The 60,948-nt window shown below is 45.2% G+C and overlaps 1 protein-coding gene across 1 annotated transcript; it reads left to right on the forward strand.

Moving 5' to 3' along the window:
• The first annotated feature begins 11,217 nt into the window (after nt 1-11,217).
• Nucleotides 11,218-60,556, forward strand: STOX1 (storkhead box 1). Its single transcript, XM_040437175.1, has 4 exons — nt 11,218-11,518; nt 50,091-50,243; nt 54,552-56,850; nt 60,400-60,556. The coding sequence occupies exons 1-4, from the start codon at nt 11,218-11,220 to the stop codon at nt 60,554-60,556; spliced, it is 2,910 nt and encodes a 969-aa protein (XP_040293109.1).
• The last annotated feature ends 392 nt before the right edge of the window (nt 60,557-60,948 follow it).

Raw genomic sequence — 60,948 nt, forward strand, 5'->3', positions numbered from 1 at the left:
CAAGCAAGAAGGGGAGGTTACTGATGAAAAAATAAATCTAGAATATTCACAATTATGAATATATAGCACTATATTCTACATCTTCGTGAATTCTCGAAGTGCCGATATTCTCAATAAAAATTTGCGATTAGAATATTTGCGGTCAACACTAGTGCAGGGCTCAGGCTCTGCTTTCCAGCTCCCTACTTCTTCTGTCCTGTCCTCGGGGCCCCCCTTTACTCAGCACATCATCAGTGGCCAGCGCTGCACATGCTGGAGTCCTGACTACCGCTCTATGTTGTCTCACTGCTGGGCGCTGGGCTGTCCAATCAGCATTAGTAGTGTTTCTACTAAAGTAGAAACTTTAGTGTCCTGTGCCACAGGAGTCGGGATTTCATTTCTCTGCAAGCAACTAGCATGTGACAGTTGGGACACAGTGAGGGGTTGTGTCTGGCAAGGCAGGTATTTTCCTCCCAGCATGTGCGGCTGGGCTGGTTTCCAGCCAGGTGAGGTCAAATACCGGACTGGCGTTTAAGTACCGGTCCAGGTTTTGGCAGTACCTGGCTGTCCTTAATTAGGCAGCTGGCTCAGCAGAGATGTTTCTGTTTTGTGGATCTGAGGCTTTGTGCCGTGCTGGAGGGCTGAGAGCCGCACGCTGGGGAAACAGGCCCCCTAAAGCCTGCTGTGGACTACTGGAGGCAGAACTGCCAGCAAGGTGACTTGTGTTATATGAACTTTGTGTGTGAATTAACACCAAGACTGCAAAGTTACATGCTGTGTTGTGCAATTGTCTCAAGTGTGAATAAACACTGACGTTTTGAGTTAAGAACTTGTATTTTGCCTCTGTACTTACCCTATCTACCAGAGTGAAACCCCACAATTGGTGGTGGATGCGGGCAAGAGCAGTGAGGCTGGCGTGAACGCCAATATTTTAGGTTTCTGCATTTTTCAGGCACGGTTTTATGTCGTACATTAAACCAGCTGTATTACAACCAGTGCCCCACGACAAAATTGAGGTCGTTGTGAAAGCCCTCATGGAGGCTAAACTGCAGCAGCGAGAGTTTCTGCTACAACACGTGATGGCTTTGCAGACAGCAGGAGCAACCCTGAGCGTCCACGATGCCCGTAATGCAGTCCGTGCTGCGGTTCCTAAGATGACCCCTGCAGACGACATCGAAACCTACCTGGTGATGTACGAGAAAGTGGCCATCAGAGAAAAGCTACCCAGTGACCAGTGGGCTGAGGTCGACGCGCCATTCCTGGCATCCGATTCCCAGCTGGTGTATTTCGACTTGCCGGACGATCAAGCGGTCTACTACCAAAAAGTAAAGGGTGAGACTGGCAAGACTGCGGGTGAATGTGTTGGTCCGGGCCCAGCGGGTGCATCAGAAGGGATTTAAGCCGGCTGAGCCTGCGAGAACCCGGTATTATGACTTACTCCACCTCTTGCAAAAGTGGCTACAGCCTGATGTGCTGAGTCCCATGGCTATGGTGGATAGACTATTGGATGATATGTTCTGGAGGGCTCTGCCACCCCCTCTCCAGCACTGGATTGGCCAGGTGTCTCCTGGCAACGCCCTAGAAATGGTGGACCTGGTGGAGCGCTACGAGGCTACTAAGACTGTTAGAGGAGGTTCTTTTGGGGGTGGGGGGGCAGTCAAGCCCCGTAAGTCTCCATCCCAGACCTGGCGTGTACCCTCTACGAAACTGGCTTCAATATTCTGCTGGCGGTGTCAGGAGCCCGGCCATGTAAGAGCTGACTGTCCCCATCAGGTGGAACCCATGGATACTAACTATGGCTACTGTCAGTCACTATATGCCAGGAAGCTGTGTGCAGCAGGTACCCCAAAAACTCTAAACCACCTGTGCCAGGTGGAGGTAGGAGACACTCCAGCGGAGGCTCTACTGGACTAAGGGAGTCTGGTGTCCTTAGTCAGGGCTTCCCTGCTACGGTCAGCGGAGTATACTGGCCGGAAAGTCGGGGTCATGTGCGTCCATGGAGACTTAAAAGACTATGCCACCGCCCTGGTGTCTCTAACCACAGGGGCTGGCAGATGGACTCACAAAGTGGCAGTTGCCCCAAATTTACACTACGAACTTATGATAGGGAGAGACTTCCCGCACTGTGGCCTGCTATAAGAGTGACTGATACCCATGAGACAGGGGTAACCCTAGCAGAGTTGCCTGGCTCAGGGAAGAGACCAGAACCCTCTTCGGTGGAAGAGGGGGAGACAACCCCGCTAAGTGTGATGGTGGGAGACGTGGAGGGTCCTGAATTGGCAGACCTCAATGTCTCCGGGGATAATTTTGGTACCGCCCAACGTCTGGTCCCAAACCTATCCCGCACTGGGGAAAATGTGTTAATAGTAGATGGTGAACCACAGCAACCTGGGGCAGAGTCAGTGTTTCCCCATTTTGTGGTTCATCAGGATATGTTGTATCGGGTAAACCAACTACGGGTGAGCCTATTGAACAGTTGGTGGTCCCCAAGGCTTATTGCAAGCTTGTGTTAGATCTAGCCCACTAACATGCTCTCGGGGGTCACCTGGAGCTGCAGAAAACTCAAGATCGTATTCCACAGCGGTTTTACTGGCCCAGCATATTCAAAGAAGTGGAAGAGTTTTGTAAGTCTTGCCCGACCTTCCAGATAACTAGCCCCCAGCCACATTTCCATAGTCCCCTAGTACCTCTCTCGATTATGGAAGTACCGTTTGACCGAACAGCTATGGACCTCATAGGCCCAGTACTGAAGTCCACCAGAGGGCATCAACACATCTTAGTCATTCTAGCCTACGCCACTCGGTACCCGGAGGCGGTGCCACTGCGACATACCTCGGCCAAACTCCTAGCTAAGGAGTTAATAGAGATGTTTTCCTGAGTAGGACTACCTAAAGAGGTTCTGACCGACCAAGGGACCCCTTTTATGTCCAAGGTGATGAGGGAACTCTGTAAGTTGCTGCACATAAAACAATTACGGACGTCTGTTTACCATCCGCAAACGGACGGTCTGGTAGAACGATTTAACCAAACATTAAAAAATATGTTGAAAAAGGTAGTGTCTAAAGATAGGAAGGACTGGGACCTCCTTCTGCCCTATCTCGTGTTCGCAGTGCAAGAGGTACCCCAGGCCTCTACTGGGTTCTCGCCCTTCGAACTGCTATATGGCAGACACCCTCACGGTCTCTTGGACGTGGCCAAAGATGCGTGGGAACAACAACCCACTTCACATAAAAGTGTCATTGACGACATTACCCACAAGCAAGATCGGATAGAGACAGTGTTGCCTCTTGCTAGGGAGCATATAGAGGCAGCTCAGTGAGCCCAGAGTCTGGTGTATAATCGGCAGGCTCGGGTCCGGATCTTTAACCCGGGTGATCGGGTTTTGGTTTTGGTGCTGACCGTGGACAGTAAGTTCGAAGCCGGAGCAGGTTTACCATGTGAATTTACTCAAACCGTGGAAAGATAGGGAAACCTACAGAAGACAGCCCGCGGCCAGGTTTTCTAGGGGAAGAGGTACCGGCCCCTCTGTCTGATGCAAGAGAGGCGGCTGCCACAGTAAAAATAGCTGACAGCCTCTCCTCTAAACAGACTCAGGAGCCCAGGGAGTTCGTTAGTCGGAATACGGATGTGTTCTCAGACCTCTCTGGACGCACTTCCATAATCCAGCATGACATTGTCACTGAGCCTCCGGCAAAAGTCAGATTAAAACCATATCGGGTACCCGAGGCTCGGCAACAAGCCATATCGGAGGAGGTGCAGCTAATGTTGCAGCTAGACGTCATTGAGGAGTCAAAAAGTGAGTAGACCAGTTCTATAGTATTGATACCCAAGCCGGACGTTGCGTTTTGTAACGACTTTCGAAAACTAAACAAGTTTTCCAAATTTGATGCGTATCCCATGCCCCAGGTGTATTAGCTCATCAAGAGGTTAAGACAAGCCCGGTATTTTTCTGTTTGGACCGACGGAGGCTGCCGAAGAGAAAACTGCCTTCATCACGCCTGAGGGGCTGTATCAATACCCCCGCCACTTTTCAGCGACTAATGGACATTGTGCTTCGTCCACATCGTCGGTACGCTTTGGCTTACCTGGACGATATTGTCATCCACAGTACCGACTAGGAAAGTCAGGCTGTAGTGGACTCCCTTCGGAAAGCTGGCCTAACCCAAAGAAATGTGCAATAGGGTTAGAAGAGACTACGTACCTGGGGTATGTCATTGGGCGCGGAGTCATCAAAGTCATCAAAGTTCCGCCTGGTGACTGACCACTCCCCTCTCAAGTGGATGACCCAGGCCAAATACAGGAATGCCCAGGTCACCAGATGGTTTTTGTCTCTGCAGAACTTTAAGTACTCGGTAGAACACAGAGCAGGCCGGTTGCAGGGAAACGCGGATGCATTGTCTGGCGTGTGTCCACCCCCTCAGGGTTGAACAAAGGGGGGGCTATGTGACACAGTGAGGGGTTGTGTCTGGCAAGGCAGGTATTTTCCTCTCAGCATGTGCGGCTGGGCTAGTTTCCAGCTAGGCTAGGTCAAATACCGGACCGGAGTTTAAGTGCCGATCCGGGTTTTGGCAGCACCTGGCTGTCCTTAAAGGTAACCTGTCTCCTCCAAAACACATTTTAAACCGACATCATTATCTAACAGTAGCCCCCAGTGTGTTCCTAATCATGTTTTTCATTCCTCCGCTGGTTGTTGTATACTTAATAAAAACGCTGTTTTAATCTGTGTTTTTGCTATCCTCAGAGTCAGCTTGAAGTCAAGGGGGCAGCGGCCTCCTTGCTTCAAGTCAAGCTAAGCCCGCCCCTTACCCGTCCTCCCTTCACTGTGATTGACATCCTTCTGTGAGGCTGGGATCGTGCAAGTCTTGCGCATGGGCGGTGCGCTCCTTGTCACTGCGCGATACCGTCTCCGGCTCTCGCACTCAGCCAGCCGCTTTCCTCTCTCTGCGCATGCGCCGGGCTTTTCCATCTTGCGCCCGGCGCATGCGCAGAGGCATGAAAGCGACCGGCTGAGTGCGGAAGCCGGAGACGGGATCGCACAGTGACAAGGAGCACACTGCGCATGCACAAGACTTGCACGATCCCAGCCTCACAGCAGGATGTCAATCACAGTGAAGGGAGGACGGGTAAGGGGCGGGCTCAGCTTGACTTGAAGCAAGGAGGCCGCTGCCAAAACACAGATTAAAACAGTGTTTTTATAAAGTATACAACAACCAGTAGAGGAATGAAATACATGATTAGGAACACACTGGGGGCTACTGTACGGCAATGATGTTGGTTTAAAGTATGTTTTGGAGGTGACAGGTTCCCTTTAAATAGGCAGCTGGGCTCAGCAGAGATGTCTCTGTTTTGGGGATCTGAGGCTCTGTGCCGTGCTGGAGGGCTGAGAGCCGCACCCTGGGGAAACAGGCCACCTAAAGCCTGCTGTGGACTACTGGAGGCAGAACTTCCCATTGTGTGTGAATTAACACCAAGACTGCAAAGTTACATGCTGTTTTGTGCAATTGCCTCAAGTGTGAATAAACACTGACGTTTTGAGTTAAGAACTTGTATTTTGCCTCTGTACTGCGCCCGCTTAACCTATCTACCAGAGCGAAACTTCTGCGGAATCGATGACTTTGGTCTCATGCGCATACAGCGGGTCCGCAATACACGGGCACCGGCCGTGTGCACCCCGCATTACCGATGCGGACCCATTCAAGTGAATGGGTCCGCAATCCAGGAGATACGGTGCAGTGCGGAACGGAAGCACGGATCGAAAGCCTACTGAAGCACTGCGGAGTGCTTCCATGGTGTTTCTGTCCGTGCCTCAGCACCGCAAAAAAATAGTACATGGTTTATTTTTTTACGGTGTGTACGGATCACGGACCCGTTCAAGTTGAATGGGTCTCGATCCGTCCCGGCCGCCGCACGGATGTTGCCGTGTGCGTGAGAGGCCTTAAGGTGATGACTTTAGCAATTTAATTGCTTCTGTTAGCGATTAACAAATACAGCAGTCTGAAATTTTTAGCTGTAAGAATGGTGAAGAACGATGGTGACATCTGTGGTGCTTGGACCTAAAATGCTACACCTACAAGAATGAATCAGCCAAAGGAATTAGCACAACAAATGAAGGAATGTATTCCTCAGGGCCACTCATTTTCAGATGTGGCCAGACAGTAGCCCTTCCTACATGACTCAGTGCAGTTTACTCTCACGTGTTTCATCATAAATTGTTCTTTTTCCCCCCAAACTGATTAGTGCCTAAAACGATATAGGTTTGCATCTGGTTTCCAATCACTTTCTTGCATCTGGCTGTATATATCGCATGTAGCAAAAGTGTTGTCCACATTTAGGCCTCATGTACTCCACCGTATTTTTGGTCCTTTTCCAATGCGCATTTTTTTGGGGATCGCTCACGGACCCATCCATCTCGATGGGTCCGCCAAATAAACGGACAGCACGCGGATGTTATCGGTGTGCTGTCCGCATCTGTGTGGCTGACAAGAATAGGCTGTTCTACAGTGGGTCCTGTAAAAATTGCGGCATGCACGAGGACCGCATCCGTATTTTGAGGATCTGCAATTTACGGAACACAAAACAGATGCAGCCGTTAGCAATGAACATCGAATAAACAATGTGGTTCTTAGTAATTAATATGATGCTGCCGCTGCTTGTATGGCTACGTGGTTCTTGGGAACGAGGTGGTTGCTTCCCAACCGCAGCTCAATGTGTGACCGTGCCCTAACTTAGTCCCTGTTCACATCTCATTTTTACTTCAGACATACATACGTCAGAATACCCCAAATAACCACTTTTGGTCAGGGTTTGTATAAGCTCCACTCATTTTGTGACTTGGTTTGGGGGATTTTCCTACCTAAATTGGGACTTTTTTCTAGTATGCTTAAAGAGGAGCTGTCACCACCCTGACATGTCTGTGTTCATGCATTCTCCAGTGATAACAATTCTGGAGCATCTATTCTTATGTTGTGCCATTCCTGGATTATTTCTAGGGATGAGCGAATCGACTTCGGATGAAACATAGATAGATAGATAGCACGTGGTGTATAGTGTAGGAGTTGTCATACTCTCTGTGTGATGGACGCACTGCCGCTGATGTGTGACCCACGATCCGGCAGGGACTGTTGCAAGGATGAACGTGACCACAGATGGGACACCATCACTTCCACTCTTCTGGGAACCAGAAGCAACCTTGGCGCTGGAACAGACCAGCTTTGCAAAGGTAAGTGGGTTATTTTCCCTGGTTTATGTGGTTTTTGAATGCTCACTAATTTCTGGTTGGGTGCAGACAACCTTCTTTTTTGGAAAAATTAGGCATCTGCTTGAGATATAAAGGAATAGAGGAGCAGAAAGGTCAGGTATTGGTGGCAGTTGGAGGGGGGGGGGGGGTAGGGGTAGGTGTTTTGGACAATTCCCCTGTAATTAGAAGTTCTGCTCCTTTTCAACATCCTTCAGCCCAGATTTACTAGTTCTATAAATGGTGTACACTAAGGGTACTTTCACACTAGCGTTTTTGTTTTCCGGCACTGAGTTCCGTCACAGGAGCTAAATACCGGAGAAAAACTGATCAGTTTTATCCTAATGCATTCTGAATGGAGAGAAATCCGTTCAGGATGTCTTCAGTTCAGTCACTGAACGCGTTTTGGACGGAGGAAATACCAAAGCATGCTACGGTATTCTCTCCGTCCAAAATTACGGATCAATTGCCCGAATGCCAGATCCTGCATTAATTTACATTGAAATGTATTAGTGCTGGATCCGGCATTAAAAATACCCCAATGCCGGATGTGAAAAAAATAGAAACTGATCCATTTGTCCGTATGACAAACGGAGAGACGGATCCATTCTTGCAATGCATTTGTGAGACGGATCCGCATCCGGAACCGTCTACAAATGCTGTCCGTTTGCATGCAGATTGCCGGATCACTCTGCCGCAAGTGTGAAAGTAGCCTTAGGCTGTCTTGTCCTGCACCCGATTTTTCACAGGGGCTCAGGCTGGGTGGTGCAGGGACAGGGCCGGTGCAACTATATAGGCGAACTAGGCGTTCGCCTAGGGCGCCGGCCTGCTGGGGGCGCCCTGGTAGGCTCCCCCTGACTGGGGCTGCAGTCCTGGGCGAGCGGCTCTTGAGCCGCCCCCAGCGCCGTTACAGGGGGGCCAGGAGGTGGAGGTCCTTTTTAAATATGGCAGAGCAGGCATCTGCTTACCCTGATGGCAGGTGCCTGCTCTGCCAGTAAATTACCGGAGGAGAGGAGGCGGGCGGCAAGGGAGGCTGTTCTAGCAGCTCCCCACTCCTACCTCGTGCGCCCTCTGTGATGCCGGAATATGACGTCATTCTGGCCCCGGCATACTAAACGGCGCGCTGGAGGACTGAGGAGCTGCACCACCACACTGGACCCCAGGGAGGTGAGTGTCTGCCTGTGTATTTATGTCAGTGAGTGAGTGTATGTATGTCTGTCTTTCTGTCAGTAAATGTATGTGTCTGTTATTTGAGTGTATGTCAGTGAGTGAGTGTATGTCAGTGAGTGTGGATGTCTGTCGGTCAGTAAGTGTCTGTGTGTTTATCAGTGAGTATGTGTATGTTTGTCAGTGAGTATATGTGTGTGTTTGTCTGCCAGTGAGTGTCTGTCAGTGAGTTTCTGTGTGTGTGTTTCAGTGGGTAGGTGTATGTCTGTCAGTGAGTGTCTGTCAGTGAGTTTCTGTGTGTGTGTTTCAGTGGGTAGGTGTATGTCTGTCAGTGAGTGTCTGTCAGTGAGTGAGTATCTGTCTGTCAGTCAGTGAGTGTATGTGTGCAATGAGCAGGACCGTGGTACGGTTACGCGGACGCCAAAATATGCAGTGGGTCCGGATATGGGTATAGAAGTCTATAGTTTTTGTTTGTGACGCCAATTGCAGTGTGAGCAGGGTACAGTCTCAGGGCCCTTTAAGGTGTTGCAACTCACGTACCAGGTGAGGAATGCCAGAGTGGTATAATGTCTCTGTATAGTAGTGGGTATAGTGTCAACGGTGTCTCCTACCTTGGTACGGCTGGACTCCTGGCTCACTTGCAATAAATGAGTGTGTTGCTAGTAGGAGTAATTGAGGGTTTTAGTAGCAGTAAATGAGATCCAGACTTGAAATATAATTCAACTTGTCTTTACTGGAGGCAGCATTAATCCATATTACAGCAATAGTCTTGGGTCCCAGCAGGTATTGGCAATGTATGGCAGGGATCACTATCTCTTCTGCTTCTATCATATGCCTGGAGAATATGGCAGGAATCTGTCTTCTGCTCTGTCTATCTTCTGCTGTGTATGGGACTGACTAGCTGAGGAGGAATTTGGCTTCTCCTGGTCTCTGGATAGTTACTCACAGTTATGCTCACAGGGAATGGTTCGTCCTGGAGATGGCTGCTTGCTTGTCACCAGTTGAGGCTGAAGGGCTCAGACTGGGGATGAAGATCTTTGGTCTCAGCCGAGACTAGATTCTGGTTTGGGATCCCTATTTCTGGGAGCTCCTACCAGCACAGCCTTCCCCTATTCGGGGTGACTGGCACACTCACTGTAACTTCCTTTCCTCCCCATGAGGCAGGATGTGGGAACATTCCATACCTCCTCAAAGAGGGGGGAGCTAAACTGGAATAAACTATTCCAGTCTAGAAATGCTAAACTGTTCTAAGGCCCTGCTGACACATTGCTGCCACCTGCTGTTGTACATGGAAATTACAGCAAATTACATGTAACAAGGGTTTCAATGCACATTTGTGAGAAATATTAAATAAAATCACATTAGATGACAAGGCACATGTTACCAACAAATAGTAGCGGGAAAAAGAGTTTAGTAACATAACTCTGGCATGTTACATGATCATGAGTAAGAACGATAGCGTTCGAAACGCGTAGATCGTGGGGAGCAGTGGGGTTCGCGTGTCACTGTTTGCTGTCTGTACCTGTATTTGGGTGAAGATAATAAAGATCGGGATTCCTTGCACAGAACGTCCTCGAGTGCCGGAGCATTTTTTGATCATCTATTTACCACTGGACTGGCTTGAGTCCGCCCCGTGCACCGCTATATAGGATCGGAAGGTGAGCTGGCTGTAACCTCTTTCTATATATGTTACATGTGTGTCTGTCAGTGAGTTTCTGTGTACGTCATTCAGTGAGTGTCTGAGTGCGTGTCTGTCTGTCAGTGAGTGTCTGTCTGTCAGTGAATGTATGAGTGTCTGTCAGTGAGTGTATGTGTGTCTGTCTGTCAGTGAGTGTATGTGTGTCTGTCTGTCAGTGAGTGTCTGTCAGTGAGTGTATGTGTGTCTGTCTCAGTGAGTGTCTGAGTGCGTGTCTGTCTGTCAGTGTGTGTGTGTGTCTGTCAGTGTGTGTCTGTCAGTGAGTGAGTGACATAAGGGCGGAGCAAAATGGATCTTTGCCTATGGCGGCAAAAATCCTTGCACCGGCCCTGTGCAGGGACACTTTTCTCTGACTGTATACCAACTAGTGGTTGGCTTAGGGGCTATTCACACGACCATAAGTGTTTTGCACTCCGCAAGCCGCCGGGGTATAACTTTTAGATTGGTGGGGGTCCCAGCAGTAGGATCACAAGAACCCCACATACCCCGCAGCCCACCTAAAATGAACAGAGCGGCCGGGAGTTCCAGCCATAGCAGAGCACAGCGCTCACCTATCCCCAGAATTCCCATAGAAATCAATGGAGCGGGTGCACACATAACCGACCGACCACACCGTTCATTTCAGGGGGGCTGCAGGAGGTATGGGGCCCCTGTTCTCGGTGGGGGTCCTGTGGATAGGGGATAGCACCCTTTTGTTTTCACGGTGTTGTTTATTCTTTCTGCTAGTTTATTTCCATTTTTCGTCATTTCCAGTCAGTGAATGACTGGATGTCTCTTATTTTAGAGAATGTCCTGTAAACAGCGGTCTCCTCCATTTACACAGAGGTGACGTCACTGTAGTTCAGGTGTAATATACTATATTGACCACTCGTACTGCGGGGTCTGCACATCACGCCTCAGGCGCGGGACACATCTGCAGAGGCTTCCCTCTCCCGCACCGCCCGCGCCATCACTACTACACCTCAGCACACAGCTCCACCAAGGTGCGCAGCTGTCCCGCCCCCTGCCCTCTGCGGCTTCCCATTGGACGTCCAGCAGGTGATTGGCGCGCTGTGGCCCCGCCCCGCTGGTCGCAGTAACCCGGGCAGCAGTGTGTAATTGATGAGTTGCATGTAGTGTCCCGTAGCGCCCGGAGCTCAGCATGTCCCGGGACAGGGTGGTCCAGCTGGCCCCCTCCACTCTCGCCCTGGTGCTGTGCAGACTGGACGGCACCGGGACGGAGGAGAAGGGCAGCCAAGTCTTCCAGGACTTCCAGGCTGCCAATGCGAGGTGCTTCTGGAACAGGAGGTTGGTCCGGGCCGTGGCAGAGGTGTCCTTCCAGGGCTGGCTGGAGAGCTGGGTGCTGCTGGTCCAGGGCCAGAGTGCCAACCTGGAGGTGCTGCGAGACGCCTGGGTCAGGAGGGCGCTGAGACCCCCGAGGGGCTTCCTCATCACTGCACTGGGTGAGTAATGGTGGCGCTTGTGCATCCCTGACCTGTACCTGAGCAGTGTGTATTATTAACCCTCAGTGGCCCATAGCCAAGCCGGGCTTTTGGATTATGTTCACTGTATGGCGCTGTTCACATTGGGCTCATGGCTTGATGCAAACTGTGACCGACATTGATCTGTAATGGGATTGCTAGAGGTTCCTGTGGTTCTCTATAATATTTCTTGTCAAAAAGTGCCAGACCCCAACTGGATATCATTGTGTGTGTGTTTGAACAGAGCTCCAGTGTGCCAGAATCAACATTTACCAACTATCCAAAGGAAGGGGGAAAATTCTCAACCTCTTTACCCCAGAAAGCTGGCATCAAAAAGTCGCAAGGTTGGGTGCATGCTTTGATTGTGCAAATTTTAGCTTTCAGGCTTACAGAGCGAGGAGTGGGCGGTGTGGGCACATTTCTTTATAATCTACACCAGGAAACTGGCATAGATCATACCTGACATCGACACCAGCTCCCTTGGTGGTGTAGATTTAGATTTTGGCACAAGGACCTGCAGAAATGTGCCATATTATTAAGAGGGGGGGGGGGGGGGGATAGATTAAAGGGGTTGTGCACGGCTACAATATTAATGACTGATTCTCAGAATAGGTCATCGATATCCAATCAGCAGTCGTCCAGCTCCCGGCAGCCATGCCGATCAGCTGTATGAAGAGGTAGCTGCTCTTGGCGGGGGTGATATGGACCTATCCTGAGGATAGATCATCAGTAGGGATGAGCGAACTTGTGCTTCAAGGTTCGGGTTATCTAAGAATTCCGTTATTGTCTGTGGTAGCGGAATCCATAAGTCACGGTCCCCGTGGTAGCGGAATCCATAACGGAATTCTTAGATAACCCAAACCTTGAACACAAGTTCACTCATCCCTAGTCATCAGTATTGTATGACTACACAACACTTTTTAGACCTACATGTAAATGCCATTCTTAATGTCCCCCAAGTGTCCGAACTCTGGGGACACCAGGGTTCGGACCTCCACAGATCATGAGAATCTAAGTCCTGTGTACCTCCTCACTTCACCCCACGCAGAGATGAGGAGCGACGATTGAGCATGTGCTCCCGCTATATTCAAAGTCTATGGGACTGCTGGAGATCATCGCTTGACATTTTTGTCAGTCCCTAGAGGTGGATTTAGAGGGCGATTCTGCAGCCGATTGTGAGGAAAGAAGTGTTCCTTCCCGACAGTCAGCTGCTCGTTCAGTGAAGGAGACCAATGTATTTACACTGTATGAGGTCCAGTGGTCGCTATAGCCATCCCTCATCCTCCGACAGCAGATTGCTGTTTAGACCACACGATCTGCTGCCCAGAAACTATCATCAGTGGTGCCTGCAGGAACGACAGGATCACCCGATGAATGAGTGTTTAGCACATTTACATGGGCAGATTGTCGAGAACGAGCAGGAACGGTTGTTCCAGATAATCTGCCTGATTCTTGGCCATCTAAATCCACCTATAGACTTTGAATGCGGTGGCAGAAGTCCAACAGTGAGAAGGATTTTTAACTGGGAATTCCAGCGGAGACCAAGGTTTCCAATTTTTAATGCATTCATTCTTTAATAGCGTACACTGGTGGGCGGCAGGTCCTGCATGAGTTTGAGAACTTCTTTAGTAATAGACCCCATCTCCACAGGTGTCCACGGTAGATCTTCTCACTCTTGTGGACACCAGTGAGGTTACCTGGATGTCCGCCTCCTGCACGTCGCAGTAGATAGCTCCCTAGCTCGTGTGGTATGCCAGCACTTATCTGCGTTCACATATATCAGTTGTATATGGCCAGTTGTTTTATGCCGGAGCCAGACACAACTGTAACGTTTTTGTGCACAGGTCTTGTGTCTGTACCAGTGGGAAAACCTCTGCGTGCTCCTTTTTTTTTCTGCCTGGCGCAAGGTGGAAGAACTGGTACGCCCATTGCCAAACCCCATACAACACCATAAGAGCGATTCTGGCACCAGTTTTCCTCCGCCACTCACTACCATGCTGGAGGGAAGCGACAACATATATTGCATGACATGCCTGAACTGCTTTAACACCCCAGTGTCTCCCCGCTGGAGTTTTTTTTTCATTGAACCAGATATTGGAGGTCCTTCATCAAAGGCTAGCATTTTACCCCTGCCCTATCTGAGGATGCGCCTAATTTATGATGAGGCACACTCCGGAGGTCCGTGCACCTAGTTTGAAATTGACACCAGTCCCTGACTGGAGTAGATCCGAAACCTCATTTGCAGTGGTGAGGATGGAGTAAAAAATGCCCGTGTGACAAAATGTTGTCAAAGAGTCACAAAACAGGGTCCTGCTACTTTTTTTTTTACTCTAAAAACTTGATAAATAACCCCGATTGTCTATATACTGTTCACAGTCTCTTTGTAATGGTCCCAGCTCCTTTCTCTCCTCTGTTCTTGTGAAAATCCGCACTTGTGAATTTCCATTTGTTTTTCACGCCTTGGTTCCTGGCCTTCCACCCTGGTTCACACGGTCTACCTGCTCAGCTCATTGCATTTAGGCTACCGGCACACGGATGTGGGCTAACAGAAATTCCACGCGGATTTCTGTGCATTTCTGCACCAAATCTACACCAGATATTGCATGCGTTACAAGCGGATTTCACAGGGGATGCATTTTTGCTGCAGATCGCACCCTTCCATTGAAAAGGGTGAAATCTCCACAAAACAATTGACATGCTGCAGATTTCCAACTCTCCACGGCAGGTCAATTTTTGCACGGAAGAATAAAGAAAAGTGTACGTGAGATTTGTCTAATCTAATACACTTTGCTAGTACTGTGTTGCGCTGCATTTTTTTCTGCATGGGAATCCGTGTGGAAAACCGCACCTAATCCTCACTGTGCGCAGATAACCTTATTTTACAGATGGAGACGTAAGCATCGTATGCGTTTGGCAAGGACCTGTTTTTCAACCCAATACAAGATCGGCTTCTTGGTCAAGATTCACGCTTTTCGTAAACCTGTTAAATTTATACAATGCGGGTAGATAAGCAAAAGGCGGGCACTCTATTCTTCCATCTGGATATAATAAAATTCGGACTGGGGCGGACTCTTGCCTCTTACACAGAATGCGAAGTGGTCTGTGTAAGAGGCAAGAGTCCGCCCCAGCCCGAATTTTATTATATCCAGATGGAAGAATAAAGGAAGTTTTTTTTTTTTATTGCATTTGTTGAGTGCCGCCTTTTTCTTATCTACCGGTATCCCGTATGAACTTCTTGTGTTTCCGAGGCTGAGCACCATAGTCCCTGCTGATACAGACAGGTATTCATAGGAATCCACCATTTACTTGGAGACATCGGCGGTGCCGCCCCCCTTTCGCTATTTTTATTTCTGTTAAATATATATAATCTATTGACGGCAACCATTTCACTGCCGATGCCTCGGGTGTCGTAGCCCCCGGTCATGACAGCTACGCCAGATCCGTCTGGTTAGGGTACTTTCACACTTGCGGCAGAGTGATCCGGCAAGCAGTTCCGTCGCTGGAACTGCTTGCTGGATCTGGCAAAACGTATGATCAGGATCCTGATCAGTCAGAAAAATGCATTGAAATGTCGGATCCGTCTTTCCGGTGTCATCCGGCAAAATGGATCCAGCATTCTGGTATTTTAAATGCCGTGTCCGGCACTAATACATTCCTATGGAAAAAAATGCTGGAGGCGGCATTCAGGCAAGTCTTCAGTTTTTTTTGGCCGGAGATAAAACCGTAGCATGCTACGGTATTATCTCTGTCCTAATCAGTCAAAAAGACTGAACTGAAGAGATCCTGATGCATCCTGAATGGATTGCTCTCCATTCAGAATGCATTAGGATAAAACTGATCAGTTTTCCGGTATAGAGCCCCTAGGACGGAACTCTATGCCGGAAAAGAAAAACACAAGTGTGAAAGCACCCTTAGAACAGACATTTTTTTTAAATAGAAAAGTTGCGTTTCCGACTCTTTCCAAAGTTTGCAAAACAAAAAGTGATACAAAGACTAATAGACAATGCTGGAAATGGATACATGTGGACATCCTGCTGCAGGTGTGCAGAGGAGGCCTTGCATAATGCATTGTAGGACAGTGCATGTTAATGCTCACACTTTCAAATGACCTAACTTTGGGGGGGCCATGGTTACAGGTTGGGGGTGGGGGGATGGTTTGCATAGTCTCATTCATAGGCCATTGTCTATAAACAAGCAAATATAAGCAGTGTCTCCTGCAGCTGTGGCCCCAGAGATCACTGAATCTCATAGCGAGAGCATTACTTGTCCTCTATTATATACAGTATAGGTGTGTGTGTGTGTGTGTGTGTGTGTATAATATATATATCTCCACAATATTGCCTCTGCTGACCACACAACTGAAGACAACCATTGGACGTGTCCCATGCAGGGACATCCACATCTGCACAGGGATGCCCAACCTGTGGCCCTCCAGCTGTTGCAAAGCTAAAACTCCCAGCATGCCCGGACCGCCTACCACTATCGGCCTGCAGCAAGTCATGGTGGGAGTTGTAGTTTTAGAACAGCTGGAGGGTCTCATGTTGGGCATCCCTGGAGTAGCATATCCAAGGCAATAGTACTGCTTGTTACTAGTTAAGGGAACCTGTCATAACTGTATTGGCCTCCCAACCACCCGGGCTACCTGATGTATAACTTTGCCGGAAAGCCACTTTATTCCTACCGTGCGCCATATGCTATTAGACCTTTTGAAGTCAAGGGGTCAAGCTTGCTGCGCCTCCATCCAACCTCTTCTCTCTCGATGGCCGCCTATAAGGTTGTGTACAATGTAAGCAATGGCTTGGATGCCAGCAGCAGTTGCTGAGCCTCGTCCCTGGAAGTAGGGTTCCTACGCCGTTAAATGTAGATCAAAAAAATTCCAGTGACATAAGTAGGTATTCTTTGTTGGTGAATGTAATCGTTATGCGGCTTATACGTGTCGTTTCGGCCAACAAGGCCTTTTTCAAACTGGTGCCGCTCTGTAAGAAGATTGGAAGGTTCAAGCTTAGACGATGGCTGAATCTCAGAAACGTCACGTATAAGCCGCACAACGATTAAATTCACTAACAAAGAATACCTACTTATGTCACTGGAATTTTTTTGCTCTATAAGATTGTGTACGTCAGACAGGACCTCATTGTGTGTGTCGTATACAAGCTCTGAGATATCCTTCAGTAGTGAAGAGGTGGGACGGGGACGGCAAGCTTGACTTGGGACCTCAGGACCGCTGTCCTCTTGATGGTCTGTTTGGCGCACAGAGGGAATACGTCAGATTGTGTGGCCAAGATATCCATCAGACAAACTATCCTAAAACATTGTTGTGGACATGATGACCAGTGCTGTGAGGTACTCCGGGCGGTGAGGCGGCTGTTATAATGGTGACAGGTTTCCTTTAAAGTATTTATTTCTAGCGTTTAAAGCTCCAGTAACGTATGGGTTAACCCCGTCCTTTCACTAATCTCTCCATTGTTCTGTACTGTGTACTCTGGTTTTGCCACTCTGTATTGGCTGGCAGTAGCGGGCAGCTTTTATATGGCCCTGAGTTGCTTTGTACATATTCATTGGGAAGGAATGATTAATATCACAGCAAGTCCGGTAAACAGGCTGCTCCTTCATTTGTTCAGAGCGGTGTGTACAGCGCCCTATTGATGGGGTCGTGTATCCAGGGGCGGTGGAGTGTGAGACAGATGTATAATTTATTGTGTTATTAACCATTTACACAGTGATCTCAATACTTTTTCCGCATATTTGGGTACTGAGCCTGTTGGGGCCAGTGAACCTGGGGGAGGGGTGTTATTTTTCGTTGTAGTTGCTAAATAGGTTTGCACACCGCTGAAGCCTGGCACACTTTACCCTTCTATCTCTGCCATTACCATATTCCTACAGTATGCAAGAAGTCTTATCTCCAGATGTGTATTCGGGACATTGTCCTCTCTTATCTGGCCACATCTGGTACATTGATATCTCTATAGCAGGGATGCCCAACCTGCGGCCCTCCAGCTGTTGCAAAACTACTATTCCCAACATGCTGTAGGCTGTCGGAACATGCTGGGAGTTGTAGTTATGCAACAGCTGGAGGGCTGCAGGTTTGGCATCTAACAAGTAATTTGAAATGAAGTAGATGCTTGCAGCTAGAGATGGCCTTGCGGTTCGCCCGGCGGTCGTTTCGCAGCGAACTTTGCGTGTTCGCGATTCACCGAACATATGGAGAAATTTGCGCCCGCCATATTCTTTTACATTTTGAACAACTTTGACCCATGACACATCCATCAGGTGGTACAGGACAGCCAATCGAGACATTTCAGCACATGGACATACCCCCTACCTTATAAATAAACCTGATCTGGCCGCCATTTTACATTCAGTGTTTTGCCAGTGTAGGGAGAGGTTGCTGTGTGGAGTTAGGGACACCAAACGCTAGCTAATAGGGCCACAAAAGTCTTTATAAGGACAAGTATCGGTGTGCTATCGATAGGTGTGATACACAGAGGGGTGCGATATACTTATAATATACTTTTATAATGAGTCAAAAACACATAGATCTATATAGTGATCACCTGGATGTCAGGGGTCTAGGGGCTTACTAGGGCCATTTTTATATAGGGTAAGGTTCCGGACGGGGTCGCTCTTAGCCTAACCACAGACCACCCGCCCTGATATCAGGGCCAGAATAGCACCCCCTGTAGGGCAATATCAGGGACAGTTCTTTGCCCACCCTGTCCTTCAATACCACATCATCATCATCTAGCCCAGGGATAGATGATTTTTGCTTTACCTCCGGGATTCATGGATGTGCACTGGAACCCCCCGGATTGTGGTAGGACATATGGTTTCTGATTTGGTGCCGCCGAGCACTTGTTATTGCCGACCACATCTATGTGGTGCATTTGTATTGTGCGGCAGTTGTGTGCGGTTCTGCTGCGATACTGCAGGTATATAGAGGGACAAGCGTTATTGGAAAAAATAATTTCTACTGGTGTGATATACCAGTCGCCCCCAAAAAAACAGATTTAAGCGGGGGGTTATATACCAATATACTTTCTTTATAGTGCATTTGGGTACTGTATAGTGCATTTGCGCATGCACGTATGCGAAAATTTTATTACCGATATTTTGCATTGAAATTTTTTTTTTATGGAGATTGCAAATTCGAATAATACATCTGGTATGTCACTGTCCATGTTGTGGGACTATTTGTGCACTTCTAGTAATTATTTCTTAGCTGCAAATATGAGCTGAAGGTTTTTCAGGTTCGCCTGCAATTAAAATGAATGGGACCAGCCGCGAACTTGCGGTTCGCGAACATTTGATCGCAAACCGTCCCGGCAGATGTTTGTCCATCACTACTTGCAGCCTTCATTGTCTGTAGATCACCTTCCAGTATGTATGTGATACCGCCCTAGATCTACTCGTATATTAAGCGCATCGTATTGCCCACTGGAAGTGGATTCTGTCTGAAAAATGTGTTTCTCGCAGCCTAAGAATCAACGCCTGTTCTAGAACTGATGCTATTACTCAGTGAGACATCTCGCGGTTTTCAAAACCCTTCGCGATGGATTAGCGGCAGAGCTGGCATGTAACTGGCTCCTGTATCACTTTTTCCTTCCCTTAGGGGTACATTCATACACAGCAGATTTGTTGGAGAAATTTCTGCAGCTGAAAGTTAGTGCCATTCATCTGAACGAGGTTGTTTTGGATGCAAGGCCATGGATTTCTGAAAGCCCCGGTCCGAGGGTTGGGACAGACTGCAGCAAACGTACAACATGGGGGATGTACCAGGCTTCCCTTTTTCCGGAAGAACGGTGTCACATCAACCTTTTTGTGGTATTTGTTCACATTACGAATCTCAGATGAATTGTCGCAGCAGCTTATAGAGCAGGAGAAGCTGAGCAGATTGATATATAGTTCTGCGGGTTACTGTACATTCATAAGACACATTAAAAACTGAAACTTTCAGTTTTTAAGGTAAATTTGCATCCTTCTTTCATACATTTAGCATTTATTTTTACTGGCGGTTAAAACCAGGATTAATTTCATTGGCTTTTTTTTTTTTTTTACCACCACCCCTGCAGTGCCCATAGTATATATGTATTATGCCTCACACAGTGCCCCCAGTCAGAGGTTGCAATAACGCCTGTACAAGCGTCACAGGCTGTTTTACCAATACGCCTGAGACTTTTCCCCTACATTCAGCAGCACAGGGAACGGCACAGGCAGCGCAGTGATGCTGCCTGTGCCTGAAATAACCAATAGCAAAGCTCCACACAGTAAGGAGCTTTGCTATTAGTTAGTTTGGGCGGGCGCCGGAGCGATACAGCGCCGCAGGTGAAGCTGGCGGGAGCTGAAAGGAGAAGGGGCCAGCTCCTGAGTCCGATGTATGAGGAGAGCAAGCACAGCGCTTTGCCGGCAAACATGGCGTGGAGCTGAAGAGGAATGGAGTGCTGGACCACTGCAGGGGAGCCCGGACATCCAGTGTGACCTGCACCACAAGGTGAAAGTGCAGCCATGTATCGATGTGTGTGATCTACACGCTGCACCACACACATCACACGCTGCGCCACACACACATCACACGCTGCGCCACACACACATCACACGCTGCGCCACACACACATCACACGCTGCGCCACACACACATCACACGCTGCGCCACACACACATCACACGCTGCGCCACACACACATCACACGCTGCGCCACACACACATCACACGCTGCGCCACACACACATCACACGCTGCGCCACACACACATCACACGCTGCGCCACACACACATCACACGCTGCGCCACACACACATCACACGCTGCGCCACAAACACATCACACGCTGCGCCACACACACATCACACGCTGCGCCACACACACATCACACGCTGCGCCACACACACATCACACGCTGCGCCACACACACATCACACGCTGCGCCACACACACATCACACGCTGCACCACACACACATCACACGCTGCACCACACACATCTCACGCTGATGTAAGTAGTGCAGGGTGTAGTAAATGCACAGCAGGCTATTATAGCCAAGTGATAAAGTACAGGAAAGATCCGACATATCGGACTGGACTTTATCACTTCGCCATAATTGCTTCATGTTATTTAGACCAGTAATAGTTCCCTGCATACCCACCTCTTAGGCCCCGTTCACACCGCCACTATTTATTTTTGTTGTTCTGCTCTATTAGATGAGCAGAACAATGAAAATGATGGAAGTGCTGGATTTTTGTCATGTGTTTAACGTATACATAAAAACCTGTATTTTAACGGACGCCTCAGACGGATGCCAAACTGTGGCATCCATCACCATAGAGTTCCAGTGTAAAAAAAAATTAATAATATATATGCTAATGTTGATTTTTTTTTTAATTTTTTTTTTATGCAGGATGGGAAATCGTAGTGTACCACGTCTTCCCATCCTGCAAAGTCCAGAAAAAAATATAATTTTTTTGTACAATGGAACTCTATGGTGACAGAGGCCATAGTATGGCACCTGTCTAAGGCATCCATTATGGTATAGGTTTTTTTCATGTACGTTAAACATATGACCGAAACATCATGTGAACCCAGCCTAACTGACAGGAACAGAGCTGAACAGACTCCAATGACTATGATGGGATGCGTTCAGTTTCTGTTTGGGATCCTCTCTTTTTACCAGACAAAAAAGTCCTGCGTTATAAGGATTTTTTTGTCCAGTCTTTTTAACAAAATCTGTGACGGAGGCTCCAAACACAGCCTCCAACACAGATGTGAACAAGTGCAGGCTACGTATTATGTATTTAAAATTACTTCAACTTTTGTACTCCTCCTCGGCTAAAAATACTCCTCAAAAATGGTAAGAGGAGTATTTTTACTCTTCCGGAAAAAATGTAGCATGATCTTTGCCCCCAGTATACATAATGCCCTTCTGTGGAGTCTCTAGGACATATATTGCCCCCCTCAGTACCCTCAGTATATATAATGCCCCCCAAAGTGCATTCTGTAGATAATAATGCCCATTCCCACAAGGTCCTCAGTACAAATCATGGACCCCTGTTGTGCCCTCAGTATAATAACACCTCACCACAGGCACGCGCGGGAACACTTGCTCTTGCTCCGTACTGGAGGTTGCAGGATCAGGCTAGTAGCATCAGGCCCTGCTACCTCCAATGCCGAGCAAGTGTTCCTGTACGTACCTGTGGTAAGGTGAGTACTCCCCCCCCCCCCCCCCCCCCAGCTTATCTGTTTTTAATGGCTGGTAGACGGGTGCACTACTGTGTAAATGGCCTTTAAAAATGGGCCCTCAAAGTTAAGGGGTACACCGAGCATATGCAGCCGCTCTCCATTCACTTCAATTGGACTGCCGAAAATAGCTGAGTACATCAAGACCTTACTTTGTGATCGTACTCGAATCGCAGTCTGTTGGAGCCTCAAGAATACACCTGGATATCAATAGTAGAAAACTACCCTGAAAGTTCATGGCCAGCTTTACTGCTCACCTAGCTTCTATAGCCATGCCAGGCTGAGCAATGGGCGCTGGAGACGTGTTCTATCTGCTTGTCCTGGCTGTAACCTTATATCCTGCAGAGGATTTGCATAACAAGTCACTTGTAGTGAGATGTATCTCCATTACAGGACAATTCTTGCCTGTCCTCTATTAAACAGCTGTCTGTATGGATTCAAGGTGCTTCTAGATTTCTAGAAGATTAAAATGGCTTTGGTGATGCTTTGTGCATAGGTGTTGTTGTTAGTTGGCTTTTTGCATGATCATTTAGGATCTTTGGTCAATTCCACTCGTAGGACAGCACACAGAGGAACAGTATGAGCCTATAGGCCCTATACATAGTCACTAATAAAGTATGCCATGTACAGCAATGACTGGGCTGAAACTAGGTTTGTGGTATCAACCCTTAAAGGGATTATCCAGGAATTGATAATGATGACCTATCCTCAGGATAGGTCATCACGATCACATCAGTGAAGGGTTTGAGTCCCGGCACTCCCACCGATCAGCTGTTTCAGGGAGCAGCTCTGGTGAGCGATGCAGGCTCCAAGCACAGCGCCGTACATCATATAATGGCAGTGCTTGGTATTGCAGCTCAGCACCATTGACTTTAATGGGGCTAAGCTGCATCTAGGCCATGAGACACCGATGTAGGGTGAAGGAAAAGGCCACGGTGCTCATGGAGCTCTGGCCTCTTCTAACAGCTGATCAGCGGGGATACCGGGTGTCAGACCCCCACCAATCTAATATTGATGACCTATCCAGAGGATAGGTCATCAATATAAATTTCTGGATAACCCTGTAAAGTTTCCTGAGACGCCTTGTTAATAACTACTTGCATTCCCCATGTAATAACAATTCTGGAGCATCTCTTCTTATGACTCTATGTTGTGCCATTCCTTTATTATTCCTGTTAGAAGTTATGAATACATTTCTAGCAGTCTGCAGTGAAGGTCCAGCTGGGGGTGTCCCTGCACAGTCTGACACTGGCAGCACTGATTGGATAGTGTCAGACTGTCCAGGGACACCCTCCCCTGGGGCGGCATTTCATTCATAACTTCTATCAGGAATAATAAAGGAATGGCAAAACATAAAGCCATAGAGACAAAGAGAAACATAAAAAATAGATGCTCTAGTCTAGAATTGTTATTACAAGGGGAATTCAAGTGGTCATTAAACAGGCATGTCTGGAGATGTAACAGCTCCTCTTTAAAGAGCAAACTATATTCACTATTAGAACATGCTGGGAGATGTTCCGTGTAATATGTGCGCTGGTTGTGTCCTGCTTTGCTGCAGATAAGTGAGTAAAAAGGAGTTTTCAATTCATGAGACAACCCCTTTAACCAACCTCTTCTCCATGGCCCTGAATATTGTGGAGTGTGGCGCCAATGTATCCTTGGCATAAAAAAAAAGAGGCTATTTTTGATCGGGGTTGTTCAAGGGGTTGTCCAACCATGTGGTCCTCCCCTGAACATAAACCCCTCCCCTCACTCACCTATCCACAGTCTTCCTGCCGCTCCATTCCTGGCGGCTGCTCTGGTCTCCGCAGGATCAGGAGTAGCTTGGGCCCATGATCGCTGCGGCCAGTCACAGGCCTCAGCAGTCACATCTTCAAGGCTATGTCACAGCAGTGATGTACCATTCAAGCTGCTGTGGCTTGTGATTGGCTGAAAGCAGTCATGGGACCATGGCGCTTCCTGGTCCTGCGGGGACCGGATGGAGCAGAGGCAGGACTGCGGACAGGTGAGTGGGGGCTTCTATGTTCAGTAGGACAGGGAGGACCCGAGGGATTCAGGGCTCCAAGGTGGAACAACCCCTTTACAATACTGTGGGGTTGAGATTTCACTGGAAAGGTACGAGTATTTTTTAGGATTGATAGTGGCAGTTTTTTTTTAAATGTACAAACGTCACCAGAACTGTAACAGAGAATGTCAGCAGGACCCAGTGGATATGAACACAGTATTGAATGGGCGGCCTAATTACTTGTGAATATACGGCGCTGTGATGGGAGCGGTGTTCTAGCTATTCATACGAGGTCGTTTGCTGTGGAACTGGTAACATAAGCTATTGTTTGGAAATTGTCCCATGTCACCCATGTTTACAATAGAGAAAACATTGTGAAATGACGGAAGCCGCAGGTACACAGCCATAGAAATGTTCTGCCAGAAGCATCAGATGTACTGAATTATTTATTCAGGAAAACCGAATGTTAAAGAGCGCACGCATCTGACATACCGCATGTAGGGAGAGGCTGCTATATGGGCACACTTGCAAATGTGGACCTAGAGATCCGAATTTAGGGACCTAATTTCATTATAATGAATATAGATGGCAGTGCAAACCTAAATGACGACGTGAGAATTAAATGTTGTCTGTCACCAGGAAATTCACTGGTAAACCAGGCACCACTTCCTTCTGGGATTCGCGTCCCCACCTATCCCTTGGTTGAGCTTGATGGACGTTTGTCTTTTTTTTAACCGTATTAACTATGTAACCATGTCTTGTAGGGCTAGCTCAGCTGACTGTAGTGATATCATTCACTTATCGATCTGCTCCAGAATGAAGGAAAAGTGCTATTAATCCATATGCTAATTAGCAGTCAAGTGCACCCTAGGGTGGTCCATGTCGCACTGTGCACCCTTGCTTCTTCTAGGTTAGGCATCATGCACACGGCCGTGGCCGTATTGCAGCCCGCAAACAGCAGATCCGCAGTATGCGGGCACCGGCCGCGTGCTCCCCGCATCACGGAAGCGGACCCCTTCACTTGACGTGGTGTTTCTGTCCGTGCCTCCGCACCGCAAAAAAATAGAACATGTTCTATTTTTTTGCAGTGTGGACGAATCACGGATCCTTTTGAAGTTGAATGGGTCTCAATCCGTCCCGGGCCGCCGCACAGACGTTGCCCGTACATTGGGGACCGCAAATTGCGGTCCCCAATGCACGGAACGGCAGCACAATGGCCATGTGCATGAGGCCTTACTTTGCAGCTCTTTCTCGATTGACTGGACCAGGTGAGAGGACTATGGGCTTGGGACTTGGTAGGGTGCGTTTAAGTGCTGATTTGCATATGGATTCGGGTGTATTCGTGTCCGTTTTGCAGACCGCAAACCAGAGACCAGCCGTGTGCACCCCGCATGGCGTTGCGGACCCCTTGAATTTAATAGGACTGCAATCCACATGTTGTGGCCAAGGATAAGACATGTCCTATCTATTGCAGCGTGGCATATCACTCGGTTATGCCACCAATGTCAAATAGGTGCAGGTCCCACCTCTGGAAACTGCACCTATCTCTGGAATGGGCCCCCTAAAGTGCTGTGTTTTCTATGTATTTTTATATTTCATTGTACTTTGATCTGCTTACGGTAATTTCTTTCTGAAATCACATTTAGACCTGATCTCTGCTGTCAGGCTCAGCAGTTGCCTTTAGCCCAAATGACAGAATTCTCAGCTGCCAGTATCCTGGTACAATGCACCTGTTTAGGTTGTCTCAGCCACATATCATAGCGACTCGTGTAAGGCGGGCATAACACAGAGTTTTTTTGGTGGGTTTTTATCTGGCATTTTTGTTTATACTTTTAGGGTAAATGCACACGTTCAGGATTTATGTGCGGAGATTCAATACTGAAATCCGCAGGTGTTTGCAGGGAAATCCGTGTGTAGATTTTACTCTCCGTATTGAAGTGAATAGAGAAAATCCGGTCAGAAAAAAACGACATTCATTGACATGCTGTGGATTTTAAAATCCGCACAAAAAAAAATCTGCATTGTGTGCATGAGAATTTCAAATTGTCATAGAATACAATACACATGGCCTACGGTGTGGATATTCCGCACATAATCCTAATCGTGTACATTTAGCCCTTGGCTCCAGAATTTGCATGTAAGTATCCTGCATTTAATATTTCCCATACAAAGACAATATTTTGTACAGTAGTTTTCTCCCCTTTTCCAGCATCCTTGGCACTTTTGTAAAAATTTAGCGGGGGTATGGGGACCTCTGTAGCGTTTACCTCCATTGAGGGTCCATTCAGACAAAACACGGACAGCGGCAATGTGCGTTCTGCATTTTGTGGACCGCACATTGCCGGCACTAATGGAATATGCCTATTCAAGAATAGTCCGCAATTCTGTATCCGGGCAGCACATCGCGCTGCCTCATAGAAATGAATGGGTCCGCAATTCTGTTCAGCAAAATGCGGAACGAAATTGCGGACTTGTGAATGGACCCTTATGGGGCGGCTGTAAAGTGGAGGGAGCTGCCTCATTGAAGTGAATGCGACGGAGGAGCTCTAATTACACTTACTCGCCGCTGCAATGTTGAAGGCGAGACGGTAAACTGTGAAGAGAATTCAGCGCTCATACGAACACAGCGTTTTCTTCAAACAGCTGATAGTCGGGGGTGCCTCCAGTGTTGCATCCTCCGACAAACCCTGCGACAGTCTAAAAGCTACAGATATAGCCATATATTTCTGTCTTCATTCACTCAAGAAAACTGATATAAATAATAAAGAGTAAATATTTTACTGGTGTAAATAAAGAATAAATGTGGCAGATCTGCTGCGACGTCCCTTTTCTTGCCACAGTGGCGTGAAGGGGGGAAAAGTCGCAGATTTTGAAGCGAAAAATGGAGTGCCACAAAATCTGTACTATCACAGCGTAAATCATATGATAAATATCTCCCCATTTTTTGGGGCTACTAAGGAACAGCTATGCCGCTCGTGCAGGGGTCTCATTGAAGCTTGGCGGTACTTGATCCGTTACTGTGACCCATTATGATAAATTGGACTGTGAATGAGGAATTGTTCTAAAATATGTGATCCTCATGTAGAGTGGAGACGAATGGTGTTTGCATTTTTCTGATGCAGTCAACTTTAGGAACCAGTTAGACCATTTCAGGTGCCAGTCCTTAGTTTTTATTTAAAAGACAAAACAACAGCCTCCGCATGCAGACGTCCGTGGAACACGGTCCATGAGATACCGGACTGGCATTGCAGGAGCGCACGGCGTCATTGGTTGCTATGACGCTGTGCGCTCCTGCAATGCCAGTCCGGTATCTCACGGAGCGTGTTCCACGGACGTCTGCATGAGGCTAAAGAGAAGATTTAGGCACATTGGCTGTCTGGCTCCTGAGAATTGTCGAATTGTTCATCCCCAGTAAACCAAGGATCAGTTATTACATGCAAACACGTTGTGCCCTGTAATATAATGTAGCTAATTGTCCCACTCTGAGGGAAAGGAGTGAAATACCTGCTTAGCCTGCCGTTTGTATGATGTACCTGATATCATATAGTAATCTCTTGTCCCATGTGCATTTTAAGCACGACCGGTGAAGATTTTTAGGCAACTCCCCTCATTTAGCCGTCTAGGGAGTTTTGTGGAATGCAGTCATTATAATTTAGGTCTGAAAATTGCGCCGGATAAAGGAGTCTCAGACCGTCCTTGTATAATTGTAAAAATATGCTAACCAAAGCGGTGACCTTCTTTTTAGAAGAGATTGACCTTGTACCAACATTCATCTCGGAGGGACGGGTGGAAGTGTAAATATAATTATCGTCATGTTAACATCTTATTTCCAAAAGCATTCCACTGAAGACCTGCCTGGCCCGAGATTATTCCAGAATGCTGCCTCCTGCTTATTAAACGTGATCTGTGTTCCCCGTACCATGTGGTTCAGCTCTGTGCACCGCTTATTATGAAAGAGAGGGTTTGCAATTGAACATCACATATGTATGTTTTTCCTGTATGATGAAAGCCGAGCTTCCCACTTGGATCAAATGGCAAGTGAAAGCTTTGTGTCTTCACTGCGTTCATTTTCAGGACTTCATCTGTGAAGTTTATTGCGTTCGATGCTTGCGCTAAAGTTCTAGGAAAGCAAAATTACAGCACCTGAAACTGTACTTTCATAAGAACCTATCTTTAAGACTCCCAGCAATGGTAGGTATAATATGAATATAAAATATGCCACTCGATTGCTTCCCGCCATCTTATCTTTGGCTTCTAGTCTCGTGAAATGAAAGTCTGCAAATTGCAAATAATTTTTCTGGGATTATTGGATGCTGGAGTAGAAGAATTTCACTGTGTAAGTTACATCATTCTTATATGGAGTATAATTACCGTATTTTTTTGCCCTAGGTTTTAGGAGGAAAATAAGAAGAAAAAAAAAATATATATAATTTTTAAATTAGAACTCAGCTCAGACCCCCAATGTTAAAAAGACCCCCAATCAGACCTCAGATCCGACTCCAAATGTTAATAAGACCCCAATCAGACCTCAGATTAGACCTTTATGTAAATAAACCCCCATGTGAATCAGACCTCCTTGTAAATAAGTCCCCGTTTGAAGCAGACCTCAGATCCGAAAAAAAAGTAAAATAAACGAACTAACCTCTCCTGCTCTGGACGCCGCCACTCCTAACATCCCACTGCATTCACCACTAATATTCGCCCCTTAAGACATACCGACATTCCCCCCCACGTTGGGGGGAAAATGTGTCTTACAGGGCGAAAAATACAGTATAATCATGTTTTATAATTATAACAGTTTTGATGTATATAATGCATACATACACATTTTATACATGAGTACCTACATTTTAGCTAAAGATTTTACCTCTCGACCCCCAACTCTTTCTGATCTAGGATCTCCTCTTCCAAAACGTGGTCACGTGCCTTCAAAAACTGTTGGCCGATAGCCTTCCGCCCTCTCCATACACATGCATGCCTGGTTTGGCCCCAAACATGCATGTGTTCTTAATGGTGAGGGGGAAATAAGCCACTGGCAGACCAGGCACCTGGTAAGGTGGGTTTTCTCCCTTGAGAACTAAGGATCAGATCTGTCAAAATTCCACATGGTTGATCATTTTTTTTTTTTTTTTCCTGACCTCTAAACATCGGATAAACTTGAATACTTGTTGGTTGTCTGTCTGGTCCAGATGAAATTATCAAGTTCTGCTGACATTAGTTTAATCATGTGTATGGCCACCTTAAGAAAAGTCAGAAGAAGGAGGTTGGTCTCTAAGTCATGCTGAAAGTTGTTCTCACGTTCCACGAATGTATTCCACTTGACTGACTGTTAGTTTCTATGGAGAAGGGAAGTGGAGGATCGTCTATGGATCCTGCTAAAAGTTATGAGGTCCACCAATATTATCTAGTAGTTTGTGTGAATCAGTTTTTTTTTATTTTTTTTATTGACCTATTTTCAGTATTTGATCGCCTGGGATCCTACACACCGCCGATTAGCTGTTCTGCTAGAGCTGCGGCGCCGAAAGTCTGTGCCGGAAGTTCAGCTCTGTCCATTATGTGTAGTGGAAGGAGAAGTAGATGCTGCGGTAACTAACTCTGTCCACCACAAAGTATAATGTAGAGTAATGTAGCTCAGATGCTACAACAGATCAGCTGATCGATAGTGATACGGGGTGTCGGTCCCCTCCTATCAGATATTAAAGGCCTATCCACAGGATACACCATCAGTACAAAAGAAAAACAGAAAACCCCTTTGAAGTAAATTAATGGACACGTAATAGACAAATATCAGAAGTTTTGATGGGAGTCCAGGTGATGAGACCCCAACAATCACAAGAAAGGAGGGGCACAAGTACCTGAGTAATTGCTGTTGTCCTTTAGCTCCCGTCGGCAATACCTACCTCTCGTGCCTTAGTTGTGTATTGTCTATTGAGGACGGTTACCTCCAGTCCAGCATTATCTCCGGTATATCAGACATTTATTTCAACAGTTAGTCCCCTTTACACTTGGGGGACACATCCCCACTGCCTTTAGATCAATTACTTGCATAAGCTTGTTTTCCATGGTTTCTGATGCATTGTGGTTTTATTCATGACCTGTAAAAACCACAGCCGCATTGAAAACAGCAGCAAAAATGTACCCGAGTCTTTATGATGCAGTGTGGATGTGGTTTTAGAGGATCAGTGATGCTGTAAGCCCAGGTCATTACATTTGAGGTCGGGCTGGGACACATGTGCAGAACCCCGACCTGTGAATTTCTCCAATTCTCATTACAATTAATACCATTATTACCCTTTTTATATGTAAATCTTGGATCTTTTGCGATACACTCAGATCGCAGGGGGTCTCTAACCTTTTGATATAGGGCTCAGCTATGTCTAGTGGCATCTTTAGCTATGCTAATATGTGCACATCCATCTAATCTATAGCCCTTATACAGTATAATGTCATTGTAATCTTAGTATAATGCGTGTTTTCTTTACCTCCGGCTTCCAGTCACACGAGTCAAGTTCTTGGTCAGCTTGGGACTCCGGTTTGTGATCTCTTAATTATGTGTTCCCTGAAGACTGGTTTAGTATGCGAGCTCGCTAGGAGCCAGTAACCAGATAGTGTATTTTTGTTTCCATTCTGTTTCACAGGCTTTTGGAACAAATAGCGTAGTCTTGGGTGAATTATATTAACATCCATACAAAGTCAGCCTGAACCTTTCGAATAAAGCAGGATTTCAAGACAGTACTTTTATTTTTTAATCCAAATCTTTATCTAAAAGAGTCTGGTTGTTATGTGTATAGAGCATTCCCCCCCCAAAACCCCCAAAAAAATACCAGTAAAAATCAGTCCTTGCCAGTGTTTTATATTTATCTGATTATGTGAAAGCTCCTCCTATGGTATCTTTCAAAGGAAGATGGTTTGTGGATGATAGATCTTTCTTGGAAGCAACATTCCCATAAAGATCTTTTGTCCATCGCCCGATTTCATTGAACTTGTATGGCCGGTTTTAACATATGTAACGGCCAATATGACTAAGTGGTTATGGCTGTAACTGCGGTATGATCGTTCACCAGATGATTGTTCAGATGCAGCCATCAACTAACTTCTGTCTAATGTGTATGGCCACCTTCAGAGGCAGATCCTTTAATCCAGTGACTTAAGACATTGCCAATAAAACTTGGGCGACAATGACCATGTTGCCGATTGTCCTTCCCTGGACTACTTTTGCTGGGTACTACGGGCAGCCATAGATATGCAATAGCTCTTGGCAGCGTTCCAATAGACACACTCAGCGGAATGTGTATGTGGGGAAAAGGAAGGAAGCTGCTGCCAGACACTTCTCCAGGGAGAACACAAGAATCGGGCGAAAATATTAACTTTGTCCCTTTCTTCTGTCTCATGGCATCTTCTGTCGGAGGAGAGTCGGGAGCTCTCCACACTCTTCTTTAGACCATCAGACGAACCTACTATTCTCACAGCTAGTTCAGACAATAGTACACTAATGTGTATGGGGGCCTTAACTCCAGCATATTGGGAATACCCCACAACTTCTGCCGTTTTAGAGATGCTCTGATTCCGTTGTCTAGCCTTCACAATTTGGCCCTTATTAAAGTGGCTCAGATCCTTATGCCTTCCAAAATATCAACTTCAAAACCTGAACTTTTTCGTTGCTGCCTAATATATCCAAAACCTTGGCAACTGTCATGGTTATAAGATAATCAAGGTTTTTCACTTTTCATTTATCTTCCAGCTTTCTAAAGGTGCTCAAAAACATTAGTCTTGTGTTGTCCCAACCCACGGAGAACGGCCAACTTTGTTGTAGGAGACAAGGGTCAGGTTAAATTAATATTTTCTAGCGATAGGCCGCCACCAGAAGTGTCTCCGCTGCCCCATGGAATACACATACACGTTTGACTGGAATACACACAACTTGAGATGCGCCGCAGATCCTGAAATATCTGCTGCGGATTGACCCTTTGGAATGCAGTAGGTGAAATCTGTTGTAATTTCGCAGCGTTTCTGACTTGAATATAAATGAAGCTTCCAAGAGCATCGTTTTGGTTGGACCCCTCATGAGGAGCATTTTGTTAGTGCTGCATCAGTCCTGAAAGTGGCAGGTGATTTCATTTTTTAAGTCTGAAATTATTTCTTCTTGTCCAGACGGATATAATGGATCGAGTTATTTTGCAAGTATGTTGGAGTGCTGACTTTTCTTCTTTCATTGCTTTGGAAAATGTGGGCTCCAGTGGTCGGTCCCTGAACGTGATTTTATTGGTTACCTCAGTGGTGAAAGAAATTATTTGAGAAGGTTCCATGTTCAGTGTGGTTGAATCCTTCAAGATAAAAAGAAATGTCTGGAGTAATGATCTTCGTGTCCTTCTCTAGTGTACTATTACATGTGCAGCCAGATCTCATACTGCATTGTAGTCGGACACCTTGATAAATGGCCCTGGGGCCCGCATTTCCAGAGGGAAATAAGCATTCATTCTCCACCAGCCAGATATTTATTTTGTTCTCTGGGCAGATGTGTGTCGGAAAGGTGGAGAACGTCTATTTTAGCATTAAATTGCATGTATGACTTGATCTCCTTGACAGAAAGATAAATCTAGATTTAACTTCAAGCTGAAACTTATTTGCATTTTCTTGGTCTTCAAAGTGATTGAGAATAAGTCTACTTTGTACAAGTGCAATAGGGTGTGGATATCTGGCAGAAATGTCTCTGAGGGCCAAATCCTTCTGCTCTTCATACCACGTTTACCCATGGGGTGCATTTCCTAAGGCTTTAAAGAGAAGTGTCAAACTGTGTTTACTGTAGGAGAGGGCTGGAACATTCTTGAATTCCTGCAATAGGGATCTGCTAATTGTATGGACCTCTGCTGTGACTATGCTAATGAATTGTTCCACCTCTTGTTAAGGATGTGTAGCTTCCCCCAGGGCTGTTTTTCTACTATGTGTACTCCTTATGGAAGCCATCTAATCAGATCACATAATCTGGTGCAAGTTACAGCCCAAGGGGTTCTGCACCCATGTAACCTAATAAAAAAAAAAAAAAAGTATTAACATGTGCATAGAATTTTCATGAGATCGCGTTGCAACTGATGCTTGGTCCAGTTTGGCTTTTCTTCAGTGTTTTTATTTTACATCGTCCTCTTTAGAAATGGTAAAATAATATCCTTTGCACTGTGTGGACAAAAGTATTTGGACACCTAGATATCACAGCTACAGGAGCTTCTATGACATCTCATTCTAAATCCATAGGCATGAATATGGAGTTGGCCCTCCATTTTGCAGCTAAAACAACTTCCAGTCTTCTGGTGAAGGTACTGTGGGAATTTTTTGTCCCATTCATCCAGAGGAGCATTTGTGAGGTCAGACATTGATGCTGGACATGAGGGCCTGGCTGGTAATCTCTGTTCTAGTAGATCTCCGTTCTGTTTGATGGGGTTGAGGTCAGGGCCGCGTTCTTCCAGAGCAAACGCCCAACCATACCTTTTTATGGACCTTGCTTTGTGCACCGGGGCAGAATCATGCTGAAACAGAAGAGCCTTCCCCCAAACTGTTCCCGCAAAATTGGAAGGAGAAAATTGTCCAAAATGTCTTGGTATGCTGAAGGCATGTTGTGAACAGTCTAACACTATCCATTCAGTGCTGCCAGTGTCAGACTGTGCAGGGACACTCTTCCAACTGGTAACACCCAGTTGGACCTTCATTCATAAAATTCAAGCAGTAATAACAGAGGAATGGCACAGCATAGAGCCATGCTACAGAATAGATAGATGTTGGCTGAAACATTAAATAGATGTTGGCTGAAACCACCAATTTCATCGGGACCAAATTACCATCTTATATGTATAGCGACGTCCTGACTCTGCCTCAGGATAGGACATCAACATCTGTTTTGTGGGGGTCCGACTCATGGCACTCCCGCAGATCAGCTGTTGTGAAGGACCTATTGTACTCCAGGGAGCAGCAGCACTCATCTTGTGGATTTTCAGGTGCACACCCTCAATCCCGTCTCACCAACAGGAAAATATATACAGAAACATTCCAATAGAAGACAACACTCTGTAGATTATGACTATTATAATAATAATACTTATTATTATAGCAGGGTGTGCACTGTATGCAATGTTTTGTGCCTATATTGGAAGTCCTTTCTCGAGCCAGACAGTGTGCACGCTTGCCTCTCACAGTGGACTATAAGCTGTTGTAAGGGGCAACGGCACTCATCCATTGGACTGTAATGTCATGTACAGGTGTTGTGGTGCCTTCAAACAGTTGATCAGCAGGGGGTGCCAGGAGGTGGACTCTCCTTATCTAATATTGATGACCTACAGTATCCTGAGGATAAGGCCTCTTGCACATGAATGTGGACCATTCACTTGAATGGGTCCGCAATCACGGAGATGCTAAACGGAAGCACGGATCGGAACCCCACGGAAGCACTACGGAATGCTTCCATGGTGTTTCTGTCCGTGCCTCTGCACCGCAAAAAATTAGAACTTGTTCTATTTTTTGGCGGTGCGGACGGATCACGGACCCATTGAAGTTGAATGGGTCTTGATCGTTCCCGGCCGCATGGACGTTGCCCGTGCATTGGGGACCACAAATTGCGGTCCACAATGCACGGAACGGATGCACAACGTTCGTGTGCAAGAGGCCTAGGTCATCAATGTTTAAAGGGTGTATTAGACTGCCAGATTTTCTGGCAAATGATTGCTAATGAGCATTCCTAGGAACGCTTGTTAGCGATCATCTGGCAGTGTAACACTGCCTTCCAGATGCCCGATGAACGAGCAAACGTTCGTTCATCGGGCAATTGTGATTTTTAAGCATGCTTAAAAATCACAATGGTGTCGGTGGCAGATCGAGCTGTGTAATAGCAATCTACCGCTGGCACACCGCTGCCCTGCATAGGGACGTGCGATGGCATAGCGATCACTCCTCCACATGCCTGCATGTATTAGCTAGTGGAAGACACCGCTGCTATCTGAGAATTGCCGTGAGGCAGCGCTTTCCTCTCGACAATCGTCTGCGGCACCCTTAATACACCCTTAACTCCTAGAAAACCTCTTCTAAACCAGTTAAAGAGGCAACCACCGGTGGCAGCCAGCACAGTGCCCATTGAGTCATCCTCGAGGCTAGAAAACACTGGTCCAGAATTAAGATTATTATATAGGTGTATTACAGTTTCTATATGACAAAGATATCTGCCAATAAAATAATTACCGGTATAACCTGGCCACCATTATGACATGATCATATACACCTATTTCTAGGCTACATGGCGATCTTGACCACGACACCATGTATTGCTGTCGTTGTCAAGCCATCGAACCGAATGCGGTTGCAGCTCACACGTTGCCATAACTGTGATCCAAGGATCACCAAGTTTTTTTTTTTTGTGATTCTGGGGTTTTAGCAACTTGCAAGTAGCACTGTTACCCCGTACAGTACAATGGCTGCTCTTCTACATAGTGATCTTTGGCCATGTGGCAAGTGTTGCTGCCAAGATCGCCGGGTAGCCCCAGCCATGATGCAACCTTTGCTGCTTTCTTTGACAGACTACTAAATGATCACTGATAAGACATCTGTAAATAGCCTAGAGGATACACGGGGTGAAACCTGTCTTTTAGAAGAGTGTCTGCTCTTGTGTGAAGGTGCTGAGAGCTCCTGTCACATGGCATTTACATTCTTAGGGTTATGGATTCTCCTTTGGTCTAGCTTGTATTTCCATCTCACGTCTGTGGTTCAGGGGTTTAGGCCTTTGTACATAAATCAAATAAACATACTATCTTGCCAGCATATCACACATGGCACGGTTAAAGGGGCTGCTTAGTGTAAACTTCTCTGTAGGACACTCTGAAACAGAAGCGACGCTTTGCAGACATTACATGGTGGCGATTGAAATCAATGCGTATCCTTTCATCGGACAGAGAAATGCATAGGGTTCAGGAGCGGTTATTTCAGTCTCTGTTGCACTTGATATTCCTCTGAAGCTGACTATATTGATTGTCTCTGAAAAGTTTCCTCTAATGTCCGTGTGGTTGGAGCTTGTGAGTACACGATTGTGCAGTTACCTCACTATGTTCCTTTTCCACATATGTTCCGTCATTATATTGGCCACAATCCAAGAGGGAAACCACAAGGGTTTACTGATGCTAACTATAGTGTTACATGCAATCCGCATTTAGTGCAAAGTATTTACACGTGTTTACAGCTTGTGTGTCCTAAAATGCTGCATTTCAGTAGCTGTTCCTGTAGGGAAATGAAGAGGACATTTCAGCCTAAAAATAAATTGGAGCCTATGGCATGTCAGTGGAGGTTTGATCCATGTGATATTAACGTGTTACGTGGTATATTTCATAGTGAGAGCTGTGTAACACAAGAATGGATATTCTCTAGCTGTAAGAACCTAGCAGAGTCCAGCTGTACCGATGAGACAAGTCCACAAATGGAGACATTTGGGGGAGATTTATCAAAACTAGTGTTAAGGAAAACTGTCTTAGTTGCCCATAGCAATCAATCAAAGATTCCACTTCCTTTGGAAAATGAAAGGAGGAATCCGATTGTTTGCTATTGACCACTAGATGCTGGATATCCTCCTGTGGGATGTCATTCCAAGCTCTTTCAACTTGGACCTGGTTGTAAATGGGAGATCTGTCGCCCCATTCAGTACCAGACATTCTCAATGGAGGAGAGATCTGGTGATGGAGCTGACCAGGGACTTTGCTGATACCCTGAGGAGCACTTTGTATCGTGCCGGCAGTGTGTGGCCATTATCTTATTGGAGAACCACATCTCCAGAGTAAAAAAATAGGCAGTAGGACTGGTTCCACAATTTCGTGGACATACCGAAGGCTGGTCAATGTTCCCTCCATGGATTCCAGATGGTAACGGCTATGGTAACTAATGGTGCCCCACGTCATGACACCTGGTGTTAGTCCTGTGTGTCTCTGCACTACACATGAAGGCAGTATGTGCTCTCCAGCCCTCCTGTGAACTCTGATGCGCCCATCGTTAGTATAAAGGCATTTCTGACTGTAAAATTTAGCTTGGTATTGGCTATTAAGTGTCACATTTCTTTTAGTATTATTTCTAATACTGTACTATATCATCTGTACCATTAACCTGTGGCTCTCCAGCTGTTGTAAAACTACAAATCCCATCATGCCCTGACAGCTTACAGCTACAGGTTGGAAATCCCTGATCTGTACAGTGATATCCACTTGTGAAGCTCCATTCTGACGACACTTGTGTCTGGGATTTGCATTGTGAGTGATTTCCTAATGTAATATGTTTGAGAACAGGGCAGTGGTGGACTATGAGTAGAATGCAAGAGAAAGAAGAAAGGTTACGACAGCATCTCCGGTATATCCTTTTATTGAAGCCATGAGTGTGTACAAGTAGCAAACAAATACAACGTTTCGGCTACATGGTAGCCTTTATCAAGCGCGGATCTGCGGTCCTGTTGTGGCTGATGCATTCTGGGATTGATCGGTGAGGTCCGTTGATGCTGCTCTACCTCTTCGCTTTTACTATGAGTAGAATACAGGGACTGTTCAGTGACCGCCGACACACACATCCTTCTGCTGACAGAGCCTTCATTAGTCCCGAGCGTCGGACTGATGTCTACACTTAAATAGGAAGGAGCCATCCCGTTGCAGGTAAACACTTCAACCCGCTGATCGGCGGGGATACCGGCTGTCTCACCCCCGCCAATCTGAGGATAAGTCATCAATAATAAAATCTCAGAAAACCCCTTTAAGGGTCCTGTTTTATTAGGGGTCCATTATAGTCAGAGCTTGGGCCCACCAGAGGATCTTCTGGTACTCTGGTGGGCCAGTTCAACCCTGTTAGTCCTAGACACAGTCCTACTAATATAAGAAGAAATTTGGAAATAGGGAGTTGCTTAGGTTACAAGCTTCTACTACATGATATAGGCCCCTTTCACACGGGCGAGTATTCCGCAAGGGTGCAATGCGTGAGGTGAACGCATTGCACCCGCACTGAATCCTGACCCATTCATTTCTATGGGGCTGTGCACATGAGCAGTGATTTTCACGCATCACTTATGCGTTGCGTGAAAATCGCAGCATGCTCTATATTCTGCGTTTTTCACACAACACAGGCCCCATAGAAGTGAATGGGGCCACGTGAAAATCGCAAGCAAGTGCGGATGCGGTGCGATTTTCACGCATGTGACGATCGGGCTGGGGACCCGATCTGTATTATTTTCCCTTATAACATGGTTATAAGGGAAAATAATAGCATTCTGAATACAGAACGATAGTGATGGAGGGGTTAAAAATAAAAAAATATTAACTCACCGAGTCCACTTGATCGCGTAGTTGCGGATCTCTGTCTTCTTCTGTAATGTTGAGCTGCCGGTTAAGGACTTGTGGTGACGTCACATCACATGGTCCCTCACCATGGCGATGAACCATGTGATGAGCACAGTGACGTCATCAAAGGTCCTATTTCTGTGCACGGCAAAGAAGAAGACAGAAGAGATGCCGGCTGCGCGATCAAGTGGATTAAGGGGAGTTAAATTATTTTTTAATTTTTTTTAACCCCTCCAGCTCTATTGTACTATGCATTCTGTATTAAGAATGCTATTATTTTCCCTTATAACCATGTTATAACGGAAAATAATACAATCTACACAACACCTAACCCAAACCCGAACTTCTGTGAAGAAGTCCGGGTACCAAACATGCCGATTTTTCTCACGCGCGTGCAAAACGCATTACAATGTTTTGCACTCGTGCGGAAAAATCGCGCATTTTCCCGCAACGCACCCGCATCTTATCCGGGCAAAAAACATGACGCCCGTGTGAAAGAGGCCATAAAGTGATTCCACACCTACTTATCCATGGTTTCTGTTGCGGCTTTTATGTTCTATAGCCTTATTCTTTCTTCTGTATTACAATCTTTATGCTATACTAGCATAATGTTTTCCATACGTTCTCCCTACCCCCTCACGCTGTGCCCCAGTCCCTCCGAGCCATGTGGTGTGGTTTGCCTTGTGTCTTGGCTTAGGGAGGAACCCATAAACCTCTCCGGGGTGGTAAATCCACAGGAGGCCGCTTCTCTGCTCTTTCCATTCTCATTTGGCATCTTTTATGTGTGAGTGTGGCTCAGGGATAGCCCGGGAGCTGCTGCGGCTGGAATTCCCTAGGATGCATTAGCTATGAGCATGTGTTTCCAATGAAATTACTACACGTTGGAGAGGTTCCACTTCCATGCGGCTCCTGGTGTTTTCTTTCATTATAAAAAGCTTTTCTCAATAGATCTGCATGAGAAGTTTAAACAAACTGCATTAAAAAGTAGCCGTCCCCACATGGTTGTAAACCTGAGGCTGCCCGAATGGGCCCGTGCCGCTTTGTACCAGGCTTTTATGGGACTAAGTGGTAACGCCACTTCCCGTTAGAAGTTCGTAAACTTTCTGTATCACCACTTTAACCCTTTCCTTGAGTTGATATTTAGACCCCCACTTGCAGCATTCGCTTCCTTTCATAAAGTGTCTTCCAGCTGGGATACATCCTATATAAATGTCTTTTTGCTGAGTAGGATTAGACATGTTTGGGGTTGGGGCTTCGACCATATGTATTTACAATCCAGGTTTTATTGGCTATGCCATATTAGCCGGGTCATCTTACATAAGCAAGATAAATCATTGTGTCAGTGGAATAAATCCAAGTTGTGCATCTTTCTAATGTACTTGGTGTTTCCTTTTCTTACCAGAGAAATGAACCTGTACAGACCTAATGCTTTTTACTGCTGAGGGGTTGTAACAATGTATCCAGTAATCCTCTGTGAAACTAAATGGCTTGGATTTTGGATTGCTACCACATAGATTGATACATTGTAGCAAACCCTCAGATTGCTGTTGATGTGTTTGTCTCAAAGAGGATTTCCGCACACCATGGTTGCAAACTGGACTAGGTCTGGAAATGTTTTTGACCTCTGGATGTAAACTCGAATTTTCATATGACACTGACAGCAAGCATAGTTCTTGAAAGATGTAAATTATTGAAACTTGAAGTGTTGGAAAGTTGCCTACAATGATAAATTATTAGCGACACAAGACCACTAGTTACATAACATGTCATTGGTTCCTGTTCTGCAAATAGGAGGTGGTTGCAGAGGTGGAACCTGTACATATATGCCATGATGGCATATCCGAGTAATATGACATCAATGTCCCAGATGGGAATAAACCTTGAACTATTCTCAGGATAGTGATAAATGTTTAATGTCTGTGTGTTTCACCAGCCACATAGATCACTAGTACCATAATCTCCTCTTCCTCCTTACCTGCATGACGTCATGAACTTTTCATGGCTGTTTTTTAGAAGATGACCATAGACCTTAGATAGCTTTAGGCCCAACGTTCGACTACCAGGTTATTCTTCTGAGCCCCCCATACTCATGCACACTTGGGTTAGCTGATTTTGCATGTGTTCTCAACTTGAAAAGAGAAATAAGCATTTGCCAGATACCTTTTGGTGGCAGACAACTCCCATAAGAACAAGGGATTGTTGAAATCAAACATGACTGGTCCTTCTTTTCCCCCAGACATATGCTATTGGGGTAGAGTCAGGACACCACCATACACATTAGATATATGGTCCAACCTAAAACATTGGGTTTGGCAGACATTCATCTAATGTGTGTGACCACCTTCTAGAGCTTGCATGGTCTGGCAACACGAATTGTAACTTCAGTTTAATACTTGCCAGGGTTTGAGAAGATGTGTTCATGTCCTTCATATCAGGGATGCTTTTGGATTCGTAAAAAAAACATTTTAGATGGTCCTGCACTTTCATGTTAAAAACTGGGGCAGGGCCTCTATAAAATACTCTGTTTAGGCTTATTTGCACTCACATAGGGCTTAAAGGGGTTTTCCAGATTCATTGTTATCCCCTATCCACAGGAGAAAAGTGTAAAAAAAACTAGTTGTAACATATATGTAAAACAATTATATAATTGTTTTACATATGTTACAACAATTTTTTTTTACACTTTCTCCATACAGTACTGGGTAGTGAGTGCTAGCCCATTTATTATTTATTCACAAATTGATTATTTTGACTCTGGGTGTGTCTAGAGTTGTGTGCACCTACTCCATGTCGGGGGGTAGTTGAGCCACTGGATACGTATCTTTTTGTGTTCTCCATATCTTAGATTGGTGGGGTCCTGCTGCCACCGATCACCAGAATGGGGGCCCGTACCCCTTTGCAGGCCAGAAATTAAATGAACAGAGCAGCTGATCCGGCATGCGTGTGGCCACCCCATTTATTTGTATTGGAGTTCTGCTCCATTCATTTATATGGGAGTTCCGAAGATAGACGCGGAATACCTCTTTAAAGGGTTTGTGACAGTTTTTAAAGTTATCTTGTGGATAGTGGGATGAGTGAGGCTCCGAACATCAGGATGATGAGAACATAGGTTTTGTGTCTCCCCATATTTCAGTCCCCAGACTTATTATGTGTCATGAATAATGGGGAGGGAAGGGACACCAGAAAGATAACAGAAGGGAGAAGACAAAGAACTAGGCCTCAAGGCTAGCGAGAAGGGAAAGGTCACCTCCTAGGAAACCCCTAGATCTGGCCTTGACTCCTGTCAGTATGTATAGACCCTGAAAGTGGGAAAATACATGCGCCGGAACCTAAATCCTAGGAGCCCTGAGATGCCCTAGAGGTAGTGAAAGGGAATGAGACTACTGGTTCCTTCCCAGGTGAACATCTCCCTGAGGCCTAGTAATAACAAGCACAAGGGAACAACCAAATGCAAAGAGCAGTACAACTTATCTTATAGAAAATGGATGAGCAGGAACACAGGTAAGGTCCACACACCAACTCTTTCAAATCCAAGCAGAGAATATCAACAGCATGGTATGAAGTGTGAGACCAAACTAAATAGGGAAGCAGTAATGACCGCCAGCTGCACCTGACAAGAGGTGTGGTCATTACCAAACAACAACACTGAGAATCAAGAGACTGTCAGTTAACCTCATGTGCAGTCAGTCTCTCTGAACTTCTAACCTCTGTCACAGACAGGTGACATTATGCCTAAATGGGATATGAGTAGAAACATCACCCATATTTTGGGCTGATGTTATCGCTTTGATTGCCGATATAGAGCTATGTAATGTCCACCAAAGGGTGACCTCTCTGGTTGTAATTTAGAGACCTGTTCTTGTGTGTGGGAACATGAGGTGTCCATATGATGTCTGGTTATCACGATGAAAGCTTCAATTGGACTTTATGGTAGGTGAGAATGGCTTTTTCTCACACACAAGTAAATGGTAGAAGTCATTAGCAGTTTACACACATAAAACAATTGCTGGGACAGCAGGATACACAGCACTTCAAAGAACCTAGTTCAAAGAACACAGCCTGATTCTGCGTTTGTGCTTTCATGTTGTTGGCTTGTACGCACACCATTTGTCATTTTATGTTGTTTGCTGGGCTGTAAATGGAACACCTGACTGGCCTTGAAGCCTGAATTTGGCCATCCACTTCTGAATATCTATGGTTCCTGACTCCCTTGTTAGTAAACATGGACGTGCTGGGCATGAATTATTTCAGTAGGGAATCAGTATAGGGAATGTAAAGTCTGACATGGATATGCCATAACACTTGATTTGGGAACTTCACTTCTCAAGAAAATGGGAGTATCATGATTCTGGCTGGTTGCTCTGCCCATAGAGGTCAGTTGAGAGGAGGCTGCACTTACCTGCACTTGGGAGTCACAAAAAGAGCCAAACAACTAGCGTGCCCACTTCTTCATTGACCCCCATGGGTAGAGCGGCTAGCTGGCATGGGACTCTTGTTCTCCAAATAGCTGAAGGTCCCAGAAGCCCTTTAGATAAGCCCTTAAAGATGTGTTTATCACAGGAATACTACTTTAAAGTTGCATGTTATTGTATACTGAGAAGGTTAGGGAGATAATGGGTATCATGCAGAGGTAGGCTTTAACTACAAGCACCTTTTGATTCCTTGGAGAGGTAAAGATTTCTCCAGTGCATCACCAAAAGTCCAGTGCATATTACCTCCTCAATCCAGTGGGATTTATCCATTATATATGGTTAGCCTGGGGTCACATCTGCGTTGTAAACTCTGGCACTCTGTTCCGGCGGAGGAACAGATTGCCGGAGTCCACCGTATCCAGCATAGCCGGATAAAACCATGCACCGCCGGATCCTCATGTACTGCGGTAATAAGGATTTGCCAGAATATATGCCGACTTTCAGCCGGACAAGAAATGTTGCATTTTTTTGGTCTGGCTTATAGCTGGCAAGTACACCAGATACACTGGATAACAGTGCCGGAGTTCACAACGCAGCTGTGAACCTGGCCTAACAAGGCAAATCATCAATTCATGCTTGTGTTTTTTCCAGTTGCAAATTCACTCTTGAGTTAAATGTCTAGTCTACAGATCACATTACATTGGAACACATTTACTTATCCTATAGATGTTGTAAGCTTTAGACAGGCTGTCTAGACCTGCACCAGATTTATCACAGGGGCTCAGGCTGGATGATAAATGTGGTCCAGGAATAGACATTTTTGTCTAACTTTTCACCACCTCTAGGTTGGCTTAGTTTGAGACAGAATTTAATGCCAGAATTGTGACTCCGTTATGAACAAAATGCTGCATATTAAACGGTGTCCTTTTACCATAAAGCCACGCTGTTCCCAGTAAGCCAAGACCCTTGCCAGGTCAGGCGCATTAGTAAATGCAGGCCACTGTGTCTAGGTAGAACATAGTCTGCTCCAGAATGCAGAGGATTGTTATCCATGGACAAGAATGTCCAGATGTGAATCAGACATGAAAGATTTCCAGCAGCGGATATTAAGCTGTACGTTTGAGGGCTATTAAAGGGGTTGTCCCATAAAGACAACTTATCCCCTATCCATGGGATAGGAGATAAGTGATTGGCGGTGGACCAGCTGCTGGTCACGAGAACAGAGGCCCATTCTGTTCTGTTTAAATAGAGTAGAGGTCTGTTCCGATCGATGGGGCTTCCGGAGATAGACAAGCACTTGTACATGGCTATCTTTGGTAGTCACACAGAGTTGAATGGATCGGCTGAGACGCATGTGTGTCTGCCACTCCATTCATATGGGGAGCATAGGCTCCCATTCTAGTGATTGGTCGGTTCCCCACTGATCAGATACTTATCCCCTTTTGTATGACCAAGTTTCAGTCTAACATCAATCTAATCACATTTTGCTATAAGGAAGTAGCTTGTTGTAGTGTGCCGAAAAGGAAATACGTGAAGGGTTACTTCTGGTTTACAGGTCAGTAGTATAAACATACATATGTAGGATGAAAGGTCACCAGATCGTAACACAAAAGTGACAGCACCTGGTAAACACATTGACACCACCGTCATCCTGATTGTATTGTCATGTTGTCATTTCTAAAAAAAACATTAGCAAAAACTTTGCTTGGCGAGGTCGAGCAGTGTCAGAAGATAAACATAGCCTGGATATCCCACCAAGCTAGGGCTCTGTTCTTTGGTTAATTGAAACCATTCATGGTCAGAAGGTCTGTCTTGATGAGCCTGCACTCTCCCACGTCTAAAATAAAGCTTCTATTCTTTATAAAGCGATCATTGTTTGCACGTATCAGAATCAATTATGGACGTCTTTCCTTCTCAAAGCAAGAAAAACTGTGCAAGGTTCCTTGTAGAAACAGAGGCACCAAATGCTAAAGTCAGTCAGGAAGGAAAAGGCATAATTTGGTCTACAGCTGTTTTCTCATTTGGAGAAATGTAAAGCATGTGGCAGCTTGGTCCAGGGACATGCGAGTAACCTTGTTATGATTACTGGTAGGAGGCATCAAGAAGAATGCGAATGAATGGTACTATTGGTGGTTATTTTCTTTTGAAGGAGAGGAAGATCTCCAGATGACTAGCTTCTACATGTTTAGTTGGTCTCAGGTGGTAAACACCAGATACTTGAATACAACCGGTTCATGTGTTGGCCGTTCAGCATCTCACAGACTGCCGTTTTTGTTGTGCAATTAAGCCTCTATTTCCAGGGATATATTCTCAACTTCAAAATGGGCTCTCACCTCACAAGCCATATGGAGACGCCACTGACCACAATGTTACATGCGATTACTGCTAGCTGCGTTATAAACAGGATCCAATTCACCCACCACCCCGAGTCAGTAATGCCCAGTCATGTGTACACTGTACAATAGGAGGTCTGTAGCACAGAGATGTAGATATCAACAAATGTGCAAGAAGCATTCATGTAGAAATACAGAATTAAGGACCAATTTATGATTGTTCTCTCTGGTTGGTCTTGGAACCGTTGAGGTCTGTTCATTTTTGGGGGGGAAGCTGAATTAAATCACATTTCCTCTTGATGGTTTGCATCCCAAATAGAATGGGACCAAAATACACAAGAGGTTCAAATCTCTCCATTAGGGCTCATGCACAGGACTGTGATCGGCCCGGGAAATACCATGTTTTTTGACCATGGCTTCCCTGACCCAAACTGACTGTTTCATGGTAGTCAGTTCGCATGTGATTGCAGGGTTATTGCAGTGATTGAGTATGCTGCAATAGCCCTGTGATCACATACACTGATTGTATCAAATTACTATGATAGTCAATTCAGCTAGGGGAGCTGCAGTTGGCCCGGGAGATGGGACCGACACGTGGACTGTTTTTCCCAGGCCAATCAGTATTGTGTTCATGCCGTGTGAAAGGAAGTGCCCCTTTACATGGGCTGGTAGACCATTGCCTGATCGTGTGCTGCATTTATGTGCATCATTGAATAATCGTTTCTGTGATTACAGTTCCATTGTTTGTCAGCAGCACGTTCCTGCTTACACGGGACGATGCATGAATGATCATCTGGCAAACAAGTGTTTTTTGCCAGGTGAACAGCAGCAACAATCGGGAATCAATTCATGGAAAGATTTGCTGAAGAAATTCCTAGGACTGTCCCATTCATCTGGATGGAACTTAAAGAAATCCATGTGTTTGCTGATACTATGTCCCCTTTTGGAGAGTGCCTAAACAGCATGAGGAGCCTTATAGGCCAGGCAATGCTCCTCTGGGGATTCTGGGAAGAGGGTATGAACTCTTAGCAAGCCTTGCTTCTAATGCCACGAGATGTAAGGTAGCTATCCCTCAGTGAGGGTGGCATAGTACAGGTGACAGGATCCCTTTTAAATGTTAATTCTTTCATGTCTATGTAATGAAATCTGAAAACGAATTCACATTTCTTTTGGCATTTTTGGTGAATTTCTAACCAATATCAATGTGAAACAAGCGACTGGAAAAAAAAAAAGCCTGATACTTTGGTTTTCTTCAAGGAACAATCTAAAAGGTTAATAAAAATATTGTATGAAATCACATGGTGAACGGAACTGTGCCCGGATTTCCACAACTATTTTACTCTATTTTATTTTAGCAAATGTCAGAGCCTTATACATTCCATGTTAAGTAGGTTCGTAGACAGCCCTACTTTATATGTGTGCACTGACACTTTAAATGGGTGATTGTGTTACCGATTCCTGTGTGCACTGAGATAACTCGTGAAACACAGAAGAAGGTTAGGTCAGGTGACTCTATTGTCTTCTCATGAGGGAGAGACAAACACAATGCTCCACCACCTGACAGAAGGTTCTCCAGTTCACTGTGGAAATTTGTAGAATTATATGGAAATGAAGCATCATTTTTGTCAGTGTATCTATACTGCTGACATATTCTGCACAGAATATTCTGCATATTCTCCGTACAGTATTAGAATGTATGAGCTCCGATGAGCCGAAGTTAGTTATTCACAAAGTCATGCGTGACTTCGTTAAATAACTTTGGTAGTTTGATTTTTAAAGTGTAAAACCACTTCGGTTCCGAGGTACTAGTCGTATCTGGAGCTACCAAAAATGTGTCCCATTCTGATGTGCCACTGATTTATTACTTTTTTTTTCAGTTCCCCTCCCCTATATGAAAATATTCTTAAGGTGCTCATACACATTCAATAGCTGTCGGATACATGCTTGTTCCCAACTCCTCCATACACACTTGTCTTGGCATAGGCTGTACGAGGGGTGCTCAATAAGTTATCTACCCCAGCATGTTCTGTCAGTGTTAGGCTACTTTCACACTGGCGTTTTGGCTTTCCATTTGTGAGATCCGTTCAGGGCTCTCACAAACCGGTCCGAAATGGATCAGTTTTGCCCTTATGCATGCTGATGGAAAAGGATCCGCTCAGAATGCATCAGTTTGCCTCCGTTCCGTCTCCATTCCGCTTTGGAGGCGGACACCGAAACGCTGTGTGAAAGTAGACTTAGAGAGCTGAGCTCGTTTGTGCAGGTTGAGACATGTTTGGACATGGAACCCACACACAGTTGCAGGTCAGTCTGATGTAAGCACTGGAAGTGACAGGATGACAAGTGCAGTACAGTGCTGTTCTACAAAGAAAGTGGAGCTTTGTTCAATGATTAGAATCCTTACAAAGGAAGAAAAGAAGCCTAAAGAAATCCATGAAAGGATGGCTGCTGTATATGGTGATGATGCACCTTCCTACTACCAAGTAAAGTTTTGGGCCAAGCAGTTTAAATGGGGTAGAGAATCAATTGAAGATGACCCCTGTTCAGGGCTACCTGTTGAAGCATCTTCAGAGGAAATGTGCCATAAAGTGGAGGCCATGATTTTGGAAGATCGTCGGGTCAAAATCAGTGTTATAGCTCATGAGGGATAGGCATTTGAGTTGGCACAGTGTCCAGTGTCATTGATGATGTCAAAAGGTGAGTTCCTGGTGGATGCCACAAATGTTGCCGCCTGAGCAAAAAACTTGTCTCCAGCAATTTAGCCAAGAGAAGTTGATGCATGCGTGGAGAAAATCTAGGATACTTCTATTCTCAAATTATTATTGGTGATGAAACACGGGTCTACCACCACGATCCTGAGATCAAACAAGAGTCCATGCAATGGAAGCAGAAGGGGTCACCAACTCCAAAGAAATTTTGTGTGCAGCAGTTAGGGCTCTTTCACACCTGCGTTCTTGTCTTCCGGCATAGAGTTCCGTCGTCGGGGCTCTATGCCGGAAGAATCCTGATCAGGATTATCCTAATGCATTCTGAATGGAGTGAAATCCGTTCAGGATGTCTTCAGTTCCGGAACGGAACGTTTTTTGGCCGGAGAAAATACCGCAGCATGCTGCGCTTTTTGCTCCGGCCAAAAATCCGGAAAACTTGCCGCAATGCCGGATCCGGAATTAATGCCCATTGAAAGGCATTGATCCGGATCCGGCCTTAAGCTAAACGTCGTTTCGGCGCATTGCCGGAGCCGACATTTAGCTTTTTCTGAATGGTTACCATGGCTGCCGGGACGCTAAAGTCCTGGCAGCCATGGTAAAGTGGAGCGGGGAGCGGGAGAGCAGCATACTTACCGTCCGTGCGGCTCCCCAGGCGCTCCAGAGTGACGTCAGGGCGCCCCAAGCGCATGGATCACGTGATCGCATTGGACACGTCATCCATGCGCATGGGGCGCTCTGACGTCATTCTGGAGCGCCCCGGGAGCCGCACGGACTGTAAGTATACCGCTCCCCCGCTCCTACTATGGCAACCAGGACTTTAATAGCGTCCTGGGTGCCATAGTAACACTGAAAGCATTTTGAAGACGGTTCCGTCTTCAAATGCTTTCAGTACACTTGCGTTTTTCCGGATCCGGAGTGTAATTCCGGCAAGTGGAGTACATGCCGGATCCGGACAACGCAAGTGTGAAAGAGGCCTAAGCTGGAAAGATCATGGCAACAGTATTTGGGATACAGGGAGCGTTTTATTACTAGAATTCATACCACACAAGACAACAATTACTGGAGACACCTATGCTTCAACAATGAAGGCATTATGCAAGGCAATCAAAGAGAAAAGCTGTGGGAAGTTGTCGGCAGGTGTGTAGCTGCTTCCTGACCATGTGCCAGCTCACGAGTCTTGCAAATCATAAGCTGCTATCAGGGAATGCACTTTCATGGAGCTTAACCATCCACCCTACGGTCCAGACCTGGCTCCCAGTGATTACTTTCTCTTTTGGAACATGAAGAAATGTTTGCGTGAGCAACGATTTCCCTGATGATAATGCAGAGAAGTCTACTATTCTGAGGGCATCAGATCACTGGAGGCACAGTGGAATACTAGTGTGGAAGTCAAGGGGAAATATACTGAAAAGTAGTAAGTTAAATCTAAGTTAAATCATACCTTTTGGTTTGTGTTATTTTGTCTGACAGACCCAAGCAGGAGCTGAAGTGTTCTCCACAACCCACTGCAGGTGTGCATGCGCTCATGGCCTTAATTTCCCTTCATCGACCCTCTTTGTCATTCAGGAACTCCAAAATTAATTTTTGCTGGTATTTATACAGAAATGGCTTTTGGATTTCCTGCCCATTAACTCAAGTTGAGCGCCTGAGGACAATTGATTTATTTTTTTATTTTTTTGTATGTATATAATGAAAAGCATATGGCAGCATAGGCCCTAGCTGCTTGCTATGTTCCTGGCAGTATTGTATAATATCATGAGCCGTCTGATAGGAATTGAATGGATTGCAAACCCTGAGGTTCGTGGCAGCCGTAGGAGCTTGTTATGACTAACAGGTTACCCTTTCACCTCCGTTAAGTGGCTTTTTTTCAGGGCATTCCTGTCTCACGGCGCTGGGGATAACGTTTCAGAGCTGACATGAGTTCACACAGGAGGAAAGGGATCTGAAGTTTATCTCTCTTTACTCCATTCAAAAACATTTCTCTGATTTATACACCTGAAAGTCGTAGCGTAGCAACTCCTGGGGATAAAAGGCTCTTGGAAAGCTCTCTATAAACAGGCTTTGTATAGAGGCTTACAATGGCTGGCTGTAAAACAAAGGTCAAGCGGAATCTACCAGTCTCCCCTAGATGAGCTGCAGGCCTCCGCTGTCCTCACCTACAACATGGTGGACACCAGATCTGGCTTCGTCCTTTGGTTGCAGATATATATATTATAATAATAATCTTAATATATATATATATTTTTTTTTCCTGTTTAATGAAAGGAGTTTTTTATGATAGATTTATATAGTGTATCAACCGCACATGCTGTATTGAGGATATTAACAGTTGGAGCAAAAACACTTAGGGTTGTGTGAATGTATCCTTAGATGAAGAATGATTTCTCTTAATCTATAGGATCCATTTGAGGATGACTGTCCCGAACGCTGTGTTTTGCATTGTACAGTCTTTTTGACATTGTTTTATGTCCATATCTTTGCATGATTTTATCTCGGTCTTAATTCTTTCTTTTTTTTATTTTTTTTATCTTGAAGGTGATGTGTCTCCAGTGCAGATGAATCCCGTATCTCAGTCTCAGTTCATTCCCCTGGCAGAAGTACTGTGCTGTGCTATATCTGATATGAATGCAGCCCAGATCCTAGTGACACAGGAATCCCTAATGGAGCAGCTGATAAAACATTACCCAGGTGCCGACCATTTGCTGTCTGTATTTAGAATATGTGTAATCTATATCCGTGGCAATGTACTTGAGGCGGCGGCAGCCGAAGTAGTGTCTTCAGGACACATGCATGGATTTGGGGTACTTGCACATGGCTGGGTATTTTATGCAGATTTTTTTTTGCAGGGATTTCCCTGTGTTTCCGCACCAAAATCTGTACTTTGATGTGTAAAAATTTACACAAGCAATTAACACGCTGCAAATTTAAAAATCCACACCACCAATTTCCGCACGTGGGAGATGAGATTTTAAATAGGTCATAGTTTTATCTGGCACCAGGGGCGTTGCTAGGTTCTCAAAAGATCCGGGGCCCAAGCCCCAATACATATGTGCCATATTCTCAAAGTATCTGCCCTAAACACACACACGCCCGCCCGCTCGCCCGCCCTAGGACTAAAGACATATTTTACTTGCTGCATGGACACTAACAAACATACAGCACTATATATACCTCTCACATCCAGTACCTCCCAGCTGATTTCTCCTCTGATGTAGACGTTTTCTTTCCCCATCTTCTCCATTCTCCAGACAACTTCTTTCAACCGCATCTAGTCTCTGCAGAGTTTACCAAACAGTCATCTTAGGTTCCTCACTTTTCTAATATCATCATCCTCCCCACCCTGCTACCCCAACAGTATGAGGGTCCATTCACAAGTCCGCAAAATGGGTCCTCATCCGTTCCGCAATTTTGCAGAACAGGTGCGGACCCATTTATTTTCAATGGGGCCGGAATGTGCTGTCCGCATCCGCAATTGCCAACAAGAAAAGGCATTTTCTATGAGAGTACCGGCGATGTGCGGTCCGCAAAATGCGGAATACACATTGCCGGTGTCCGTGTTTTGCGGATCCGCAAAACACATTCAGACGTGTGAATGGACTCTTATCCTGGTGCTGCCCAGAATACTGTGCCTACTGTGCTCCCCAATGCCCCTAAATACTAGACACCACAGAAATTATACTGCTATACAGATTAGTCCACCTATAGTAATATAAAAGTCCTACTTATAGCAATAATTCCCTCTCAGAGTGCCCTTCTTAGTAATACTGACCCCTACAATGCCCCCAATAATGATAATACTCCGCAAGAGTGCCCCCCGTTAGTGATAGTGCCCTCCATATTGTGCCCAATAATAATGGTCACCATAGTGCACCCAAAAGTAATTAATAAGGCCCCCCTGTAGTACTTATCCACCATTTCAGGGGCAGCTTGGTGGCTCAGTGGTTAGCACTAGTGCCGTGCAGCGCTGGGGTCTTGGATTCAAATCCGACCAGGGACAACATCTGTGTGGGTTTCCTCCCACACTCCAAAGACATACTGATGGGGACCTTAGATTGTGAGCCCCATTGGGGACAGTGTGATGATAATGTCTGTAAAGTGCTGCGGAATATAGTAGCGATATATAAGTGCATAAAATAAATAAATAGTGTCCCCAGTAGTTATAATGTTGGGGGCACCACAGGAGGGCATCTCTGAGTGAAAGATTGTACAAGTGTCCGGTAGAACTACAAGAATACAAATAACATATTAAGCGTAGCATGTACTATAACATGAGATGGCATGTCTGCTGGGCAGAACATATAATGCCCCCTATAGTGCCCCTGTATTTATAGTGCTCCCCTGTAGTGCCCCAGTAGTTTAATGCCCTCCTGTGGTGCCGCCAATAGGTATAATACCCTCCTGTAGTGCACCAGTAGTAATAAGTCTCTCTTGTTCTGCCCCCCAATAGGTATAATATCCTCCTATAGTGCCCAAGTAGTTATAAGGCCCTCCTGTGGTTCCCCCTATAGTTATAATACTCTCCTATAGTGCTCCAGAAGGTATAATGCCCCCCTGTAGTTCCAGCAATACTTATAGTGCCCCCCAACAGTTATAATGGCCCCCACATAGTGCCCCCATGTAAAATGACCTCTTTAGTGTCCCCAGTACTTGCAAAGGCCCCTGTAGTTATAACCAATCTCCCAGTGGCTCCAGCAGGTATAATGCCAACATTTAGTGCCCATAGCATTCACAAAGCCCCCACGATATAAAAAAAATACTCACCGGAGGTCCAAGTTGCAGGCTTCTGGATTCAGACAGGCATGTTGAAGTCACCGCGCCGTCTGTGTGTCTTGGCGCAGGCGTGCGCGATGACTACATCACGCATCCTGAGACCCGGCACAGGCTGTTGCTTGGCGACCGCCCGCCCGCCCCGTTCTACAATGAAGCGGCGACAGTAATTTAACTGTATCGCCGTTCTTAGGTCGGCGAGGCAGTTGTATAGCTACCAGCCGTAACATTCGGGGCCCTGGACAAAACATCAGGGGCTCAAGCCCCGAGTGTTTTGACCTAGCGACGCCCGTGGCTGGCACTGTGGATGTTCTGCATGAAAACCCTGTGCATGTGACCTAGTGGTGTAATGTGTTATATACACTGGCAGATTTCTTAGCACTTGGAATGGCAAGAGGCAGAGGAAGGCTACTTTCAAACTAGCATTAATATTTTCCGGTATTGAGATCAGTCATAGGGTTTCAGTACCGTAAAAAAACGCTTTAGTTTTGTCCCCATTCATTGTCAATGGGGACAAAACGTAACTGAATGGAATGCTCCAAAATGCATTCTGTTCCGTTCTCATACCGGAGAGCAAACCGCAGCATGCCGCAGGATGCGGAGCAAAACGGATCTGTCATGAGCCACAATGCAAGTCAATGGGGACAGATCCGTTTTCTCTGACACAATAGAAAACTGATCCGTCCCCCACTGACTTTCAATGGAGTTCATGACGGATCCGTCTTGGCTATGTTCAAGATAATGCAACCGGATCCATTCATAACGGATGCAGACGGTTGTATCATCAGTAATGGAAGCGTTTTTGCTGAACCCTGCCGGATCCAGCAAAAACGCCAGTGTGAAAGTAGCCTAGATGAAGAATTAAAACTCATTTTTCCAGCTACAGACTGCTCACCAGTGACTTGAAGAATATGTAAAACAGTTATACAGATTACAATCTCATACATTGTATTATTTAGGTTGCACTGATCCTGAGTGACACCCTATGTCGTAGTGCAATGCGTTGCATTGAGAAGTTTGCTGGTTGGTATTGGAAACAGTTGACCGCTTGGTGATGGTCTCATCTCTAACATTGTAATAGAGTTTATATAATCCAGGGGACCATACATTGCTTGTGTGAAGAATACTTTTCAAAGAATGCAAATTATCAGAGCAGGTGCTGTAGAGACACTGATTAAGCAAGCGCTGCTGAGAGATTTCAATCCTGGATCCATTTGTATATGCTTTAACCCCTTCAGGACCCTGCAATTTTGCTTTACTCCCTGCTTTCCCAGAGCCATAACTTTAATCCATTGACAAATAGAAGATTTAGTATATTGCAGTGTAGTGTTGCCCACCTGCAGGCCTACATTGAAATATACCTGGGATAGCCATTGGAACCTCAGCAGGCTCCAACCTTTTACAGCCATTGAATGGCTCCCCCCGTTCACTGTATAGGGGAGCCGTTCCAGGCCCAGAAGGGCAGCTCTTCCACATTTTGCGCTTTCAGATGTGACCACTGCTTTTGAGGGGTTTAAAGCCTGCGATCAGTGTTATTGCCAATTGCAGACATTAGATCCGGGTGTCTGCTGTATGAAACTTGGTGGCTAAGGCACCTGCTGCACTTGTCAGCTGGACATGTTCAGCGGAGGTCCGGAAAGGGTTAAAGGGGTTGTCCCAGAATAACATGATCACATATCCACAATGCTGCACTTGGTCATCTTTGGCAGTCACCTGCTCAACTGCTGCTTTGTTCAAATGGGGGACACGGTAACCCCATTCTTGTGATTTGTGGCGGTCCCAATGGGGAGACCCCATATATCAGACACTTATGACCTATATGGATAGGTGGTAAGTTGTTGTTCTGGGACAACCACTTTAAAGGCATGTTTTGTAGGCTCAGTTTGGGGCCTCAGTCAGAGATTTCATCAAAAATAGCATGACAAAAAAACCGAACCCGAACGGATCTCATTATAGTCAGTGGGATCCATTTGGCTTAGTTCCTATCAGTTATGTGCAGAATCTAGCACCTTATGTTATTTTTGTTGTTCTGCTCCTATCATGATCGGAGCTCAATTTCAGGTGTACTATCTATGCAGTACACTAGATAATTAGGTTGGTCTGAGGTTAACTTTTTTGTATAGATTTTACCCGTCAACCAGCTGGTAAACTCAAATGTCAAATTTCAATTATGGTGTATTTATTAAAATATGCATAATTATATGACCTGGTATCTTTTTGCTTTTATAGGTATAGCTACACCATCCCAGGAGATTCTGTATTCTACTCTTGGAACGCTCATCAAAGAAAGAAAAATATATCACACTGGAGAAGGCTACTTCATAGTGACTCCTCAGACTTACTTTATCACTAGAAAGCCCGTGTCACACAGTAAATATGGGGCAGCTGAGGATTTTTGCGTTTCTCCACCAGCCATCACTTATCTCGTCAGCATGGAGAGCTGTGCAGATCTGACGAAAGCTAATAATGTTCCTTCAGTATCACACTGCAGATCCTGCAGCTGCTTCTCTGAAAACTCCACCCATAATATACTAGGACAACAGTCCATCAATGAGGGTAATGGAAAAGAACACAAGTCAGTCAAAGATTCAAAGCCTTCTGTTCAAAATCAGGCAACATCCACATCCCGGGATCATCACACATGCATTAAAACTAAACCACAACATTCACAAAAAGAAAAATGCAATAAAAAATTTGGAATCGGTCTCTTTTGGCGCAATGTTGCCAAGAAAGAAAAATCCAAAAAAGAGTTGGTAAGCTTCACAGCACAATTTCCACCCGAGGAATGGCCGGTCCGGGATGAAGATAATCTAGATAATATCCCTCGTGACATAGAACATGAAATAATTAAACGCATCAACCCTGTTTTAACTGTGGACAACTTGATGAAACATACATTGATGATGCAGAAAGCCGAGGAACAGAAAAAGTACTTCAGTAAAGGAACCTCAACAGAGATATTAAAAAACAAAAATGCACATAATCTTAAAGGAAGTAACAAAAAGAAAAACAATAGGTTATCAAAACATAACAAAAAAGTGCAATCTAACAAAGAAAAAAATAGGAAAGACCCAAGGTTGACCATGCAAGTAGAACTAGATGTGCCAAGGCAATTACAGCACCAGCCCACCGTGATAGATGATATAAGTGTTCCAGATGTATTCACTGCTGGTAACGAAGATGGTAACAAGCCTGATGTTATATACAAAAAGCAAATCTGTAATCCGTTTGAGGGTATCTCCTACAGAGATAACAACATCATCAGTGGATGCAAACCTATGAAAGAGGTTAAGAAATGCAGATCTGGTAAGGACAGGAAAAATATGTCAAGGCCAAAGTCTCTAGACTGCTCAGGCTTGAATGTTGAGGCTGAAACCAGACTTCTAAAAGCTGAGAGGCCTGAAGAAGAATATTGTCAGGATCTGTATCATGATCAGATAGTGCCAGTAAATGAGAAAGATGATTTAAGAGAATACCCTCCTAGTTACCCTCAATGCAGTACCTTGAGGATAGACGATAAGTTTAAGCACATTAAAGAACACTGCTCCGCACTAGGTGTACCAGGTGAAGATGGAAGTCCAGTTTTTGGTGACAATCAAACAAAGGTATTGGTAAAATCAGAAAGGACTTGGGAACATGAAGTAGGGAATCCTTATTCAGCTGTGTCGTATTGCAACAAGGTGACCTCAATCAATGAATCATTACAACATGCACAAACAAGCCTTTGTAGAAGTATAAATTCTTCAAAAAGTTTTGGTAGATCAAATGTTGGTGCATTAGAGAAAAATGAGCCAGAATCCCATGTCTGTTATTCCGCAAGTGAAATTAACAGTAAAGAATTACCAAAATACACAATATTTTCCAGTTCTCACAATCAGGAGCTTGTTGAGGAAGATCAGATGTTTTATAAGAAGGAGGACAATGATGCCTCAAGTTCCTTCTACTTTGAAGGTGATACTGATGAACATATTGGAACGTGTCAGAGCCTCGAAATGTGCAAGCAAAATAGGAATCACAATTTGTATGATCTACACGAAGAAAGCCATGCTGCACTAGAGACAACTCCAAGTCACTGGGACCCAACTAGGCAATCAGTACATCAGTTTTCTTCAACCAGCCATCACCAAGAAGACTATACGTCATCCGTCTTCTCTTCTGACAGTTCTCAAAGTTATAGTAGACCTGCTCTACATGTTAAAGGAAGTTCTTGTCAGCCATTGTCTCAGTATGTTCTGCACCATCAAGAAGTTGATGTGGATACTGCTGAATGTATTCAACCTGAGCTTTGTGAAGGAAGTATATTTGATTACTGCAATTCCAGTGACTGTAACTCTATGGCAGAGACTGTCCAGACATCCATTAAAGGAAGTGAGGAGAAACCAGTGAATAACTCAGGACAACAATCAGTAGAAGGAAGAACATGTTATGAGCACACCTTGAAGTTATTTAACCCAAAGAATAATCCATTGGAAGCTAACCAAAATGAAAACCATAGTACCACAGGAGACAGTGGAATTGAATCTCCACGGTAAGATATAAAGCTCTCTCTCTTCCATAAAATTTTAAGTTATTGTAACTTATTTGTAGTAGTATCTTCAAAGTGGTGAACACAGACAAGTACTTACTAGCATTATGGCACATGATGTACAAGTGGGCTTTAGCCATATACCGACCTAAGATAACATCAAACTGGTTTGAGTTAATGGTAACCACCAGTGTATATACAATATTGGAGGATATACTGAAACAGAATAACAATAAGAACACATTTTTGGCAGACCAAATGTTACCAGCCAACAGTAAAAATTCTTGGGGTTAGTTTTCCTCTTCTACTAGACTAAATTGTAGGTTTTTGAATACCATTTGTTAAATTGATTGTATTTAGGGCCCAAAACTTTATGTAAGTTTTTTTTAATTAAAAATGTTGCACCTTTTGGCTTCTGCAGCTTCCACGTTTTACACTACATAGTCAGCTGCAGAAAGCCGTTTTGTGATAAATCTGCCCGGTTATTCTCCTTCTCTCCCTCTCTGACCACCTGATCCTTTTTTTTTTTTTTTTTATTTCACAAATTTTTTATTTGAAAATTGAAGCATACAACATCTTCCACAGTGACATATTACCGTAAATTACAGTATAATTTGTTCATCACATTACAAGTATTCAGGATAGAAGACATCGGATGAAAAGTTTTCATTTATATTAAAGAAAAAAAAAAGACAAGGCCGTGAGAAGACGACAAACAAACAATAATAAACATAAACATTGCACCACAGTTAAAATCAAGCATTAGAATTAAGGTATACATCTTCTACACTTGTAGATTTGGCAAAGATGGATAGTGTTTGGATATATAAGACGCACCAATTTTGCCACCTGACGCTGACACTTGCTAGCCGGCAAAGTTGTTTTGCAATCAGTAGTTCCATGCCGTAATTATAGTGAACTTTAGCAATGATTTCTGGTATGGTTGGGATGTCCCTACTCTTCCATCTTTTAGCTATCGCGACTCTCGTTACTGTTAGTATATGAAAAGCAATAGTGAAGTCTTTTAAATCTAAACATTCCAGCCCCAAAGAGAGCAATGCTATTTCCGGGGATATGGGGAGTACCTTCTCTATTACAGCACCTATAAGTGACAATATATTGGACCAGAAACGGTTGATAGCAGGGCATGTCCACCAGATATGCATTAAGTTGCCAACTGCTGATAGGCATCACCAGCAAACATTTGAGGTGGTTGGATATATGATGGATAGGCGATAAGGGGTATAATACCACCTATAAAGGAGCTTTCTTGAGGCCTCCAGGTGATCGACACACTTCGAGGTTTTAGAGCTCAGGGAGAAAACAAAGGCCCAATGTGCTGGCGCAAAAGTTTTATTTAAATCTTTCTCCCATTTAGTCTGGAACGGAAATTTTGATATAGTAACTGAGAGCTGCAACCCCCTATAGGCCTCAGAAATACCTCCCTTCCGTATTCTGGGGTTCTGGAAATATGCTGCATACATAGATGCTAGGAGGTGGCGTAGCTGAAGGTACTTATAAAAATCAGACCACTGGATTTGATACCGCTCTCTTAAGTCTGTGAATGAAATAAGGGCCCCATTAGCTAAAATTCGGGACACTGAAAGGATTCCCTTAGATTCCCATTGTGAGAAATCAGTATCCGGCAAGCAGGCGCTGAAAGCTGACAACGGAGCATCCGTAATACTGAGTGGGAGGATTTTTGGGATAAGTGGACACTTGGTCCATAACGATATTCCAGCTTGACTAGTGATAGATGTAGATCGAGAGGGCGTTTTGGAAATTTAATCCTTGCCAAAGTAAGTGCTGCAATGAGGGTGCACGTGTTAAGCTAGTTTCCATTTGTACCCATTTTTTTGCGGTGTCATTGATCCACCAGCTTTTGAGTTGGTCGAGCACAGTAGCTTGGTAATATGTAAGAAGGCATGGACATCCCAGTCCCCCCAGTTTAACAGGTTTGTATAGAATATCAGCCGCTACTCTCGCCCTCTGTTTTTTCCATATAAAATGTAATATAAGGGCTTGGAGCGAGGCAATATATTTGTGGGGCACAATGACCGGCAAGTTCCTAAATAAGTACAAAATCTTTGGCAAGAGAAACATTTTGGACGCAGCAACTCGACCCATCCAGGAGAGAGGGTATTGCGAATAGGCCCCTATGTCATTTTTAATTTGTGCAATAATAGCATTGTAATTAACAGACTGGAGGTTACTTAGGGGGAATGTGAGGGTTATACCTAAGTAAGGAATACTTCCTTCGGCCCATTTAAAGGGGAATTTAGCTGAGATGGCACTTTTGGTATCTAGCGAGAGCCACATTCCTAACATTCCTAATATAAGCGATTTATGAGAATTAATTTTATAGTAGCTCACCCGACTAAACTGATCAATAATATCTGAGACAGCTGCTAAGGAGGTTAAGGGGTCTTTAACTGAAATAATAACATCGTCCACGAAAAGGCCTATTTTGTGTTCTGTTTCGCCAATAGTAATGCCTTTTGACCACCTGATCTTTTAAGTTGATTAATACCCAAATCCGTTTTGGGCATAATTCAACTTACCGGTTTGACCTTTTATTTGTTTATAAATTATCTTAGATGTACCACAGGATGGCTTTCTGCAGCGTAAAAGGGTATTCCTATAGACTCTTAGCTGCAGGTGCCACCTTGCTATTCACTTTTATGGAAGTTACAGCTTGGCTGTTTATGAAGTGAATGGAGAGAAATGTTCATATGTGCAGCCGCCTCTCTATTTATTCTCCATCTGGATGCGATGGACTGCTGACGTCACACCAGACAAGGCAAGGTTTGAGGAAGCAAATACAACAAAGTAACGTCCCCAGTACTTCATAAAACAGTTTTTATTGATTTATCTTCATAAAAAACAAGTTGCATTACAGTCCGTTTTGCTTACACTTTTCAAACTATTTTTGCTGTGAATAAGAGCTCAGAAAATGCTCGAAACTCTTAAGCCACTGTATTGCACCTTGTTTTTCTTATGAGAAAACCATAAAAATAACAGTTTTATGAAGCGCTAGAGATGTTTTTGTATTTGGTGCCACTGATCACTGGCCTCCATGCACTGGATGCTTGGAGACTGTCATGAGATGAAAGTGAAGATAAGGTGGTGCGCACGCACCTTGTCAAGGTTGGAGGATCCCCAGTTCTGGAGATGTGGGTCCAACCTCTCGGACACGCATCTTGAATATATGATTCTAGATGTATAGACCGTGTGGGACAGATCCATAATACCATGCCATAGCTATGAGCCTCCTCTATTGCCGTACTATGGTCTTGTGTAGGACTCTATGCTGTGAGACATGTCATGTGCATGAGCCCTTTTGAGCAGAATATTACAACCCAAAGTTTGTGTTCTTCCTGCTGCTAAAAGCTTCACTAGACGAAGTGGTTATGGAGAGTTTTTCATACATTTTTATTTAACTCCCATGGTTCCGGGTGGATTTGGAGACAATACTTGGGAGAAAGGGACGTGAAGTCTTGATGTTCTGGAATAAATGTGTTCTTACATTGTGTTCTTTTTCTTTTCCCTTAGAACTCGGATAAGTCTAGCATCTAATAATTCTGTTCTTTTTGAGAAGCTAAAGAAAAGGACATTTCTACAGAACCTAGAAGTCAACGGTGGGAACAAGAATGAAGGACTGCTTAATTCTAGCTCCCTAATGCAGTTGACCCCTGCTATGAATGTGTAGATCAAATACCCCATTTGTATTTCCCAACAGTGATTCCGTTGTTTTTTTTCTACGATTTACGTTCAGTGTAATTTTTCAGACGTTTTTCACTTGTGTGAAGAAAAACAGAATAATGCTCAACATCTCCTATGAACCATCACTGAAAACGCATTGCATCTGGATACCTTCTGTTTTTTACACAAGCCTCATTCATTTCTATAGGGCTAGAGCTGCATGAAAAGAGGTTGGTGTAAGCAATGAGAATAATCATTCAACCAAGTTCTATTCCTTGTATATATGGCTCTGTTCCTATCTGCTGCATGGTTTCCAAAGGGTGTCCATAGTTTTGACAGGGAAAACGGTGCATTTGAATTTTGTGGATATTGCTCCTAATGGAGATGCAGATGTGAATA

The sequence above is a fragment of the Bufo bufo genome, chromosome 6, assembly GCF_905171765.1.
Source record: "Bufo bufo chromosome 6, aBufBuf1.1, whole genome shotgun sequence".
Taxonomy (NCBI): Eukaryota; Metazoa; Chordata; class Amphibia; order Anura; family Bufonidae; genus Bufo; species Bufo bufo.

What these genes read in the sequence shown, in the direction of transcription:
- STOX1 (XM_040437175.1), top strand. Translation starts at nt 11,218, where the DNA reads ATGTCCCGGGACAGGGTGGTCCAGCTGGCCCCCTCCACTCTCGCCCTG. An exon ending in CTTCCTCATCACTGCACTGG is followed by an intron (nt 11,519 to 50,090) that starts GTGAGTAATGGT and finishes TTTATCTTGAAG; the next exon opens with GTGATGTGTCTCCAGTGCAG. An exon ending in GCTGATAAAACATTACCCAG is followed by an intron (nt 50,244 to 54,551) that starts GTGCCGACCATT and finishes TTGCTTTTATAG; the next exon opens with GTATAGCTACACCATCCCAG.